General features: G+C 36.1%; 3 protein-coding genes across 4 annotated transcripts in view; all 3 read right to left on the bottom strand.

The window, feature by feature from the left end:
* Positions 1-2,719, bottom strand: part of LOC127807694 (cytochrome P450 81Q32-like) — a 5,048-nt gene extending 2,329 nt beyond the window's left edge. Inside the window, exon 1 of the mRNA XM_052345732.1 lies at positions 1-2,719. This exon is cut by the window's left edge and continues 1,403 nt beyond it. The gene's annotated coding sequence lies outside the window, so the exon portion shown is untranslated.
* Positions 2,720-39,328: 36,609 nt separating this feature from the next.
* LOC127808181 (cytochrome P450 81Q32-like) lies at positions 39,329-41,339 on the bottom strand. Of its 2 annotated transcripts, none has more exons than XM_052346592.1 (2): positions 40,489-41,339; positions 39,329-40,301 (listed from the first exon to the last, which is right to left on the bottom strand). In XM_052346592.1, the coding sequence occupies exons 1-2, from the start codon at positions 41,281-41,283 to the stop codon at positions 39,636-39,638; spliced, it is 1,461 nt and encodes a 486-aa protein (XP_052202552.1). In that variant the 5' UTR covers positions 41,284-41,339; the 3' UTR covers positions 39,329-39,635. The 2 variants fall into 2 exon arrangements, with proteins under 2 accessions (XP_052202552.1, XP_052202551.1); XM_052346591.1 differs by having other exon boundaries at positions 39,356-40,301; positions 40,420-41,339.
* A 6,601-nt stretch (positions 41,340-47,940) lies between these two features.
* LOC127808842 (cytochrome P450 81Q32-like) lies at positions 47,941-49,951 on the bottom strand. The gene is made up of 2 exons (XM_052347500.1): positions 48,939-49,951; positions 47,941-48,737 (listed from the first exon to the last, which is right to left on the bottom strand). Exons 1-2 carry the CDS (start codon positions 49,884-49,886, stop codon positions 48,123-48,125), a joined length of 1,563 nt encoding a protein of 520 aa, XP_052203460.1. The 5' UTR covers positions 49,887-49,951; the 3' UTR covers positions 47,941-48,122.
* Between the last annotated feature and the right edge of the window lie 22,138 nt (positions 49,952-72,089).

Raw genomic sequence — 72,089 nt, 5'->3', positions numbered from 1 at the left:
TTTTAAAAATGCTATTTCATGGGCCCTGAGGCAACCGCCTCATGGGCCTCATGAAAGGTCCAGCCCTGGACAGATCGAGCAACAGCACTAGAATGAAGAATAATGCTAGTAGAACGAGCAGCACAGCACTAGTGAGATGATCAACACCAACAGGAGAACCGAAATTCTTGCCACTTCGAGCGTGAGCAACGCCACTCAAAATGGGAAGCCTCTATCTAGTTCTTTCTCCTCTCGAGAGGTGAGACTTCGTAAAAGAAGCGACTTCGACTCTTCTAAAAGGAGATTGTTTGAGCTAAAGAAGACGACTAAGGAGCCTCAATCCACAGGACCAAGCCAACCGCCGAACTGAGTCATCGTGACCAAGGTGCCCTTGAACAAGTTCCGTAATCCGGCTATCAAGCTTTATGATGGAACCACTGACGCTATCGACCACGTGGAATATTTTTCCTCTCCCATGCTCGTCCAGGCGACCACTAAGGAGAAAAAGTCCAAACAAATTACAGAACTATAGATGGAAAATCGTAGGGTAAGAGTCCAAGACAAATTGGACTCCGCTAATACTTGGAAGGAGCTCGATGCGCTTTACTCTCTTAAACAATAGCAGAACAGAGGTGCTGATGGCCATTATTGAGGATAAAGACTTATCTTAGGAGGCCCTATCCCATGAAGACATCAGCTTATAAAAGGAACCAAAATAAATATTGTCGTTTCAATCATGATCACGAGCATGATATAAAAAGTGCCAGCAACTTTATACAGAGATCCAGACGCTAATCAATCAGGGGTTTCTTAGCAACTTTGTGGCTAGGGTAAGGAAGGCGAACATCCTTAAAGGACCGAGCTAAACACAAGAAGAAGAAGCCCTTACGAGCCACGAGGCTATTCCCAAGATAGTGATAGATCCCCATCTCCCCCATGAAATGAAGAAAAACAACTGGTGGATGAGCAGCAACAACTGCTTATCCTTTATACCTCAGCTAGATGTCATTACAAATGAAGAAGGCTATGCAATCAAGCAAAACTGATCTGTTGCACGTGTTGAGCAACATATGTTGATGTGACAACAGATCATTGGGGTGAAACTCAATTGAGTCTCACCCTCATAATTAGGGGTCCACACCCCTAATGATCCGCTGCCATAACAGCGTCGGACAATAGATCAGGACTTTGCAATCAAGAAACATGACAATATCAAAGAAAGAACTGCCTAGACCAACCAATCAATTATCAAGACTAGATAATTTGGCAAAGGAAACAATGTTAGAATTTAGAAACTTTATAAGAAATTAAGGGTTCATTTCATAACATTTTTTAAGTTTTTTTTTTTTTTTTTTTTTTTTGAAACAAATAAAAAATTTGAATTTTTTTAAAAAATAATTGCATCCTCCTATACTATCATGCAATTAATATTATAACACTTGCATTATTATGGTATTATTATGATGGCATTACTCTAGTATCGTTATCATATTATTAGTATTTCATATTAAGTTTAGTAATTATAATATCAATGTTGCAAGATTAAATACTATAATATATTATTCAAGATATTACTAACAGTATATTGTTAATGGTAGTAACTCATTATTACTTAATATTATAGTATAATGTTATGAGATTAATATATTAACAGATTAATGGGATTTATTAATACTACAATAATAATAACTATTACTGTTATGTACCATAGTGACAATGGCACAATTAAAACTAAAATTATCAATAACACAAGTAATACTACAATAATATTGATAGATACTAACACAAATACAACCAACATTGCTTTCAATAGCAGAATTAATAATGAAAGTTATAATAATAGTATCAAAAACATCAATCAACGCAATCCATTCATTGTGATTGATGATATTAATTGTGATTGGTGGATATGTATTTTGGACTCAAACAGGGACACAACATTTTTATTTTTATTTTTATTTATTTGGGATGTCTGTACTTTGCTCGACTAATCCCTAAGAACGAATGACCTTCCCTCTAATATACTCCCGAATAAATTCGGATACGAACACAATTTATACACATTTAAAGCTTAACATCCGGTGCAATCCACGCCAGACTTGCCTTTTAATGTTATTGCCAGTAAAATTTTTAAGTGTTTTACCACTATACTATATCCGTGGAACCACCACATTTTATTTTGTCTGACTAGGATGGAACTAAAAGAGGAACTGGGTCCAGTGGGACTCCTCCTTGAAGCTTACCACCATCCTTTGCCTAAAACCAACAGAAAGCAAGAAAGACGAAGAAAATCCTAATGTTATGGACTTCAAGCAACGACCCTTTCCTTCCTTGAGATGCATTAATCCATCCCCCCCCCCCCCTACCTACCCTTCTAAGTTCCACAATGGAATACTCAATATCCATAACTAAACTAAACAAATTGACAAATAAATGGTGATCTAACTAATTTGTGTCAATTTCAAAAATCAAAAGAGAAATATATGAAGAAGAACGGACACAATATTAGGGATTATTGTTGTGTCAGGCCACCGTCCACGACGGATTTAGACGATCGGAACTGACCATCAGACTCCCCTCATGCCATTGACCGACATACCCAAGAATCAGTCGGATCAAATGGATGGATTTTGGTAGATCTAAGTTTTAATTTTCAAAATTACCCAAATTGTTGTATATGTGTGTCTATATATCTATGTATCTAGCAGGAAACAGAGGGTCATCGAAGAAGAACCTTACCAGAAAGATTGTGGTTTGAGGCGGCGGTGATGGTGAGCGATGGTGGCAGAGCCAGAGGTAGGTGGTGGCGCTGACAGTGCGGTGCCGATGGAGACAGTGGTGGTGATGGTGATGGAAGGCAGCTCGAGATGGCGGTGGCGGCTTCGGCTGGGGCGGACACCGTCGCTGGCTCGGACGTCGAACGAGATAGAGACTCGGTGGTTTTGTTGCAGCAGCGTCGGCGGTCGATGCCCGCCAACGGATGGATGAAAATTCCCTTTATTCCTGGGGGGGTCTCAAGTCCGTGTCGGAACCCGATTTCGGTTGGGTTAGGTTAGGCCCGCATACCCTTTTTGTAGGATTGAGCTGGTTGTTCCCGAACCCGCTTCATATTAATTTTTCTTTTTAAAAAAATTGAAACCATTTATTTACATATTGGTCGTTATAAAAATTTGATCCCTTAAAATTTTTATTTTTGAAAAATTCTAAATTATCTCAATTTTTGGGTCACCATTTAATTTAATGTAACATGAAATTGAAAATATATATATATATATATAAAGAGAGATGAGAATACTTTTCTAATTAATTAGTGTAAAACCCGTCCGATGCATAGAAAATATAATTAAAATAGATATATAAATTTAAAAATAAAAAATTAAACTTGTTATTTTAAATAATTATAACAGAATCAATAAATATATATATTTTTTATTTTAATACTCAATTTTTTATCAAAATTTAAGTTTAATTAATTATTCACTATTTAATGAGCTAATAGATAACGTTCTTAAATCAATATACCGTTATTCAATGTGCTAAAGAATAATTAACACATTAAGTAGATTGTCACATTTTTTCACTTGTCATTTTATAAGATTTTTGGCACTTAACATTCTCAATGTCAATGACCTCTCCAATTATATCTTTAACAAAAATAAAAAAAATTATCAATTATAAAGGCATAAATAATTGTATAATCAACTTTATACTTACTAAATAATGCATGTTCGTCAAATTCAACTACACTCAAAATATTAGCAAATGACTTAAAAGATAAAATTTTGTATTAAAAAACTTTCATCTATAGCATCTACAACAATAGTATTTGATATTAAGTTTAGTTTGTACTTGTGACTTATAGTCTTGATAGGGATAACCCGTGCCTGAAGACACGGTGCAACTAAAAAAAATCGAATATTAAATTTGAACGCGAAATAATCAAGCACTGAACTCGAACATGTACTAAACTAAAAGCCTAAACTCACTTATATCACGTATTTGAAGACAATGTATATAATTCTTAAACACAAAATTATCAAAAAATGAATATAAACATGCCTAAAGATATGATGTAAATAATGTTAAAATTAAAATACACTGTGTAAAGGTGCAAAATAGATGTATCTTTAGAATAGAGGCACGTGTATTTAAATAAAAGGCATGGTGGTACGGTGTAAATAATATTAAGAGTGGAGGGAGGCGGCCATCAATAGCGAGCCGGGGGGGTTGGTGGCGGCCATCAGCAACCGGTAAGGGGGCGTTGGCGGTCGTCATGAGGCTGCTACTGTTGATGGCCGCCCCTCCGCACCGTTGATGGTCGCTTCCCCCCTTCATGGTCGCAAACACACACACATACACATGTAGACATATACATATTCTCACACACACTGTTAATATTACTTACACCGTGCCTTTAGGCACGGTGTAAGTATATATACAATGTTCAAATGACTTTTAGGCTTACCTCACGAATATGAATAGTATTAAGGTCACGCTCATCGCGAATAACAACATTAATATTTCTTTTTTAAAGAAATCGAACCTATACATATAAACACTTTAGAGTGATAAATAAAACTTTATACACAAAATAAAAAAATTAGTAAACAGAATTGATATTAGTGTAAGTTTCCATCCACCTATAAAGTATGAGAAAAAAGATATTTTATTAAAAGAAAAAAAATTAAGAGATGTACTTAAATTTACATGAAGAAAAAAAAAATTTACTTGACCAAAAATAGTGATATTGTCCATAACTGTTGTATTTCAACCTAAAGATGTTTGGTTATATAATAAGAGTTAATATGGATTTCATTGGCAATGAAATGTTATTTCCAAATCAGTTGCTATCAAATCAAATTATATAAAATTTAATATTTTATTTAAATAAATAACTGCGATTGATAGAAAATATTTAATGGGTTACAATCAAGAGGAAAAAAAGAAATATAAACCAAAATGATAAAAGGTCAACCCAATCTTTAGAATAGATGTATCTTTAGAATAAATGATAAAATTAAAATCGAAACACAATTTTATAAAAATGAAATTAAAACCAAAATCAAAATTTAGTATGAATAATTATCACTTGCAAAGTCCAAATATAGAGGCAAGTAAAGTAATATACACACATATACATTCACCAGAATTTTTTAAAATACAACATAGAATATTATACTCCCTTAAAATGGTGCAAAAAGAAAACATAATAATGTTACACATAAATGTTAAAACGATTCATTTTTTTTTAGAATCACACAACACATACATTTGAATGATACATTTTTTTTTTTTTTTTTGAGTGTGAGTTTAACAAATCACCCTTATTTTTTTTTAAAATTTTTTCAAACAAACAATCCCTTCCCTCTCAAACAAATTTTTTAGAGAGATCCACAACAAATTACCCTCACTCTCACAACAACTGTCGTCACTGCCATTAACTACAACACATGGGTAAGAACAATTTAAGTAAAATGACATAATGTGAAAAATTAACACATGATACTTTTAAATACTTTTAAGAATAGTTTAATTAAAAATAAAATAGCATTTAAAAAGTAAAATAGCATTTACTTTTAAATACTTTTAAGAATAGTCTCTGATGCTGTGTATTCACAATTAATGTGAAATTAACATTTAGATTGAAGTTTTCCATTTTGATTAGCCATTGATATTGGATTAAGTGGGCTATGGGCAAATTGGGCTTGATGTTATTAAGGTATAATAATAATAATTTTATTTTAAACATAATTTTAAATTTAAAATCAAAAAATAAAGAAATTGTCCTACATAAATTATGAGTGTTATTTTGGTATTTATTTTTTTTATTTTATAAAGAGATTGTTTTTAGTTATTTAGAATTAAGAGTATCAGAATATAAATTTAATTAAAACTAAAATTATATTACATGAAATAAAGATAAAAAAAATTCAACATTAAAATTATAAATTAAATATAAAAAAAATTAGAATTAAGAGCATCATGTATATCAGTGTCATACTCATTCTAATTTTTTGTATGATCTCTCAAATTTGATTAAGAATTTACGTGCTACATTTAATTAATAATTTTCAAGACTATAGAAATATATATAAGTTAAATTTAATTTATAATATATTCTGAATAAAATTGAATCAAGAACTACAAAAATATATATTATTTGAACTATCAATATATACCAATATATATTATAAATCTTAATATATTAATTTAACCAATCCCTGAAATAATTCAAACATAATCAAATTGAATCATATATTACATGCGCACAGTGAGTAATACACACACACAGTGAGCATCACGTAATAAAATATACATAGTAAGTAATACACACACACAATGAGCTTCAGGCATACACACACATAGTGAGATATACATACACACACAGGTCAACACTATCATCGTCCCCACCTCGATTTCACATCCCTCACTGTAACTCCGTCAACCCAAATTTGAATCCAAATAACCTCAATAAAGTCAAGCCACACATATATAAATCGATTTGAAGATGACACGAAAGTGGATTTCAGAATCTCCGACTCCATCTTAAAGAAATACACTGTAAAAAAAAAAAAGGCAACTTACTGTAGGAGTGGTGGCCGGGGGGGGGCGAAGGTGGTCCGAGCGATGTTGGCAGGGGGCGACAGCCATCGTCAACCACGTCCAACCACCGTCGCCATTTGAATCGTTGCCCTCCTCATCACCCCCGTCCGTCGCTTTCGACAGCCATCACTCTAGGTCCATTCTTCTTCTCTATCAAGCCCTCCTGCATCGTGGCAGCTCAGTCTTCTTCCTATAACTCACCCGTCAGTTAGCATCGAGTGCCACCGACTGCCATGATTTCTCAATCATTGGCCCCCCTACTTTACTTCCTCCTCTGTTTTTTGTTGACCCCTGCTGCCAATGACCTCATATAGCTTCTCATTCGCTAACTGAACGTCTTCGTTGTCCATCGCTGCAAGCCTCTGTCGATTGCTTCCAGCGGTTGTTTTCAAATTAGGAGAGGCAGTATGGCCGATAGGGGGCGACGGCGATGGGGCTGAGCGGCGGCGCGGTGGGGGGCAACAGCGATTGAGCAGCTGCTGGTGGGGCGGCGACGATGGCGTGGGTGGGTGACTGTGAGAGAGAGAAAGAGAAAGGGAGAAAAAGAGGTGATGAGTGGGTGTGTTAGCAGGTTGGGTGTGTGTGCGTGTGTTAGCGGGTTGGGCAGAGTGTGTGCATGAGGTGAGGGAAGATGGGATGGTTTTGGGGGGGAAAAAGAATTGATGTCAACCATTTATTGATCTCAACCATCCAAAAAATATCCCCATCACATTTGTCTCTCAATTTCAAAAACCATCTTCGCTTATTATATATATATATATATTATTGTGTATAATATTTTATAACATATTATAGCAACTAATTCTCTTTCACCCATCATCATAATAAAATATTATAGCAACCAATTCTCTTTCACCCATCATCAATTGTCGGTCGCCACTACAATCGACTCCACTGTTCGGCTTTCAACTCTACAGCCACTTGAGCGTTGGTTGCAGAGAACTCGATGGCTATGACTGTAGGAAGAGACCTTTGAAGTAAAGAAGGAGCTGAAAGAAAAAACTGAAAGAGAAGTGACTGTATCTGCATGTGTGTCTGCCCACTTGTCTCTCTAATAGTGATTATGATGCCTGTGAGGTGAGGGAGGATGGGATGGTTTTGGAGGAAACAAAACATGTTGGGTATTTGATCTCAGCCATTGATAAATGTTTGAAACTCATATCAGTCATAGAATCAAAATGTATCTCTCGTACATTTTGAACATTTTCAAAAACTATTTTGCCAAATTACCCCCACCCCTAAAACTTTTTCTCCCTTTTCTGAACATTTTCAAGAAACGTTCCCCCTCCCAAATCTCTCTGACAATCTCACTGCTCCAAGAAATCCCCACCTCCCTCTCGCTCCCCCTATCCTTCTCGTGAAAAGAGAATGCATTTTAGATGCAAGCTTTTCTGGCGTTTTGGATCAGTTGTTATTTTGGGTGAAATAATTTAGATTTTTTTATAATTTTTTTATTTTTAAAAATATTTTTTTAAAAAGTATAAAAATATATTTTTATTATTTTAAAAAACTTTAAACGAAAATAATTTAAAAACAATAAACAGAGCGCAACTTAATTTTTTTAACATTTTCTTGAGATAATTGAAGGTGTACAATTGACTACCTAACAAATACTTTGTAAATAGTAAGTAAACATCTAATATAATTATTTTTAAACATTTTTGTATATTTATTTCATATCCTGTGATGCACGCAAATGTCTTGGAAGATCACATTTCTCTCATAAATGTTGGCAGCTTATTTCACACAACAGTTGGCCTTCTCCTTATTATTACTAATAGGCCCACTGAATTCCTTTATTTCATACCCGAGAACTTCATCATTTCAATTTCACATGCCTGGAGAGCAGCAGGTGGTGGCAACAGTAGTAGACCATGGCGCGGCAAGGCCGCACGGACACCGTTTCATGCCCCAAGCCTGCTCCCATAGAGAATCAAACCCGAGACCTGCCTTGCGCATGCGTAGCCACCAGGGTACCTCCAGATACATATCTGCAATAATTAAATATATACTAATCCAGATTCCAGTTTCTTACATTTAAACCCAACAAATTTCACAATTTTTGATTCCCTTTCCCATTTAAAATATAATAAATTTAATTTCTTCAATTAAATTTTTTAAAATCATAAATTTTTAAAAAAGAGAAGGGGGAAGAGGCAGCTGGAACAAAAAAGGGAGGAGGCGACGACAACGACAGTGGCAGTGTAGCGGCCATGGCATCATTCGACGTCGCCGATCACGCGAGTGCATGGGTATACTTGGTTGATCGATTCTCCATGGTCGTTGCCCAAAGCTTCTTCGATCGGTCCCGCCTCAATGTTGGTTTCGTGTTTGAAATGGCCGATCCCAACTCTCTCTGTCACTGAAAATATGTTCTTGAGCATTGTTCATCGATTTAGGTCTCCGAGTAAAAGAGAGAGAGATCATAAAGGTTGGGTCAATGGTGAGAGCGAGGAAGCAGATATGGAGGAGGTTGATCGACGTCGCCGGCAAACATAGGAGACGTGGGTGTTCTCCGGCCATGGCAGTGGCTGTTCGCTTGGTGATGTTGCCGGTTATGGGTCACATGATGGGTCTTTTCTTCTCCGTCGTGGGTCTCTGTGGGCGCGATTTGTGGGTGTTCTCCGTTGTGAGTATTCTCTTCATGGCCTTCCTCATGAGTCGCGACCTATTGCCTTCTTCATTGTCTTGGATGGTTGGTCAGAGATGAAAGGTCGTTTGCCATGTTCGCTGGGTGTCTGCCATGGCTGATCATTTTAAAGCTTTCCTGTAAGCACCCCCGCTCGGATATCCCCAACCACCCGGACTACCTGAACGGGAGCACCTACGGGAGGAGAAAAGTAATAAACACAGAGACAAAAACCACCCCGGCATGCATACTCAAAGATGAGAGCAACGGAAGCGAAGAAAAACACATGCATGCACTACGGGTACCCCGCTAACACAGCGGTCACAAGATAAATAAACAAACACAAACTCCTGTGCCGAAATACACAAGACTCGAGAAAACACCTGGCACAGAAGAAAATAATAGAGTAGACCCTACACAATCATCAGAGTTGACAGGGATTGACGAGACTGCCTGTACACCACACCGACTCTGCCGTTAAAGCTGACTCCCTTGCCATGGCCCACGCCGCCACTACCTGGAATGATGGAAAGCAAGATGAGTCGAGAGACTCAGCAAGCATAAGGAAGAAAATGCTGAAGGCTACACAAAACCAGAAATCTCACCCCAGAATAAACCCCCAGGCACACACAAGCCATGAGACGCTACAACACAACAGCTCAATAGCATCATAAAATAAAAGCACATACCGGTCCTTGGGGCCCACATAAGACACTTGGCACCCAAGTCCCATACCAACCTGCCGCTGCCCTGAAAGGCAACAAATATCTCCACAAACCTGCGCGCGCTGTCCCAGGCCGGTACTCCCGTCACCTGTATCCGTCGGTACTCCCGACAACCGAGCCATAGGCTCCCTCGGAACGGTACTCCCGTCCGAGAACTAAATACTATCAGTATCCATGCAATGCACATAAAAATGCAATGGCGTAGTGAGCATCAACGTGATACAAGGCGCCCATACATCCAGGCATCAGGCCATGCTCCGCCCACATAGTAAACCACACGCCATGCATATGCTCGCGCTGGATGCAACCTAACCAAACTAGAATGTCCGTGTCCAAGCATTCTCAATAAATGGATATCCCAATATGCATCCCGTACCCATGTGCATATCAAATCATGAACAGTAATACAATGTATCTAATCATGCAGTAAATCACATACCGGCAGAGCTAGTCAGCAATGCCCGGCACCGGTCAACGGTCAGTGACTAGGGGTGTCCACCCGACGGTCCACATCAGGGCCATACCATAGTCTACCCCAACGTCACCAACAACCGACCCCTGCCCCACTGCTCGATAGCTCTAACCGAACCACAAATAAATCTGAGAAAAACTGTAAGTAAACCTAATAAAATCGTAAATAAACCCTCATGTCTAGGAACCTAGTCCCCAAACTGGTTCAGCATCATTCCCAAAAGGAGTGGGGGCGGTACAAACCCCCATAAGCTCACAACAAACAAAACTCTAGAAGTCTCGGATTTAATTTAAATTAAAACAAATGAATAATAGTTCAACTAATAAGGCAATGTACCGAATTAAAGTAAGGGAGGTGATAAAATACAGGAAATCACGGGGTCTTTCACGGGAATTAAAGAACACGAGAAGAGGGTTAGGAGCTTGCCTTTACACGACCGTTTCCTCCATTTCTTGCATTCCCGCTGCGAAGTAAAATGTTTAAAAACGTTTGATAACAATTAATAAAACCCGAGACTCACATTAATTAAATCTAATCGTATAATATAATTAATTTAGCCATCTAAATCCCACATAGGCACCTCGTAAATAAAATCCCAATAAATCTCATATTTCTTTTAAATTAAATCATGCCCAAAACATTCCTAATTCGTATAATTAATACGCAAAATCAAACCGAATTAAGGGAAGACAAGGGATTCACCAAATGGAAATAGATCGCAAGGGTAGAGGAGAACTTGCCTCGCTTGAGCTGATTACAGCGTTTCCATGCTTAAACATCACCAAATTAATACACGCTGTAAATTAGATTAAACTCCCAAAATTAATAAAATTGAGCCCAAAATTAAATTTCAACCGTAGAGAATGTATAACACATAATTATTTACTTACCTGATTAATTAAATCACGATTAAACGTAATTTAATCTTCAATTTTTCTCTAAAAAATGACCCTCGCGCGCGCTGCTTCTTCTTCATTTTTCTTCCTCTGGTTCTGTCTCAAATTTGGCCGAAATCGGCCTTAAAATCGCAGCAAAAATGCTGCTTTAACGCGAGGCAAATGGGCGGCCCACAGCGCGCCACGTGGCGCGCCCAGCAGCTGCACATGGCTGCCACCGCCTTGCCCAAAACGACGCCGTTTTGGGCAAGGATTTTGGCTGAAAAATCAGCCAAAATTCTCCAGCGCGCGCGCACACCCGAGGGGGCTCGAACCCGCGACCTCACCCAGCACACGAGCACTCGCGACCGCCCGCGCTAGCCGACTCCTTTAACCATATAATGCCTTCACTTATATTTAAGGTGATTTGCGGCCACTTCGGCAAATCACATTTCAGCCCCCAGAACTTTCATTATTGGCACACACACCCCAGACTCCAATTTCCTTTATTGCACTTACACTCGAAAACTTTCAAAAATCCATTAAATTAATTTATTTTTTCTTATATCTCCAAATTCCCAAATAAATTAATAATTTCCATAAATGCAAGAATTAATAATTATCTTATTTACTTATTTTCTCAAAATAACATAAGTAAATATTTTCTCTTAATTTCTCTAATACTCCAAAATGACATCAAATGCCAAAATTATTAATCATTATTTATTTCTCAAATTTTCGGGATATTACATTTCCTCTCCCTTTGTGTTCGCCGTGGCCATTTTCTCCCCGTGTGTTCGCCATGGTAATGGTCGTCGTAGTGGGTTCGATGTGGCCGATCGGTTGAGTCATTTTTCTCGGCCATGGGTCGATTCTCATCGTAGCTATGGCCGATGGTGCTTGCAAAGTTGAGGGCCATAGCATTGCAATCTCCAGCGATGATGGGTGACGAGGCGAATAGTGATAATGGAGGAAAAAATGACCAGTGGTGGGCAAAGATGGAGTATGAGTGTGTGCGCGCGCGCATATGGAGGATGGGATGGTTTTGGGGGGGAAAACAAATTGATCTCAACCATTGATATTCTTCAAACCTCATCTCAACCATTGAAAAAATATCCCCTCACATCTGTGTTATATAATTCAAAAACCTTCTTGCTTTATTATATTGATATTTCATATTGTTGTATCTAAGTATAAAATTAGACATAAAACATAATTGTCCATCACAAATCAATATTTTGAAAAATCAAACCAACTAACGCTTGATTGTTGTATGAATCCTTTCACCCTATAAATGTGATGGCAAAATCTATATAAATAATTAACAATAAATTTATTAAGAAAAAAAAATGTTCATCCATGAAAATCATCTCAATGGAAATATTATAAGTTTTTTACCTATCTTCAAAGCATAAAATCTCCCAAAGTCTTACAACTCGAACATTTAACGTCCATATTTTGAAAAGTTACTTTAAAAATGCTATTATTAAATTGTACAACATTATATAAAATGAAAAATTTTGACATGAACTTTCTATTTATACACAAAAGCTATTACATTTGAACAATAAATCATTAAATATTTATATTAAATTAAATGTAGTGATTAATTAATTATTAAAATAAACTAATTTATTATATTATATATTTATTTATAAATTATAATTATAAATATAAATTAAAACTCCTAAACGTAAGGAAGTAAGAGTTTTTTAATGCTAATTAAAAATTATCTTAAAATTTTTAATTTATGCAATGATAACAAAACATTGAAAATATAAATTTTAACTTATTTTCTTTCACAATGCATTAATTTTCTTCCATGGTATTGAAAATATGATATATTAAATTTTAATTAGTATTGAAAAATCCATGCACTATTCTTGAATATGTGATATCTTAAATCTTAATTAGCATTGAAAAACTCATGCATTAAATTAAAAGTAATGATTAATTAATTATTAAAGTAAAACTATTTATTATATTATATATTTATTTATAAATTTATAATAAATATAAATATAAATTAAAACTCCTAAATGTGAGGAAGCATGGGTTTTCCAATGCTAATTAAAAATTCTCTTAAAATTTTTTATTTTTTATCTTAAAATTTAATTTTACAATGATAACAAAACTTTAAAGATATAGATTTTGACTTATTTGTTTTTTACTATGCATTAATTTTCTTCCATAGTCTTAAAAATGTAATATCTTACATCCTAATTAGTATTGAAAAACCCATGCATTAGTATTGAAAATATTATATATGAATTTTGATTTCTTTCATAGTCTTGAAAATGTGATACCTTAAATATTAATTAGCATTAAAAAACCTAAGGTATCATATTTTTAAGACTGTAATATAGTTATTAAATTAATAATTAATTAATCACTACTTTTGATTTGATACAAGTTTTTGAAGGACAAAATTCACTATTGATTGTCACTTGACAAAATATATTGGCAAACTATCACACTTTAATATATTATATAGGATTTAAAAATAACATTCTATACGAATGAACGATTTTTTATGATTTAATTAATAGTTTAAGTTGTTTATTCATATTTTAAATAAATAATATTTATTTTTAATTGATTGATGGATTTATTGATGAGATGATATGACATAAAATATTTATTTTTGATTAATTAATAGTATTGAAAAACCTTTGCAAATTTAATACAAATTTTAGAGACAAAAAATAGTTTGGTAGATTAATTTTTTGAGGGAAAAAATATTTGTAAACTATTATAATTTATTTAATATATTAAATAAAAAAGATAAGATTTTACACAAAAGGTTAATTTTTTATAACTTAATTAATAGTTTAAGTTGTTTATTCATATTTATCAGAAATAATATTTATTTTTAATTGATTGAGGGATTAAATGATGAGAATATATGACATAAAATATTTATTTTTGATTAATTAATAGCATTGGAAAACCCATGTAAATTTTAGAGGCAACTTTTTGGAGGAAAACTGTATGTAAGAAGTTTGCTACTTTATATATTAAGATAATTGTAGGAATTTAAAATATTAATTATTAATTATCTGATTAATAATGATAGTAAATAATTAATGTAATTGCATAGAAGTTACTAGGCTAATTATCCCAAAATGTGTAACTGCTTGGAAGTCTGAAGGTCACATTGAAAACTAAATGATGTCTCATTTTAATAACAGTATAAATTTAAAATATTAATTATCTGATTATTCCAGTTGATTAATAATGGTAGTAAATAATTAATGTAATGGCATAAAAGCTGTATCCAACTAATTAGTGAGTATTTCAAAAAAATTGCGTATACCTTTTAAATGAAATGTTATTTTAAATAATAACAATATAAAATTTAAATATTAATTTATTTCTTGAAAAAGAAACAAAAATTAAACCAATAAAAAAACAAATGAGCAAATAAAAAAAAAACTGTGAAACTATTGGACGTGAGAGTTATGGGTGTGTTTACTTTTCTAGTGTTTTAACTTCATATGGAGCATATTTTTGTTATGTTTTCATTTGAATAACAATATAAATTTAAAATATTAATTATTTGATTAATAATAAGAGTGAATAATTAATTTAATTGCATAAAGGCTGTAATTAAATTAATTTTATTTGATTATCCCAAAATGTGTGACTGTTAGGAAGTGTGAAAGTTATATTAAAAACTAAATGATGTCTCATTTTAATAACAACATAAATTTAAAATATTAATTGTCTAATTATTTCAGCTGATTAATAATGGTAGTAAATAATTAATGTAATGGCATAGAAATTGCTATTACATTAATTATTATTCCAGCTGATTAGTGATTATCCAAAAAAATTATATATACCTTTTAAATATTAATTTATTTCTTAAAAAGAAAAAAAATAGAAGCTAATTTTGGGCGAAAAAGTTTTGTGCAGCTACCCTTCTACTTTAATATATATTAAGATAATTGTAGGAATTTAAAATATTAATTATTAATTATTTGATTAATAATGATAGTGAACAATTAATGTAATTGCATAGAAGTTGCCTAACTGATTATCCCAAAATGTGTAACTGTTTGGAAGTCTTAAGGTCATATTGAAAACCAAATGATGTCTCATTTTAATATCAGTATAAATTTAAAATATTAATTGTCTGATTATTCAAGCTGATTAATAATGATAATGAATAATTAATATAATGGCATAGAAGTTGCATCCAGCTAATTAGTGAGTATCTCAAAAAAATTGCGTATACCTTTTAAATGAAATGATATTTTAAATAATAAAAATAAAAAATTTAAATATTAATTTATTTCTTGAAAAAGAAACAAAAATTAAACCAATAAAAAAAACAAATGAAAAAAAAAAAAACAGTAAAGCTATTGGACGTGAGAGTTATGGGTGTGTTTACTTTTCTAGTGCTTTAATTTCATATGGAGCATATTTTGTTATGTTTTCATTTTAATAACAATATAAATTTAAAATATTAATTATTTGATTAATAATGAGAGTGAATAATTAATTTAATTGCACAAAGAATGTAATTAAATTAATTTTATTTGATTATCCCAAAATGTATGACGGTTAGAAAGTGTGAAAGTCATATTAAAAACTAAATGATGTCTCATTTTAATAATAGCATAAATTTAAAATGTTAATTGTCTAATTATTTCAGCTGATTAATAATGGTATAGAAATGTCATTATATTAATTATTATTCCAGCTGATTAGTGATTATCCCCCAAAAATTATATATACCTTTTAAATATTAATTTATTTCTTAAAAGAAAAAAAAATAGAAACTAATTTTGGACAGAAAAGTTTTGTACAACTACTCTTCTACTTTAATATATATTAAGATTGGGCCCAGATTTGATAGATCCAATTCCGATTCATTAAATCTCGACTTTGGTATTCTATGTAATTTTGTTTACAGAGATCTGGGTTCAGCATATATATGTACTAAATAAGACTATAAAAGCGAGCACGCGCGTATATAGATCCCTATTATATATACTATAAAACACTTCCTATTATCTTCTCTATTTCATTATTTATTTATTAATAAACTTTAATTATATTTATTTTACTTTACACAAATCAATAATCAAACACATAAATACACATAATCAAATACATAAATTAATAATTAAATATACAAAATAATCATATACATACATACATACATACATACATACATACAACATACATACATATAATCAATAATCAAATACACAAATCAATAACTAAATTTACAAATACATAATATCACTCATCCAATACACAAATAAATAAAAATAAAGAAAAATTTTTACGAACCAATCTAGACGAGCCGAAAAATTCGCAAATCAATTCGGACAATAAACAACAATCTGAGAGTGGGGGCACCGTCGCTGGTTGTTTTGCTCATCACCGTTGCCGCTACTATTGCTCATCACTGGTCACTATTCTTGCCTATTTTCGCTACTCGTTGCTCGTACAATGTTGATGGCCGTTGTGGAAGGGGGAGATGACGATGATGTCTTTACAAATTTCGATCACCACAGTTGGCGATACTTTTAAGCTTTGCTAGATTTTGGGCAATTGAGATTTGGCTTGGTAAGTTGCGTTGGAGGCCTGATTTTAGGGTTGGTTCCTTATATTTGACTTGGCAAATTGAAATAGAAAATTCATTGGAAATAGCCTAAGTTCCTACCAATTACGTAGTATTGATACCTTTTAAAATTAAATGAATTATATATTTATAAATATTTATATATTTACATAAATATATTTATACAAAATATAATAAAAATTATATAAATATATTATTTTATTAAATTAAAATATATGCATCTAATAAATTATAGATGTAACATATTATATATTTATATTATAGGCTCCTAAAAACATAAATGGTTCCAAGTCTAGATCTAGTGTTGCCACCCAAATTTGACATGCTTATAGATCTAATAGAGAGCACCACACGTGGTTTTTTAAATCCTAATAGTTATTGAATTATATAAATTTATCCTATGTCTTTTTCACTTTTATTTTGTTTTCTTTTTAATAATAATCATCTTTCTTTTTTTATAAATAATAATTAACAAAAAATAAAACCTTGGTATTTTATGTATTTAATTTGTTATCACTCACTTATATATAAAGATGATATATAATTTTAGACCATATAACCTCGGAAAGTAGATTCTTTAACATGGTAGTATATTAATATAATGTTATATATACTATGTAATATGTATAGTAGATTGATATTAGTATATAACTTACTAACAGATGATATTGACATAAACAATATAATATCAATATATTGTATATTATTATGAGAAATATGACAACATTTCATAATGAAATTATCAATACATCTTAATAAATAATATATATTTAAAAATTAAAATAAACCAATTAGGGCTTAGCCTTACCCAGAATGGGCTTCTTACTGGGTTTTCACAAACAAGGCCCGCCAATGGATCTATGGTTTTATTTGCTAGGCTAGCTCATCACTTTAACTAATTAATCTTAATTAATATTTTTTTTATGAATCATAAAGAAATAACTCTTACATGTTATTTCTATTGCTAAATCTATCTCTAAATGGAGACAAAAAATTGAATATATATATATATATATTACTAAATTTGTCAAAAAATTAATTAACCATACACATTTATATTTTTTAATTTAAACTAATTTTGCAATGAAAATATTTCCATCTCTAAATCCATATTTAGAGACCTCATTTTTTTGAAATATTAATTCACCATACAAAAATATTTTTGTCCTTAAATCTGTCAAAAAAATAATTCATATATAAATTTTTATTTTTTATTTTTGATTTAGTGACGATTTTTTACTATAGACAAAAATATTTATATTAATAAATTCATCTCTATTAGTGATGGAATAATTTCAATTACTAAAAATTATCTTTATTAGTGATGTTGAGGAAGAAGCAAGTTAGGGATCCGAGTGAAGTCACTCGTGAACTTTTCGATACTTAAGTCAACTTCTAAATAATATTTGAGAGTAAAGAGAAATAATTTGGATACTAACATCAAAGTACCTCTTTTTATTTATAGAGAGAGAAGAGACTAACAAGTGACATAAGACCTACAATTTTTAATGGCATATCGAAGATGAGTTTAACTGATTGAAGCACAGCATTTTGCCTTATTAGGCTGCAAGGGCACGTGGGCATAGGTCTCTCAGTGTCTCCAAGGGGTCACTCGGTGTGCGTAAGGGTCTTTCAGTATGCACAGCAGCCCGAGGATCACTCGATCGCACACTCGCAAGAGGGTCACTCAGTCTTGTGCACCCAAGATTAGTTGAGAAATCGAGAGATTCTCTCAATTGCACGCATGCGTGGCCATGTGATCGAGGGAGTCTCTCGATCTGCGCAGCCTCCTGTGCGCACCTTGCTGCACTTTGTGTGCTTGCCTGTTGCATGCTTTTGCCCCTGTACTTACTTACGCCCTGCTATGGCTTTCGTGCCTCGAGTTCCTCTTAACCATTCAAACCTTTTTTCTTCAACACTTGATTTTGCCTTGTGATGGGTTTATCCAATGTACAATGGGCCCATTTTACCATACTTGGGCTCCTTGTTGTGCATAACAATTGCTTTTCATTCTTTTCTCTAGGTTTCTAGTGGAAAAAATAACTATTAAGTTGCCTTTTCTTATAGACTTTTCTCGAGGGTCTTTCCGATCTTTTTTGTCATAGAAATTTTCCATTTCTCTTCTGCTTTTTGAAGCCTTACTCTACAAGAAAGTTAGTATATTATGACAAAAATAATTGTGATGGATTAAATTTTGTCACGAAAAATATCATTTTTTGTGACAAAATTGAGTTTTTTTATGTCAAATTCAAAAAGTGAGTAAAATTATCACAAATAATATTTTGATATAATATTTTATCATAATAGGGTACATTTGTCCGAATTAATTATACATAAATCACACATCAATTCCAACACTTCAATGTTGGTAATGGGACCAAGGAAATACACCATCGCATGACTTATAAGGTGATGGCTAATTTACCACAAATGTTTAGCACTCCATTTCTGGGTTACTCATAAGGTCCCTTGGTCCCATTGCCAACATGATAGCAAACTTGCTCTTATGTTGAAAGAACACCAAGATCCACCACAAATAAGCACAATTAAAGAATAGGTGATTATTCCTCTCTGCCATTGCCTTGTATTAAAAAACACTTGTTGGGAAAAGAGACATATAGGTTGAAGTAATTCAAAGTGGATAACCTTTTTCAAATGGGCAACCAAAAAATGAACGCATAGACAAGACACTTGAATTCAGGAGTGAATCTAGGGGGGTCGGCATGGGATGAAGTCCTGTCGGTCTCACCCCCTGTGTATGTATATATATATATATATATATATAATCAATAACCAAATAGGTTCATTACTCCTATTGTTCTATTCATGAGTGGATCTGGAGAGGACTAGCACAGGCTTCAGTCCCTCCCAACTTTAACTTTTGGATATGTCCTTGATATGTCATCAAATATGAGGATTTATCAAATTTCATTAGAATTACCTTTTTCTAGTACCAAGGATAATTATAAGGCACATAGAGAATTCAAAAACACCGACCACAAATATGATAAATGTTGACCCACCTTAGTCAAACCATTACTTCATTCCTTGCAACATAAGCCAAATAAGCTTATCACCAATACTTTATTCCAAATAAATAAAAGTCAAATGCCCAAACCACCTTGCTATAACTATTTATCTAGTAGAGTCCTTTTGTTTTTTTTTTTAAAGCTAAATTCACAGTAAATGGGAAGATTAACTATTTGTTAAACAAGAATTTTTTTGGGGGGTTATTATGATTCATTGAGCTTTATATTTTTTGGTTAAATATCTCATCTTTGTCTTTTCAAATCAAAGACAATTGTATAATGTTGTGATGGTAATAATGTTGGCATTTTTCAGATAATAGTACTTTATATCATCAATTTCTTTGGTTGGTTTTCTCTTTTTAAGTAGTTGATATGTTTTGGAAGGGGAGGATATTGTCCATCTTTTATTTTTTTTTATTTTAATGCATGCAGATATGACTTTTCGAAAACAAACTTCAATTAATCATATTTATTACAAATTTAGTAAGAATTTTTTATAAAGCAATTTGTATTGAGTTATGATTTTTTTCCTAATACATTACAAAATATTTTATCAAGTACCTGCCACTAAATTAATATTTTTTTCTAATAACTATTTAACTTGTAACGGCCTAAAAACAACTCATTTCCAAAATGTTTTTTTTTTTTTTTTACCAAATACTAAATTAAATTTCAATTAATAAGAACTATCTACCATATATTTTTGTAGCCACCCAGACAATTTATATAGGGTTGGTTTGAGCCCAACATTTTTGACTTGTGAACTAGCCCAATTGGATTTGTCTAAGGGCTCACTTTAATTTGGGCTTGTGGGCCCATGGACCAGGTTGTGAGCTTGGCCTGTTGGCTCAGCTAAATTTTGATTTTATTAAAAATATTAAAATTACAAATAATTTAATTTTAAATTTTAAATTTATAAATTTGATATTTAATTTAATAACTCTAATATTTTAAAAATTATAACTAGAATGTCACAAATTGATAGTGACAATAAATAGATCTCAAATAATTTATATCTTATACATAAAACGCCATAATCACCTTAAAAAATTATAAATATATTAATAAATATATATTTCATACATAAACTATTGGATTTTAAATTCAAAATATGAAGTAATTTTTATAACTTTTAAATACTTATAAAATTTAATACTACTTTTAAAAGTAGAATTGAAAGCTATTAAAAAGTTTTAATTTCCGAACTTTTAAATTTTATGTTCTAAATTTTTATTTTACAAGTGAAATTTCTATTTTTAAAAATATTTTTATATGTTAAATATTAATTAAATAAATATATATTTTTTAAAATTATTTTCAAACTATTTTAAAAATAAGTCATTCTAGGCTTGGACTTATTAAGTCTCATTAACTTAGGCTTGGTTTGGTTGGGAGCTCAATGAGCAAACCCAACCTACTCTAGGTAGGCTCATGTCAATTATACCCTTGGTTTGGTTAATAGGTCAAGCCTAAACTCGAACTGTTCCACTAAGATACTAGTCTAACCCAGCTTATTGAACAAGGGTTAAACGGCGGCCCGAGTCATGCTATCCTAGCCTAGCTTATTTGACATGCCTAACTTCAACACTGGCTAGAGATTAACTATTGTCATCGGCCCCATCGTTTGACGCCCACCGTGGGGCCGATGCATTTTTCTTTTTGTCTTTCTAGTACGATTTACCACGACATTCAAGTTATCTCTCCGTCTCAATGGCAACTAGAAGGCACCAATCTCGAGCTGCCGGTGGTAACCCCGCCCAGGAGCTGAGCCAAAACAATCCTCTAAGGAGCCAACAAGGGAGGGACTGTAGCCCAAATAATCCTCATCCCCTGCTTAATCAGATCACGCTTTTGGAGAATTAGGTTAAGCACCTAGCGGAACTACTAATCGGCTTCTTGGACCACCAGCACTAGCAGGCCCAACATTCTCAAGCGCGGGAGGGGGGGGGAGGAGGCAGGATGTAAGGGCCCACTCCCGAATGTGCCCGCTAGCATAGGACATTCGAAAGGAGGTCATCACAAGGATGATATAGAACAATACCTCATAATAAACACACACATTTATCTATTTTCATGCAGCGGAATATTAATAACTTTCGTTACAAACCAATGTTGATACATCTAGGCTCTTAGGCCATACAAACCGAACATGAGGCTCTAATGTAAAACAACAATTTAAAATCTCATCAATCTACCTCACCAAAACGCAACTAGGATCTCCGAGTTGAGTGCCTTTGTACACCACTACCCTTGGGTTGTAGTCCCACTGGACTCGCCCTTAATGACTGCTTTACCTTTACCTGGAATGGCATAAGAAGATCAAGTGAGCCACAAGGCTCAGCAAGTTCTAGTACAAATGAGCAGTATGAAGAAAGAGAAATCATGATGACACCGAGAGGAGTGTACAACGACTTCATATCAATATTCAATTATATGAGTCGGAAATCATATCTCATAGAATTATAAATTTCAAATTTTTGTTCATGTATAATCATACAAGTGCATACATCATAAGTATAAATCCCATAGGCTCATAAGCCACGATGCAAAATATGCGTTAATCATCATATCAGTAAATCAACACATAACGTATCGAGCACAACCTGCCGGGCTATGGCCACCTCGTCCCGCGTCAGGCGCTCCTAGGGTACCCTTTATTTCCGCGCAAAATAATAAGTGCGCTAAGAACATATATATATGAGCATCATGTACATGTATGCATTTACCAGCAATGTAAAATTTAAATTCTCGTTCTCAATATACATTTAATACCATTGAAGAATGTTATGGCAAAAATTGTTATTTTTCCACCATACAATCGCTCTAATACATTAAGTAAATGTTTAATTAATATTAATAAAAATTTTCGGATGGGTACTGTAGCGGGGTACTATACGGATACGGTATGGTACTGTAGCAAGATACTGTATGTATACTGTACGAATACGGTATCATACTATAGCGAGATACTATATGGTATTGTATCGAGATACTGTATAGGTATTGTATGGTACTGTATCGAGATACTGTATAGGTACTGTATGGTACTGTATCGAGATACTGTATTGAGATACTATATAAGTACTGTATGGTACTGTATTGAGATACTGTATAGGTACTGTATCAAGATACTGTATAGGTACTATATTGAGATACTGTATAGGTACTGTATGGTACTGTATTGAGATACTGTATAGGTACTGTATTGAGATACTGTATAGGTACTATATGGTACTGTAGCATCCGAATTTTTTCACACATTAACTTGATATTTTTCCACAATTTCATGGGACATTCGGGTATAGACATTAATTATCCAGACATCATTCACATATAAGATATACCAATAAATACACTACAATGAGCAATGAAGGTGAACAAACTCCCATCATAATGGAGGTGAAAAATGCCATTCACAGAATAATATTGGGGTGAATCAAACCCCTTTTGAGACATCAAATAGACTCACAATATTTAGGAATTTTATACTATGTAGATAGAAAAAATCTAATAGAGATGCTACACATGGAAGGGGAGAAAAATAAAAGAAGAAGAAGAAAGGATACTTGCCTGAGGATGAATAAATCAAGATGAAGCACCCGCACAGAAGCTCCAATTGCCACAGAAAATTTAACAGAATAGAAGCAGTAGAGAAGAAAAAGAATGCGTATTAGATGAGGAAGAAGAAGAAGAAGAAGAAGAATAGAATAAGAAGAAGAAGAAGAAGTCGGGAGGGAGAAGAAGAAAAGGAGATAAAGAGAAAGAAAAAGAAGGTGTAAAAAAAGAAGTGAAAGAAGAAAGTAGGAGTAAAAGGAAAAAGAAGAAGTAAAAGGAGGAGTGAAAGAAGAAAGGAGAAGTAAAAGAGGGAGTGAAAAACAATAAAGAAGAAGTGAAAGAAAAGGTGAAAGAAGAAAAAGAAATGGGGGTTGGGAAGTAATGATGCGTAGATGGTGGATGTTTTTTTTTTTTTTTTTTTTTTTTTTTTTTTGTATTGGGCTTAAGCCCAAATAAATGGCCAATCTTCTATTTCCTTAAAGGCCCAACCCCAACTCTTAGCCCATTTGCCTTAAATAAATTGAAGCCCAACTCATTATCCCATCCATTTAATTTAAACCCATACATACAAGCCCATAGATCTATTTCAACATTAAGAATCAAATTTGCTCAACTTATATAATAACTAAAATAAGTTAATATATCATTCTAAAATTCTAAACCCAATAATGGGTCGTTACACAGGAGCCCTTACTGGAGGAAGGATCTTGCCCCTGCGAGGCGGACCCTCAAGGACGAGGGCAGGAAAATGGACATGGGGAGGCCGAAGAGTCTTCCAGCATGTCGTATGCGCAGCAGCAGTAGGAAAAGAGGTTGCGTCATTTAGAGAATGAGATTGCGGTCTTAAAACCTAAGCAAGGAGAGTCTTGGGGGACGGTGGTGAATCAGCCCCTTAGCTCGGAGATTATGGCTACGGTATCGCTTGAGTATCTTCGCATTCCTGCTATCAAGCCCTATGCGGGGACGACCGACCCAATGGATCACCTGAATCTTTTCACTTCCCATATGATGGTGCAAGACGCGTTAGACGCTATGTGGTGTAAAGTCTTCTTGGCAACGTTGGAAGGGTATGCACGTGCCTCGTATTCAAATCTGGCCCATTACTCAATAGCCAACTTTGTGCAGCTTTGGAGTAGCTTTCTGACTTACTTTGCACCTTTTCAAAGGCATCGAAGGTTCACTATGGCCTTCGTTAGCTTGAAGTAGAACCAGGGTGAATCCTTGAAGGATTTCATCTCGAGGTTTAATATGGAAACCTTGAGAATTGAGAACTTCGACCACAATGTCGCTATGGTGGCATTCTAAAATGGCCTAAGGCTTGGTCCATTCGTTCAGTAGTTAGCCAAAACTCCCCACTTACGTTCACGGATATCCTTGGCCAGGCAGCGAAATATATTAATGCTGAGGAACTTATGCAGGTGAAGAGAGTCGAGTACACCAAGAAGAAAGAAAAAAGAAACATTCTGAAGAAAATAAGAATGAGGGTAAAAGGGAGGATCAAAAGGAGAAGCATCATCCTTAGTGGGAGTCGAGCAATTTTACCCCCTTGAATGCCCCAAGAGCGGAGGTCATCGCCACCATTGAGGGCAAGGATTATTTGAAAAAGCCCATGTCGATAAGGGCACCATCTAACAAGAGGAATCGGAATAAGTACTGTCGCTTCCATCGAGATCATGGTCACAATACACAGGAATGCCACCAGTTGAAAAAGGAGATTCAAGAGCTCATTAAGTTTTGTTGCCAGGGAAGCAGATTCCTGAAGGGGGAGAGAACGGCATTCGTGGAGTCCTCCCCCTAGGAGGGATCGAGCAGAAGAGCAATATTGAGTTCAGAATTCACCCCGAAGGGAGAGACCATCACAAGCAGGAGAAGATCATCCTTAGCCCTCAGTGTTTCATACTCTCGTCGCGGGAGAGGTCCTGGGCATGAAGGGTGAGGAGGATGTAGGGGGTAGCTGAACCTCGGGGGTGAAGAAGTCGAGAAGAGGGGAGACGATCTCCTTTTCAGATAACTACATCCCCAGGTATTCGAACCGAAACGATCCGTTGGTAATAATCGCCGAGCTTGGAAATTGGGAGCTTCGATGGATCCTACTAGATCCGGGTAGTTTTTCGGAGATCTTGTACAGGAAAGCTTTCTTGGGCATGGGATACCGAATGGAGCAGCTGAGACCGGTTCGTGTCCCATTGGTTGGATTTGATGGGGAAGTAGTGTATTCAAATGGAGTCATTCAGCTTCCTTTAATCTTGGGAAAGGGTTCCCGAACCTTTCGGGTCATGTTGGATATTTTGGTGGCAGACTTTCCTGTGGCTTATAATATGATTATAGGAAGATTGGGCATCAACGCTTTTCGGGCTATTTCTAGCACATATCACATGATGATGAAGTTGCCCACAACCAATGGGGTAGGTGAGGTGTGAGGAGATTTGCGTTCGGCCCAGGAATGTTACATGGCCTCCATAGGTGTGGTGAGAAGTGTAGAGACCCTGCGAGGATAAATGAAGGAGAAGCTGCCATGGGGAGAAACTTTTGGTCATAAAAAGGACTCAGAAGAAGAATGAGATGAGAGACCCTCACTAGCCGTCAGTTTCTTACTGGAGGGGTCGGGAGATTCGAAAACGACAGAGCCCGTGGACAAGCTTGAAGAGGTACCTTTAAGGGAAGATTGCCCTAAACGTTGTATAAAGATAAGCGTTGAACTAAAAGACCCGCTGAGGGGTCAGATCTTAGCTCTCATTCAATAGTATTCAGATGTCTTCTCATGGACAGCCCAAGACATGCCCGGGGTCGATCCGGAGGTCATGACGCACAGATTAGGAATACATCCGGGTTTCCAACCTACTAAGCAGAAGAAGTGAAGTTTTGCCCTGGAAAGAGCTAGAGTAATTGAAGCGGAGGTTGATTATCCCGAATGGTTAGCAAATGTGGTGTTGGTACCCAAAGGAGGGGGCAAGTGGAGGTTTTGTATCGACTTCACTGATCTTAACAAGATTTTCCTGAAGGATAGTTATCATCTTCCTCATATAGATGCCCTGATTGATGAGACAACTGGCTGTTTATTAATGAGTTTTCTAGACGCCTTTTATGGGTACCACCAGATTCCGCTGCATCCCGAAGATCAGGAGAAGACGGTGTTCATCACTAATAAAGCAACCTACCGTTACACAGTAATGCCATTCGAGTTGAAGAATGTGGGGGCCACCTACTAGTGTCTGGTGAATAAGTTTTTCCAAAATCAATCGGCCGAAACATGGAAGCTTATGTAGATGATATGCTGGTGAAAAGCCTTATTGTCGAGCATCATCCTGTAGACTTGGAAGAATGTTTCCAAACTTTTTGTAAGTTTCATGAAAAACTTAATCCTATCAAATGTGCTTTTGGAGTTTCTACAAGAAAGTTCCTGGGTTATATAGTTCATCACCGAGGATTGAGGTGAACCCGATAAAGGTTAAAGCCATTTTGGACATGCCAGCCTCGAGGAACTATAAAGCCTAATAGGAAGAATGACAGCTTTGGGGAGATTCCTCTCTCGATTGGAGGAGAAGGGTCTTCCTTTTCTATAAGGTCCTATCAAAGGCAAAGAATTTTGTTTGGGACGATATATGTCAAGAAGCTTTTAGCAAGCTAAAGGAACATCTGGCCTCGCCCCCAGTTCTCACCAAGCCTCAGCAAGGAGAACCGTTGTATCTTTATTTGGCAGTAGCAGAAGAGGCCGTGAGTTCAGTGCTGGTCTGAGAAGAAGACAAAAGGCAGAGGCCCATTTACTATGCCAGTAAGCGACTAACAGGGGTTGAAGTTCGGTATTCTCCCATGGAGAAGTTGGCCTTTGCCTTGGTAATCTCGGCAAGGAAACTTCGACCCTATTTTCAAGCTCATACCATTATTGTGCTTACTAACCAATCTTTGAGGAAGGTGCTTAGCAAACCGGAGCTCTCAGGAAGGATGTTGAAATGAGCGATGGAGCTCACAGCTTTTGATATTGAGTACAGGCCTCGATCGGCTATCAAGGCCCAGGAATTGGAAGATTTTATCATCGAAGGGATTGGATCCCAGGAGGCCTCGGAACAAGATCGGAGGCCATGGATGTTGGTCGTGGATGAAAGCTCGACCTTGGGCGGTGGTGGAACAAGGCTGATGATCAGAAGCCTTAATGGTCAGACTTGGCCCTATGCCTTGCACTTTGTGAGTTCCGAGCATCCAATAATGAGGCTGAATACGAGGCCCTGTTGGCAGGTTTGAGATTGGCTGAGTAGTTAGGAGCACAATGAATTAAAGTGAGTTTGGACTCTAATCTGGTCGTGCAGCAAGTGAATGGGGAATACGAGGCTTGGGAAGGCCACATGGAAAAATATCTAACTATGGTAAAGGAGCTGATGGCGCACTTCCAATTGGTGAAGGTAGAATATGTTCCTCGGGCCTGGAATATAGAAGCAGATCTTTTGTCCTGAATTGCTTCATCCTTCTTCCCAATGAGCTCTCGGGAGATTCGAATTGAGTCTCTAGCATAGAAGAGCATTGACGGGTTAGCTGAACGACTGTGTGTTGATGCCGAGCTCAGTTGGGTGGATCCCTTACTCATATACTTTAAAGAGGGAAAGCTTCCCGACGACGACTTAAAAGCTCAAGAAATTAAAAGAAAAGCCCGAAGTTTCGTAATAGTTAACGGGAAGCTCTATAAGAAGTCATTCTCGTAGCCCCTACTCAAGTGTATTTCGCCTCGCGAAGCGGACCACATTCTGAGGGAGATCCACGAAGGTATATGTGGAAGCCACATTGGGGCCCGAACCCTTATATAACACCCCGCCTTACACGGACGCGTCACTATAAGGGAATCCTCGGGAATCTTTTTTTTTTTTTTCAAGTTTATCATGCGTGGTGCTTTAAAAACAATCGTCACATGCTTTAACATGACCGACACATACAATGGCCGGCATTCGTGGTGATTTCAAGAACAATCTTCACATGCAGATAAGATCCCAGAAAAACCTAGTCTTGCCCGTTTAACTAACAAGATCAATAATCTTAAACTAAACGAGACATAATATTACGCAGCGGATAAAATAACATCAAAATATCGTGGCATTCCACGAGGTTCATACATAGTGTTTCCCTACCAAAATACGTATTACAACGTTACAAAATGATAGCTACACTATCATGTGACCGTTCATACATATATCACAATAGGTACTACCGCCTCAAAATGATACCACAGCTATCATACTAAACACCGTTGGGTCTCAATTGGCCACGTCCTCGCCTTTGCAACAGTCCCTGGCTGGAACGTCGAATGTTCCAGGGGCATAACCCAGATTAAATAATAAAACATCTAAGTGATGTCAAGAAATAGCTTACTGAATGCATGACAAACATACAAGCATGGAATATACAAACAATGATAACATGCAACACATCTAACTTGAGAAATCTCCCTGACATACTCAATCTCCCGTGGAAAATTCATTTCACACACCTTTGGGGTTGACCTTGTCGCGACATATTTAATCCCCGAGTGCCCTACCGTGTCACCTGATCACTAGGATTAACCTTGCCCCATTCTCAAGAAGGCCCTATCCCGTCCCCCACGAACATAACAACGATACCAAAATCAATACTCTGATGTTATGAAAAATCACACGCCATGCGTCGACTCTTTTACAAGTAAAAATAGTTGATGTAGTATACCATATGTTCAATATGCATATGATGCCAAAAGTACATAAGTAAAATGCCTATGCATAACATCCCAAGTTCTAGAGGGTGTAACCGCTCACTAGCATTGGTTCAATCACATGTAGCCTAAGCTCAGGAGGGTAAAATTGCTCACCTGAACCCACTACACACACACCAACACATTTCCAAGACAAGGGTAAAACTGGAATCAAACCACTCACATTAATTCAGAAAAGTCGATTTTCGCCTTGAAAAGCATGCCATACCTCAAAAATCGTGCAATCCTTCCCTCTATTAGTCAAACTGTCTCCTTCTTAACGTTTACATCGATATAAATCAATATTCCTATTTTTCCTCAATTTTATCCATTTTTGAACCTTTCTTTCCTTTGAAAATTCATAATAAATACCTAACACCTAATTTCACCAAATATTTTTATACAAGTATTCCTAAAATAAATTTAGCAAAATTATAAAATTAATTTCGAATTTTTCCCATAACTTACGCACCCTCACGTGCCACCCCTAGCCTCGGCGAGTGAAGCCCATGCGCAGCCTGTTTCAATTGTCTTCTCCGACGATGGTAGACTTCCGACGATCTCCTATGAACAAAACAACTACAGGGGCTTGAAGAGCTCGATGAGGCGACCTCGATGGTACCCTCAAACGACCAGAACAACCACCAGAAGAGGGTTTAAAACCCAGTTGCAGGTCGCGATCCGACGAGCCCAATTTTTTGGCAAGAGTACTGAAACTCGATGAAACCTATGCCAAATGACTCTAAACTCTCCAGAAATGCTCCCCACCCTTCAAAGAACAAAACCCCTTTATCCGTGAGGTTCGATTCAAACAAAAATGAGGGCAATTTCTATTGATTTGTCTTTTGAACTCTCAGCCATCTACCCCATTTTATACCCATTTCTGACGCGAATTCCCATCAAATCTCACTTGTTCTTATCCCTTAAGTACCAGATCTAGCTTCCAAACCAATCAACTAGCCCTAAATCATGCACAAAATCCCTCAAAAAATTCGATCAAAACGCCAGTCACCTCCGCCATTAAAACCGGTCACTTCTCAACCTTTTTCGGCTAATGGCAACCCACACTCTCTTGATCATCACCTAGAGGCTATCCCCGAGCCTCCAGGCGAGCTTCCTGACATCCCAGGGTGGTTGGCCGGTGGCCACAGGCGGCCGGTCGGTTTAGCACCATAAGTTTCCATTTTTTGCACTTTAACTCCCATGTATTTTTCAATTACATTTCCACCCTATCCTTGATACCCCTAGATTTCTTACAATTCCACTATTGCCCACAAGTTCCAAGTTATTCATTTCTCTCAAGAATCTCTGAAAAACTCGTCGATTCGACCTTCCTCGGCCAGTTCACGCAATTTGTACTTTTGTCCGGATGCCCCTAATCGCGTGTTTTCGACCTCGAACCTTCGCGAATCTCTTGATTTTGTCAAATACTACTTATTTGAGCAATTTTACCTTCCTTGACTTGTTTTGACATAGACTCTCGCCTTTCGTTTATATTTTGGATATTGCGCTTTGGCCCAAAACTATAGTAAATTCTATTTTAACCCCATAATTTTTGAAAATACTATTGATATTAAATACTGGGTATTACATCCTCCCCCTCTAAAAGGAAATTTCGTCCTTGAAATCACTAACTCTAAAAATTAAACAAATGTGGATAAGAAATTTTCATCTCTTTTTCACATTCCCAGTGGCTTATTCTTCATCATGGTTTCTCCATAGTATTTCTACCAATGGGATAACCTTGTTTCTTAAGACCTGATCACTTTGGTATAAGATTCGAATTGGCTCTTCAGGGTAAGTTAGATCATTTCATACCTCGATGGTCTCATTTTGAAGAACCTGCGTAGGATCTGGTTCGTGCTTCCGCAATTGGGACACGTGGAACACGTTGTGGATGTTTGCTAACGCCACAAGTAATGCTATTTTGTAAGCCACTGATCCAATTTTCTACAAGATTTCAAACCGTCTCATGCTTAACATTTACGTATATAGAAATCAATATTCCTATTTTTTCTCAATTTTTTCTATTTTTAAACCTTTCTTTCCTTCGAAAATTCATAATAAATATCTAACACCTAATTTCACAAATATTTTTACACAAATATTCCTAAAATAATTTTAGCAAAATTATAAAATTAATTTTGGATTTTTCCCATACCTCGCGGGCCCTCACGCACAACCCTTAGCCTCGGCAAGTGAAGCCCACACGCAGCCTATTTTGGTTGTCTTCTCTGGCGATGACAAGCTTCCAACGACCTTCTATAGCCAAAACAACTACAGGGGCTTGAAGAGCTCGATGAGGCGACCTCGATGGTACCCTCAAACGGTCAGAACAACCACTAGAAGAGGGTTTAAAACCCAGTTGCAGGTCGCGATCCGGCAAGAGCTCTGAAACTTGACGAAACCTATGCCAAATGACTCCAAACTCTCTAGAAATGGTCCCCACCATTCAAAGAAAAAAACTCCCTTATCCGCGAGGCTCGATTCAAGCAAAAATAAGAGCAATTTTGACCGATTTGTCTTTTGAACTCTCAGCCATCTACCCCATTTTATACTCGTTTCCGATGCAAGTTCCCACCAAATCTCATTTGTTCTTATCTCTTAAGCACCAGATCTAGATTCCAAACCAATCAACTAACCCTAAATCATGCACAAAATCCCTCGAAACATCCGGTCAAAACGTCGGTCACCTTTGCCATTAAAACCGGTAACTTCGCAGCCTTTTCTGGCCAATGGCGACCCTCACTCTCTTGATCATCACTTGAAGGCTATCCCCGAGCCTCCAGGCGAGATTCCCGATGTCCAGGGTGGCTGGCCAGTGGCCACAGGCGGCCAGTCGGTTTAACACCCCAAGTTTCCATTTTTGGCACTTTAACCCCCATGTATTTTCCAATTACATTTCCACCCTATCCTTGATACCCCTAGATTTTCTAACAATTCCACTACTGCTCACAAGTTCTAAGTTATTCATTTCTCTCAAGAATCTCTGAAAAACTCGTCGATTTGACCTCTCTCGGGCAGTTCATGCAATCTGCACTTTTGCCCGTATGCCCCTAATCACATGTTTTCGACCTCGAACCTTCGTGAATCTCTTGATTTTTTCAAATACTACTTATTTGAGTAATTTTACCTTCCTTGACTTGCTTTGACATAGACTCTCGCCTTTCGTTTATATTTTAGATATTGCACTTTGGCCCGAAACTATAGTAAATTCCATTTTGACCCTATAATTTTTGAAAATACTATTGATATTAAATACTGGGTATTACACCTTAACCAGAAGGATTTTTGGCAAGGGTATTATTGGCCAACGATGGAGAAGGATTCAAAATAGCTGGTCAGAACCTGCGATAGATCCAATGAACCTCTAACCTGGTTCATGTACCAACTGTCACTTTAGCTCATCTGGTCGCACCTTACCCCTTTGCTCAATGAGGTATTGACATCTTGGGTCCTTTCTCTCCAGCGGCTAGCCAGGTTAAGTACATTATTGCTGTCATAGATTATTTCACAAAGTAGATTGAAGCAGAACCAGTGGCCTCCATTACTGATCGGCGAGTAAAGCAATTTCTATGGAGGAATGTGGTGTGCCGGTTCAGAATTCCTCGAGTCCTAATTTCAGATAATGGCACTTAGTTCACTGAATGATTGATACAGGAATGGTGCTAGGAGCTGAAGATACGACATCATTTCACTTCGGTGGCTCATCCGCAAGCTAATGGCTAGATCGAGCTTGTTAACTGGACCTTATTTCATGGTTTAAAAGCAAGTGTGGACAAAGAATATGGGAGCTGGGTGGATGAGTTACCAAGTATTTTATGGTCTTACCGAACCACGATGAAGGTATGTACAGGCGAGACTCCATTCAGCCTATGTTATGGTTCGAAAGCTTTGATCTCGGTTGAAATAGGTGTGCCGACCCTCAGAGTGGAACTCTTCAGCCCGGAGTCCAATGAACATAATCTAAGAGACAACTTAGATCTCCTTGATGAACTTCATGATCAGGTGAAGATTTGACAAGCAACGCACAATCGGAGTATTGAAAGGTACTATAACCGAAGAGTAAAAGCTTGGAATTTCCTTTCTGGAGATTGGGTGCTGCTGCGAGCAGACGTCCGAAGTACTTGGGAGGCAAACAAGTTAACACCTAATTGGGAAGGCCTCTTCAGAGTGGTGGAAGCCCTCAATCCTGGCGCTTATAAACTCTAGACCGCAGAAGGTGTACCCGTTAAAAACACTTGGAATGTGAAAAATTTGAGGAAATTTTATTAGTAATGTTCTTTATCAATTATGACTTCTAAAATAAATCTATTTTTCTCTCCCAACAGTTAAAGCTCCTCATAGCAAAATATCCCAAGGGACCACCCATGACCAAAAATAAGGCTAACCTCGAGGGATTAAAATCCCGAGTAAAGAAAAAAGATCAGATGTGATCCTCGGAGGGCCCCGAACCCTCGATAGGAAAGGACACCAAAGGATCAGATGTGATCCTCGAGGGGCCTCGAATCCTCGACCAAAAGAAAAAGGATTAGATATGATCCTCGGGGGACCCCGAGCCTACCTTTGAAAAAAAAAGAAAAGGAAAGAATCAAATCTGATCCCCAGAAGGCTTTTCCCCTAGTAAAGGGCAAAGAAAATCCTCCAAGCTTAAGAGGGGTTAGATGTAACTCCCACCCCAGCAACGGTCTCCTTCGAAGAGTTACGGTCTCTTTTAAAGAAGTAATTAACTAAGATGGGAAATGTCCAATCTTTGGGAGTGAGGGTGAAAATTTTGTAAGTTCTTGGAAAGCAAGCAATGAAAGAAGAAGATGTTAAATTAAGAGGTAAAATTTTATTGAAATATTAAGTTCAAATACAAAGGCATCTATTCTAAAGAAGATAAAGCTGTCGAGACATCGAAGGCGATGGAGTCCACGTCTAGGTTCTGGAAGTGCTCCTTTGTAAGTTTCTTCATATGCTTGAATCCACCCCGAATGACACCTTCTAACTCCGCAGCATAAGCCTCAGAGCTTCAAAAATCCTCGCGACCATTCTGGAAGGCCACGCGGGCATCTTTGAGGGCGGATTGGAGCTTGGAGTTAACTATTTGGAGGTCTTCTTTATACTGAGAATAGGACTCCATTGCTTCTACCTGGCCCTTCTTGGCCTCTTTCAACTCCAAGGTGAGTTTTTTCACGTTCTCTAGGAGTAAGTCGTTCGCGCCCTTCACAATATCCAACTCTTCTCCGAGTCTGAAGTTGGCCTGACGAGCTTCCACCATACTCTTCGGCGCCAGCTCTAGATCTTCACGAGCTTGAGCCTTGGCCTCGTTGGCAAGCTTCGCTTCCTCCTACACCAACTCAACTGACTTATTAATGATATGTACACTATGCTCGAGATTTGTCAGCTTGGAAAAGAAGGCCTCAAGCCCTCGAAAGCTCTCGACTTCAGATTCTAAGGAAGTAATCAGGGCTAGGAATTCTGATTCTCGCCGAGCAATTGAATCTTGAAAGTTTGAAAGGCTCTAAAAAAAAAAAAAATAACAACAAAACAAAATGAAGATCAATGACTGTTTATATAAAGAAAGCTCGAGGAAGAAACCAAGCGACAGACGTTACCCTTAGAATCTCGATGCAGTAATCTGGGTCGCCCATAGCCGGCGAAGCACTGGTGATAGCCAGGGTCTTAATGAGGGCCTCGACCGCTTTAAGAACTGAAGTCACCTTGATCGAAGTAGGAGAGGTGGCAGCCTCGACCTTTCGTCGCTTCGCTCTTCGGGCCAAAATGTCCTTGGTGGAAAGCGCAGAAGCCTCCTTTAATGAAGCTCCCCCTGTTAATCCCAGGTACCCCTTCGATGATAGAAACGTTAATATCCGCTTAAAAATAGAAGGGATTAGAATTGTGTGAGACGTGGTGGTCGACTCTATACTTGTAGGTGGCTAACTTCCCTGAGCCTCCACCCTAGCCACCTCAAGTGCCTGGGCAATAGTTTCATCATCACCTTTGGATGGATCTTGCGAGGAGGCAGGCGATGCTGCTGGTTGCTGAGAAGGTTTGGAGCCCTTCTTGTTCTTCGGGGCTCGAGATCCCGAGAAATAGCTCTTCGAGCAAGCCTTGAGGCCATCTTTGGAGGTCTTCTGGAAGGTCTTGAGGTCTCCCTCAACGGTCTTCATTAATCTTGAAAAAGCAGAGGGTCCTTTATTCCTAGAGTTCTTTGGAGCTTTCTTAGGCGGCACTAAGAGCCCTTTGCCTTGAGAGGGCTTGGAGGCCTTCTCAGATGCTTTCTTGGGTTTGGTAGGGGCCGAAGGCCCTTTGCTCTTGGGAAAATCTAAAATCATCCCCTCGGTGATGGGGGAATAGGTTATCTTCCAGAGATTTTTGACTGCGCGAGAAGAATAGTGAAGATCAATATCTGGTAAAAATGAGGAAGTAAGGGAGGAGATAAAGGGCTAAACACTTACAGGTCTCGCCATCTAGGCCCGCCTTGCTAAGTGTCAGGTTGGAAAGCCATTCTTCTTCCCAGTTCTGGCTGATACCTATGATCTTACTGGCCGATTCTTGGATAGCCTCGATGCTCGGACATTTGTGTTTGGTATCCAAAGTCCACCCATTATACATGGACCAAATCTCTTTTGCGGAACTAGATATTCTGGGGCAGACGAAGATGAAATGCTTATTCCAATCATCTGAATGTTTAGACCCCTCGGAGAGCATAAGTGTCATGGCCTTGATCTCAAGTTTAGGACGGTCCTTGGACGCGAGGAGGCAACTTTCCTTCACGATTCTGGGTGAGATAGAAATCTAGCCTCCCGGATCGTGGTTGGTAGTAAAGAAGTAATCAAAAAGATCCCCCGAAGGCTCTATTTTATCGAAACTGTAGATAATGATGAAACCCATTAGGTACTTCCACCCGAAGGGGGACAGCTGGGCTGGAACGAAAGCTTTCCTCGGGAGGGCAAGCGAAAGCCTTTATCAAAGGCACACTTGTAAACGCAAAGACTACCGACGACTGGATGGCATGCTCGCAACAGGCTGGGTAGAAAAGGAATCGAAGGAAGAAATGAGTAGAAGGGTGAGAGTTGCCTATTAAAGCTTTGAAGGTGGCAAACAAAAGGATAGGTAATGATGAGCATTAATTACATAGATATTGCGCGGCTTGAGAAGTGAGGTTTAGACAGTGTCTGGGGAACGAACACCAATATCGGTACACATTGGTAACCACGCCATATGAACATATACAAGGAAAAGAGACCCCTTAGCTGCTCGGGCCCAATGGATTCTGACATTCGGAGGAAAATGGAGCCTAACACCTCGGAGATAACATATATTTTGCGGTTGAAACCGTCGGAGACTTTGACACTCCTTGAGCCATTCAAAGGAAAGGCTCGAGGAATGGGGAAAATGATGAGGGAAAATGCCCTCGGCTTCATAATTACTCCAATACCCCGGGAATACAACCAATAGCAGTAATGACACGTGTTTGGTAGGGGGCCACTTTACTGATGTCATCTTGCTCAAGCTTAGAAAGGACACATAACAGATACGTCTTAGTATGCCAACTAACCTGTTGCTCAGTGGAGATTCTTCGGATTCCTCGACATCAATCACTGTTCCGAGGATCATGGAGATAAGGACTATCCCGAACCCCTTGGAAACGATTATCAATATCCATATCGGTAAGATCACAACTTCGTAAGGTACGGGATGGGGATCCTGGCGATCCAAAAGGGAATCCTTATCTTGGCAAGAGGATAAAAACGAAGGCAATAGGGATGGGTAAGGGATTCCAGACTCTATTTTTCTTAAGTTCTCCGGTGCATAACTAAGAACGAGAGATATATCGGTGAACTGACTTGATCATCGGAGTGATCCCGAGGGAGAAAGTCCCCGACCTCCACTTTTTGTAGATACTTGGTTCGAGATAGGAAAAGATGATCGGTTCCACATCATCAATTACATTGACTAGTTAACTAAACAATTTTTCAAAATTATAAACAGTTACAAAGTAGTATTAATTTTCTTGGGTATTACTAGCAAATCAAAACTTTTTAAAACTAATTTTTCATGTAACATGAAAAAATCACACAGAAAGAGTTGATGAGTGAGAGCATCTCCGATGTTGAGCATCAAATTTGACACTATTTTAGTGTCAAACAATGCTTTACACCAAATTCTTCAATACTAATTTAGTGTTGTCTCCAATCGTACTGAGCACCAAATTAGTGTAAAAGGCATCTTTAAAGAAGATTTTTTATGTAATTGTTTAATTAATATTAATTAATTTATTTAACTTAGCATAATATTATTAAAAATAATTAGTCACATTTTATAAAAGAAATTAATAATTACTCTCATAATTTTTTAAATTTTTTTACAAAATATATTATTCTAATTAATTTTCTAACTAAATGGTAGTTTAGAATTAAGAATAGAAAGTATTTTATTTTAAAGCCATGTTGTTGTTTTTTTTATTTTAATTTTTTTCTATTTTTATCATGTATTTTTAATTGAAGTTAACAGAGATGTTATTACTTTTTATTATATTATTAAGTTTTGGCATTAAGAATATTTTTTTTCTATCAGGTAATTATTGAAATAAAAAACTTTCATATATATAAACAAAATTAGTTCATTTTATATTAACATGATATTTATAAAATATATTAAATATTTTAAAATATATTCAATATTATACTCATTTTATAAATCTTAATAAAATATTTCTATAGGTATATATATTTTATAATAATTAAATAATTCATGTTTTTAATTATTAATCAAAATATACAAATATAATAAAAGTAATAAAGGATATAAAGGATTAATTTATTTTGAACTTATAGCAAAAAGCGCCAAATTAAAAATAAAATAAAAAAATTAATATTGTACTATTCACTCAATACTAAATTTGATGATTAAGTTTATAACTAACACCAAATTAATGTATTTGTTGGAGACTATTTTGACGCCTTGCTAATTTGGTGCTCCGTTGGAGATCCTCAAAGAGAACCCCCAATCTGTAGGTTTCTTAGGCTAGGTGAAGATCTTTGTTCTTTTAGCTTTCCAACCTGGTTTGGTGCTCAATTTGAGATGCTATGAGAGAAACTCATCGATCTTTAGGTTTCTTAGGTGAAGATCTTTGTTTTCTTATGTTGTGTTCTTTTTATTTTTTAATTTAAAGTTTTAAATTTATTTTTAATTTTTAATTTTGATAGTCTATTTTTAAAAAATTAAAAATACGTTCTCTTTGTCATTTTGAAAAACTATTTCTCAAAACAAAAAATTAGAAAATGTGTTCTTTTTAAAATTTTGAAAATATTTTTTTAATAATATTTTATTCAATAAATTTGATTATTTAATAAATTAAAAATATTTAATGTTAATATATTATTAAAAAAATATATATTTTAAAGTTAATGAATTTTGTAATATTTTTTTTATTATAATAATAAAATATAAATAAATAAATGTATTTTGAGTTTAAAGTTTGTTTTGAATAAAAACACTCAAAATAACTTTTTGTTGTTTTGAATGTTTTTATAATTTTTTTATTTTTAATAATATATTTTTAAAAATAATAAAGAAAACTTAATTTTATTATTTTAAAAAAATTAAAAATTAAAAATAACTTAAAGAACAATAAAAACAACGCAGCATTAGCTTTCCAACCTGGTTTTGCTCACTTTGGGGCGTAAGGTCAAATGTTGACCATGACTGTCATCAACATTAGTTTGTTTTTTCTCTGACCAAAATACTAAAGTTGCTTCCAACATCTACCTTCTAGAATTCAAAACTGATTCATTTGACAGGAGGTGTCGCTGTCCACTGAGTTGGCCTATTATATTTATATATTGGGAGAAGTTTACTTATCATTGTTTAACTTTAAAATCTGAATCTTCAATATTGAATCTCCCATATCTCTATTATATAACAACAAAAACAACGACCACGTATCTAACTTTTATTCTATCTATCTATTATATTATTATTATCTAAAAATTCAATTTCTTCATTAATTCACAAGTCAAACTCCCTCGCAACATTAACTAAAATAAAATAATTTTTTATAAAATATTTTACAATGTAAAATGTTTCGATAAGGAGGGAGTCACCTAATTATGACCATTCTGCAAAAATCAGTAGGGTGCATTGCTTCCACGCCCAGTACACTATCCCCCCAACTACAATAAAAAAAGACTCTATTAAGTTGATATTAATTCGAAAATGGCAGGCAGCAACACCACATATCTAACAAATGTGAGCCTCATACAAGTCAATTGACATATATAGTTTGTGGTTCTATTCCAATAATAATTTAATATAATAATGAAGTTATAAATTATTATAGACAATTCGAAACTGCACAAATTAAGCTCACCATGTGTGTGTATTCATTATGTATTTCAAAAGAATTCAAAATTTTCAAAATCTAAACACTATTTTCTTAATTACGAAAACTGAAATTGAAGGCCAAGTGCTACTCCAAAACAGCTGAAGCTGAACTGAGGGGAACTGGTGTGAGGAGATTGACCAGTATGGCACGAGGCTTGCACTTGGCCATCAACGGCTGAGCCTTGGTCGAGCCGAGTCCAGTCACTCCCGTGCCTTCACTCATATCAACCATTTCCTGGCTCGCCCTTTCCCAGTCAAAGCACTGAATCAGCGATCCCAATGCCAAGCCGACCATCCGCCGAGCCAAGCCTTCCCCGGGGCAGCACCTTCTGCCCGACCCAAATGGCATCAACTTCAACCCGTCCCCGGATCCTGCTCTCTCCGGCCCTTCGAATCTCTGCGGCATAAACTCCTCGGGATCCGCCCAGATCCTCGGGTCGTTCTGCATGGCCCACATGTTCACCAGTAGCATGGTGCCCCGTGGGATGTTGTAGCCTCCTATGGTGCAGTCGTCGCAGGAATCGTTAGGCACGAGGAGCGGACTCGCTGGGTGCATCCGCATTGTCTCGTTTATGATGCAGCGGAGATAGGGCAGACCTGCCACGTTCGATTCACAAATCAGACTGTCATGACCCACGAATGTATCGATTTCGGACTGTGCCTTCCGTAAAGCCTCCGGATTGTTCAGAAGAATTGAAAGCCCCCACTCCATGATCCCAGCTGTAGTATCGGTTTCAGTAGCTAATACAACCTGCGCGTGCAGACAAAATCCATAACCATTATACGATCCGTCAGATTTGTTTTTCTTAAATTCAAGTGGAACATTGAACAAATTGATGAATTAATTAGGTTTGAGATTGACTTCTTACAGTCATCATGCCTCTAATCACTTCATCCGTGTAATATGGGGGATTCAATAGTTGCAGTGACAGCAATACCTCCACCAGCGTCTTCCTTCCGTCCGCCTCTGAGTCATCGCCATTGCCGGCGGCTATTCGTCTTCTGTGGTCTTCTATCAGTTCCTGCATAAACCCATCTCTCTTCGCCTGCGACCTCTTCGCTGCACCCCAGCTCAGCACCGGCGCCACGCTCGACGCGCCGCCTATTCCGAACATTTCCCCCGCGATCTTCCGGAACCGCTTCGCCTCCTCCTCCTCCGCCGTGTTTTCGTCGTAATACCTCTTCCCGGCTATTATACTGGTCATTACGTTAATCATCAACTCGTAGAACACAGTTTTCATGTTCACCGCCTGGTTCGGATGGTTGAAGCTGAGCCGCTGGAGCATTAACCACACTTCGTCGGCTAGTTTGCTGAAGACGGTCCGGAGGTTGGAGGCCGCGAAGATTTCAAGGGCGGGGATCGGGCGGAGGTTCCTCCAGTTGTTACCCAAGAGCTTTCCGGCCAGGAGCTGAGGGCGGTTGGCGAATATGACGTTGCTCTTGGTGAAGCATTCTTCGGCCGCTGAAGGGGAAGACACCAAAAGGACCGGCCGTGATAGGAACTGAAGAAGGAGAATCGGGCCATCGCGGGCGGAGAGATCACCTAAGCTCCGGTGGAGGGGCTGTCGGAAGAGGTGAAGGTGGCCGACGAGAGGGAGGGTGGGAAAAGGCCTTGGTGGGAAACGACGGAGCTTGCGGAGAATGGATTGGACCACCGAAATCAGCAATAGAGCAGCCATTGCAGCGCAGCAATACAGTATCGCCATGCCTAATTGAGGAAGAAATGGATTCATGGGGAAGAAATTAAGAAGGGTCACTGTTGTTTGTGTTCGGGTGTTGCTAGATTACAATTTCCTTCTTTTCATTTTACTTAATTATTGTGTGTGTATATATATATATATATGTGTATCCTCGACGTATGTTCCGGGAAAGAACCTTTACGAGCACTAATTGCCTATTTGAACAAGCTAATTTGAAGTCGAAGTCACCACCACGTATTTGGATAAGGAAATGTCAGAGATCTCAAAATTAGTCAGAGATGGACCCGTCGAGTAGAATTACCTTAGATCCATCGCGAGCACAGAAAGCCCAAGTGGGCCCGCAAGTGGATACTTCTCGGGGCTCATTTTACATTTTTTTGTAAATAAGAATTATTAACTCCTACACCCCGCTATGACTATGATTATAATAATTATGATAAGTTCACTTTATTAATATTACCTCATTTTCTACTTATTAACAACTTAAATGTTAGAGAACTTTCAAGTTACAAAAATTCCACTACTCGATTCAAAAGGTGATTAGTTTTTAACATCAATCTTGATCATTAATATAGTATTTGAAAATGCTATTTTGACATTTATTTCTAAGACTTTTAACAACACTTGCGTTATATATTTATATTAATATTACTACATAAAATATATAACATATTAATATCACAAAAATAGCAATTTCGTAAAAGATAAACTGGTGATATACATTGTCAACTACCTCTTTTCATATATAATTTACTTATTACTAGGAAATAAATTAAATATTAAAGAAAAAACATAATGCCTTGTTTGGATGTTCGTTGTAGACAGGGAGGGAGGGGTGCAGGGCAGGTGGGGAGGGGCTAAGTTTTGCTAGTTCTCGTCCTCAATTTGGTATCCCATAATACCTTGCCTCATACATTGATATTGATCCTATGTCGTCCCGCCTCCTATATTTGCCTAAATTTTGAACAGAGATGTTATTTGAATATACATAGGATTGACATTTAACGTGATATTTTTATATTAATATATTATACACTTATATTGCCTAAATTTTAATTCTTAAGTCTCGAACTTGATAAAAAAAAAAAACAAAGATTTTTTACCCGATAAATTGAGCATAGGTGTTTCGTTTTTTGGTATTCATATGCGTGGTGGGATCAAGAAAATATTGGTTGTTTTTAAAATTCTAGATTTTTATTAAATAATTGAATCTTTCATTAGTAAATAGAAAACCATTTTTTTTTTTTGCATTTTTAACTTTATATTATGAATTAGAAATTATTATTATTATTATTATTATTTTGGATATAAATGTTGACTTTTCAAAATATACAATATTAAAATATTTTTAATTATAAAATTAAAAAAAACTTAGACTGTCTTCTCTTTACTTTTTAATTTTTAGTTTTCTATTTGAATAGTCTGTTTTTAAAAAATTAAAAAAGCGTTCTTTTTGTCATTTTAAATTTTTTTTCTCAAAATAGAAATTTAGAAAACACATTCTCTTTAAAATTTTAAAAATAATTTTTTAATAATATTTTATTTAATAAATTTAATTATTCAATAAATTAGAAATATTTAATGTTAATATATTATTAAAAATATATATATATTTTAAAGTTAATGAATTTTATAATATTTTTTTCCATTATAATTATAAAATATAAATAAATAAATAAATGTGTTTTGAGTTTAGAATTTATTTTTGATAAAAACACTTAAAATAACTTTTTGTTATTTTGAGTTTTCTTTATAATTTTTTTTATTTTCAAAAATATATTTTTAAAAATAATAATGAGAACGCGTTTTCATTATTTTAGAAAATTAAAAATTAAAAATAACTTAAAAATAGTAAAGAGAACATAACTTTAATTTTTCCAAACAATTTTCTAATGGGATGGTAATTGGGCAATTTCTCTATCATAGCGTCTTGAATTTCAAAATAATTAAGGTCCAATAATATTGTTTGGAAACTTGATCTCGCTTTATGTGACAACCGCATTATGGATCCTAAAATTGTTTTGCCATTTGAACAAGTTCCGTAATCCGGCTATCTATCAAGCTTTATGATGGAACCACTGACGCTACCGACCATGTGGAATATTTTTCCTATCCCATGCTTGTCCAGGCGACCACTAAGGAGAAAAAGCCCAAATAAATTACAGAACTATAGATGGAGGGTAAGAGTCCAAGACAAATTGGACTCCGCTAATACTTGGAAGGAGCTCGATGCGCTTTACTCTCTTAAACAATAGTAGAACAGAGGTGCTGATGGCCATTATTGAGGATAAAGACTTATCTTAGGAGTCCCTATCCCATGAAGACATCGGCTTATAAAAGGAATCGAAATGAATATTGTAGTCATGATCACGGGCATTATATAAAAGAGTGCCAGCAACTTTATAAAGGGATCCAGACGCTAATCAATCAGGGGTTTCTTAGCAACTTTGTGGCTAAGGAAGGAAGGCGAACGTCCTTAAAGGACCGAGCTAAACACAAGAAAAAGAAGCCCTTGCGAGCCACGAGCCTATTCCCAAGATAGATTTAGATCACCATTTCTGCACATCGATATTTTGGTGCTAGAAGAAGGGCCGTCCTGATTAACGTCAATGGCCAAGGGGAGACGGACAAGGAGTTCAGAAGTGGTGACCAATCGACTCGAAGATCATGCTAATCGGCCACCGAAAATTCCGTCTATAGGGGGTGCGATCGTGACCGCTACAGCTGTTTTCGTTCCCCCATTAACTGGAATAATCTTAGGGATCCCCTCATGGGTTCCTTGTCAGTTGGTGAACCCTGTTCTAGGGACAAAGTCAGTTCAAGCCTAGTAGCAACCTTAAGAGACATTGGAGAATACAATCAAGCAGCTCGCATATACGGTTAGGAAGTTGGCCCAAATGCAAGTCCAGGTCGCAAAAAATCGGGTGAAGATCGCACCACCAGGAGTCATCTCACAATCTCGAGATGAAAGACTCTCTCTAGATGAGAGGGAAGGTAGATGAATATCACGGCGGGCTGGATCTGCGCATTCCTCGAACTCACGGTCTAGGGGATCGGAGGAACAACGATCTCTGGGAAAGAGACTAGAGGCTCACCCTGCGAACCTTAAAACGAGAGAAAACAGTTATGAAGATCGTTGTGACAAGGTTCATGAAGGGAGCCGACAACGTGGGAATCCACGCCCAAGAAAGAATTCGGCTACGATTAGCCCATGACGCGCCACTCATTGTAACTCACCAGGGAATAGGAGACGGCATCAGCCTAGAGCTCACTATTCACCAGATCGAGGTAGCAAATGGGAAAGGCGGTCTCCTCCTGGGCGATCTTTGGACCAAAATCCAACTGTGGAGGAGCTATTGCAAAGGGTTCGACAATTGGAAGCGCAATATGGAGCTCATGATCGGAAGGGAGAACGCGATGAAAAGACCCTCTTCTCAAGAGAAGTGGAACAGGAGCCTCTACCACGCAGATTTAAGGTTCCAAATATCCCTCAGTACAACGGTGACGGTGACCCCTATGACTATCTGGATGCCTTTAACGTCCAAATAGACCTGCAAACTTCAAGTTTGCTAGCTAAATGCCAGGCATTCCCCGCGACCTCGGGGATATACCTTAGACATGGTTAAGAAGCCTTCGTCCCTATTGTATTTATAGTTGGAAAGAATACCAGAGAAGGTTCATCAACCAATACAGGTCGCTACGGAAGCAGATTGCTCCAACATGCACTACAAAAAAATAGGTTTTTTGCGACGATTTTCAAAATAGTCGCAAAACATGGTATTTTGTGGCAGTTTTTCAACCGCTGCCAAATATGTTTTTTATGGTGGTTTATCCAATATTTTGCGGCGGTTTCGAAAAATTGTCGCAAAATTAATTAATTAAAATTATAAAATTAAATTTAGCGAAAAACTGCCGCTAAACTCAATAATAAAAAATTTAAAAATTAAATTTAGCGGCGGTTTTCTCAAAATCGCCGCAAAATTCATTAATAAAAAAATTCAAAAAAATTAAATTTAGCAGCAATTTTTAAAAATCGTCGCGAAATTTAATGATAAAAACAGTGAACTAAAACGCGGCTTAGGCGGTCGCAAAATTCATCATGCAAAGTGCTTGATGAATTGAATGTATGTTATCTAGCTCATGTATTTAAGTTCTACTACTTCAAATTCTGAACGTTTTGAGGAATATTGATGTATAACCTTATTTATGGTTAATAAGGATGTAAAAATTGATTTATAATTAATGTTAAGATGTTAGGTTCGATTCTAGTTTTTGCATTTGATGTTTATGATGTTTCTCTTCCGAGATAGATGTATAAAAATTTTGGGATGGATATGAGGAATGATATGGTTTAGCAATAGTTTTTAAGAAAAAGAATTTATTATTTTAGAATTGTCCTAAATTATAACATGCCTGAGAAAGTGGGGTGTTACATTTTTGGTGGAACCTCTTTGAGACCATAGTTTAGAAGACTTAAGACTTTAGACTTTAGACCCTACACGACCTATCAAGAACCTACTCCTCTAAAGACCTATACTAGACATACGGGACATTCCACATATGTACATACACATACACATACACATCCACATACATCTACGTTACATCTTTAGACATCATAGTCTAACTTAGGCATTAGAGGGCTCGCGTAGGAAAGATCCCACGTGCCTTCTAATTGTCTCTGTGTTAAAAGATTTCCTCGAAGACCCTCGAGACTGTTCCTTAAAGATCCTTATGACTATTCCCCGAAGACCCTTGAGACTGTTCCCTAAAGACCGTTGAGACTATTTACTAAAGACCCCCAATGGGAAATATCCCCCAAAGACCCTCCGGAAGCCCCTAAGCCTCATTCTTCCTAGGTCACGGTTTAAGCCCTAGTCTCCGTTTAGGCCCCAACAATTTTCTCTGTTCCCCCAAGGGGTTTCTGCTTTGACTGTTCTCAAGACAAATAAATTTAATTGTTATAATTTTGCAACAACAATTTCAATTTGAAAATGGACAATAATAACATATCTGACCTCATATCTCTTGTAGCCATAGAAACTTTGACCTGGGTTTGTCTCTGTGAATGATACCTTTAACAATATCGTTTGCCCTTAGTGGCAATTAATGAGGCGGAACTCTATCAAAGTATCATCAATCCCTTACATTTCGAGATCTTTTCTAAGATGTAGGGTGAGAAGGAGTTAAAGTGAACGTTTTTATATTGAAAATAAATGCGAGAGAGAGACAAAGAAAAAGCAATGAGAGAGAATGTTATGAAACATGTCTCATATCAGTGAGAAAGCATAAAATAAGATTAGAATAGAGAAGTTTATCGTTGGCTCGTTTTAATTTAAAAATAATCTACATATACAAGTTTTTAGTCATGTCATTCTCTCTGCAAGCGCGTGTTACTTACATGTTGGTTGTCACATTGGCCAAGTGTCTAAATGAAGTGATTTTGCATGGTTTAGGGGCACATTTAAAACAATGATAAGTTAGGGTTCCACAAGAAAAGAAAATGTAAAAATTCAATGACCAAAATGCGAGTTTGGCCTATTAAAAATATAATGAAAGTTAAGTCATTAAAAATGGTTTGCTTTGACTAATAGTTTAAATGGTAATTATTTAGAGGGTGTTTGGGCAACGGTTTGACATCTTATAAGCTGTCAACGAAGTTTAAATGTTGTATATCTTATTTAATTACATGTTTATTAAAAATTAAAGAGTTTATATGCTACTAAGGTTAAACGTTATTTTAACAACGTTTTAGAAAAGCTCTCCCCCCCCCCCCCACATTTTCTCAAAACACTGTTATCAGTTTATTTCATTGACCAAGTGTTTTATATTTTTACCCTCCAAAAACTCTAATATTTCTAACTTTCTATGATCTTAAACATTATAAGCTCTAGCTCATCGTCGTCGCTTCCATCTCCTATTTCGTCACCTCCATCGCTGCCTTCAGCTTCCATTGCGATGTTATTGTCTCCAACCTATCGTCATTATCGTCACCTCTATTGCCACCTCCTCCATCTTCGTCTGTCGCCATTCTCTTTAGATATATATATAATATAACATATATAATATATATATTTTAATATTTATTATATTAATATATTTTTTAATAATTATATATAATTTATCAGCATAAATTTTTTATTAGTTGAATATTAATTTATAATTTATTTTTATTAAAAATAAATTTTATAAATTTTATTTATATTATTTAACAAAATGTCCATTTTATTTTATTTTTTGTTAAGTTCTGATAAGTTATTAATTTTTTAAAAATAAACACATAACTATATAAATGATATCTTAAAATATATTTATTCAAACATCTTATCAATTTAAATGTTAACTAACTAATTTTAAGATTTTACTTAATTTTTAAATAGAAAAGCTTAAAAGGCATTTTAAAAACGACAAGCCAAACACCCCCTTAAACAATGCACCTGTAGCGTACACGTCTTGAATGTCGGAAGAAATTAGGTATAACTTGTCGTCGAATGCAACCACTCACAACAACCCACTTGCCCAAAGGAAACATCACGATCAAGCTAAATTGACCAAGTCAAAACACATACGAAAACTTAAATCAATAAAAAAAAAAAAAAAAGTTTACCAACAAGACTCAAAATATTTTATTCGTACTCCGAAGACCTACCTGGCTAGTCTGATGCAACACATGTAGCTTGTCGCCCTGCCTTAAAGCTAACACATCGATATATATATATAAGAACCCACAAAAATCCCCGAGAATGGGTAGAGCTTCTATATTACATAGTTAAAATAGACTTTTAGTCGTGTCCATACACCAAATCAATTTATTATTTGGCTAAAAACATCATTATCCGTAAAAAAAAGTTTACCAGGACACTGAAAAGAAACTATGAGAGGAGGCTGGCCATTGCGGGACGAGGCCTGCACTTAGCCGTCAAGGGGCGGGCCTTGGGCATGGTGAGCCCAGGCCCTTCACTCATGTCCACCATTTCTTCACTTTCCCTTTCCCACTCGAAGCACTGAATCAAAGATCCTAGCCCCAAACCAACCATCTTCAGAGCCAACCCTTCTCCAGGGCACCCTCTTCTGCCCGACCCGAACGGCATGAACTTGAACCCGTCCCTCGACCCGTCCAGCCCCTCAAATCTCTCCGGCATGAACTTCCTGGGCTCCGCCCAGGTCTTCGGGTCATTCTGTATGGCCCACACGTTGACCAGTAGCATAGTGCCACGTGGCACGCGATAGCCTCCCACGACGCACTCCTCTGACGACTCGTGGGGCACCAACAGCGGACCAACCGGGAACAACCTCATTGTCTCGTTGATGATGCAGCGGAGGTACGGTAGATCTGAGAGGTCCGATTCGTTGATCAGACGGTCGTGCCCGACTCGTGCGTCGATCTCGGATTGCGCCTTGTGTAAGACGTGCGGATTGTTTAGGAGAAGTGACAGTGCCCACTCCATTGTCGCTGCTGATGTGTCTGTTCCCGCAGCTAGTAGGACCTAATTGCAAAATTTATGTTAATTATTTCCTTTCATTATATGGTTCTAGATAAATTGTAGTTTGTTCGGGTTAGGTTATCCTTTTCAAAGGCTCAAAGTCCATGAATTGCATTTATTAAGTCAAAGAGCAAAAACGCTGTGATGTTTTCGTTGAATTCCAAATCAATGAAAAAATGGATGATTAAGTTTGGGAATTCTTACAATCATCATGCCTCGGATCATCTCATCCGTGTAATAAATGGGTTCCGATTGTTGCAGTGATAGCAAGACCTCCACCATCGTCTTCTTCTTCTTCTTTCCGTCCGGCTCTGAGGCACTCTCGCCGGCGGCGGCCAGTCCTGTTCTATGCTCTTCTATCAATTCCTGCATAAACCCATCTCTGTTGGCCTTCAACGCCACCAGCCTCTTCTCCAAGCTTCTTACTCCAACCCACCTCAACGCCGGCAAGAAATCTGCCACATTCGACGCGCCGGTGATGCGGAAAGTCTCAGCCACGATCTCCCGGAACCGCCTTGCCTTCTCCACCTCCGCCACGTTTTCGCCGTAGTACCTCTTTCCGGCTATCATCCTCATCATCACGTTAAGCATCAGTTCAAAGAGCAGGGCCTTCATGTCTACAGCCTGATCCGGGGGATTACGGCGGAGCCGCTGGAGCAACAGCAGCACCTCGTCGGCCCGTATGCCGGCGAGCGTCTGGAGGCGGTGGGCTGAAAAGATTTCGAGGGCGGAGATGCGGCGGAGGTTCCGCCAGTTGTCGCCGTAGGGGGCCCACGAGATGGTGGTGCAGTTGTTGCCCAAGTGCTTTGCGGCCAGGAGTTGCGGGCGGTTGGCGAAGACGATGTCGTTCTTGGCTAAACATTCTTCGGCTGCCGAGGGGGAAGACACCGAGAGGACCCGCCGGGACCCGAATTGGAGCAGCAGAACAGGGCCGTGGCGAGCGGAGATGTTGGCCAGCGTCCGGTGGAGGGGCTTTTTAAGAAGGTGGAGGTGGCCGATGACGGGGAGGGTGGGGAAGGGGCTCGGCGGAAGGCGGCGGAGCTTGCGGAGGAAGTAATCGGTAAAGACCCAGAAAGCGAAGAATAAGGCACTGTAGCAGAGCAGTGTTTGTGCTATTCCTCCTCTAAGCGTACCGTCAGCTCCTGTGGCCATGATTTGAGGAAGGAAGGAAGGAGGAAAGCAAATTGGTGAATGTTGTCAATTATGCGGCGGGACATTTACTTATGCAGTCGTCCTTTTTAACTGCTATTCCTTTTTTATTTTTAGGTAGTTTTCTATTTTTGAATAATAATAGAAAATGACAGATGGTGGGGAATGGGAGGGCTGTCGTCATCGCATTCGACATCCAAAGAGGCAGGGGCGATTTGGGGTTTTAAGATTTAATCTTCATTTTCTTAATAATAATTTGAAAAATTCTATTTACAATCATAGAATTTGCTCTCTATTTACCAATTGATTTCATGATAAATGTAACGCTTGGTTAGCGCCCGAACCTGGGCGTTTAGGGGAACTGGCACCCCCTGAACCCAGCTGTTCGGGGGAAGCCCCGCCCCCAGAATAGTGAATTTCGGGGGGCTGAGGCTCCCCCGAACCACGCTGTTTGGGGGGTAACTTGCGATTTTATATTTTATATGTATTATACATATTTTATATTTTAGAATAGTTATATATATTATAGATATTTTATATTTTACAATAGTTATAGTTATAATAATTTATGTATGTAAAATATGTATGTATATAATAGTTTATGTAATATAATTATGTATAATTATATATAATTATAATTATAACTATATATTATAATATATAAAATATATATATCTCCCGAACCTTGAGGTTCAGGAGAAATCAATTCTCCCGAACATCAAGGTTCGGGAGAATTGATTTTCTATTATCTTATATTTTATAATAGTTATAGTTATAATAATTTATGTATATAAAATATGTATGTATATAATAATTTATGTAATATAATTATGTATAACTATATATATAATTATAATTATAACTATATATTATAATATATAAAATATATATATCTTCTGAATCTTGAGGTTCAAGAGAAATCAATTCTCCAGAATCTCAAGGTTTGGGAGAATTGATTTTCTCCGAATTTATAGATTCGGAATTCCTTTAATCTCTCAAATTTTGAGATTCGGGGTTGGGGATGTCCCGAATTTCAAAGTTCGGGAAAATTCAAATCGCCCGAATCCCAAGTTTCGGGGTATCCCCCAGGCCCCGGGGTTTAGGGAATAGTATTTTTTATTTTTAATTAATTTTATTTTTTTAATTCATCACTCATCTATGTAAATCATGTGATTTAATTTATTCATAATATATATAAATTATGTGATTTAATTAGCGATCGATGTTTATGATGTTATAAATTATGTTATTTTTAAATATAAATTATATAAATACATGCTATTTGATAGTATTAAGAAATTATTTTAATTTTTAAAAATATTAATATTTTTCTACTGTTTTATATTGATTTACTATAGTTGCTGTTATTTGAAAAAATGATTGTGGCGATGGTGGATGAGAAAGTGGGTGCATGCGCTTTAGAAATAATGATGGATAATTGATTTTCAATGATTTAAATGAGGACAAATATGAGTTTTTATTTGAGAATATTTTAAGAATATTAAAAATAGGTTACGAAGAGTAAAATATGTGATTGCAAATAGAATTTTTCAAATAATTTTTATAGAACCCAACTGCTCTTCTCGAGAGGGATAATCTTGTTTATTAAAAAATAAAAAAATATTATACTTTAAAGAATAAATAAAAATGGAGAGGGGTGAGTGCACGCATTTAGCTATGGTAATGCTGGCATCTATCTATCTATCTATCTAGAAGGATTAATCCTTGGTGTAAAAGTTAAAATGAATTTCCATTTAGTTTATTCACGTCCAGTCAAACTTCGTCGTCTCGAAATGTGGAAGTTTGACCCACATTGCGTTGCTTTGCTCAACTTACACGTTAAGCCAAGGACCAGTGAAACTTGTCGCTTCTAGAAAGTGTCTTTTGCTTCTGGAATTCCTTTTACGTATGAAAGATTATTAGAAAACAAGAGTATCATGTTTATCTGTGGAAACTTTTTTGGAAAATAAAAAATTTATGCTGCGTTTCTTTTATTGTTTCAAGTTTTTTTTTTTAATTTTTAATTTTTTAAAATCAACCTCTAAATAGAAAGACGCAGACAAAGACATAACTTCTTCCGCTTGTCTAGTGGAGTAAGCTTCCTCTGTCCTCTCTCTTCCAGTCGATCTTTCACTTGTGTTTCCCTCTTAGGTCGAAAGCAAGCTAGTGCTCTCCTCACCATTGAGGACTCTGAACTGGTCCCCGCAAAGCCAATCTGGTCCATGCAAAGCCAATTACTGGGCTTGTTCCCTATTTTTATTGATACCATTTTTTTAATCAATCCCCCACTTCTCTAGCTATCCTTTTGCTTTCTCTTGTGCTGGCTAGTCTTCTGAATCTAAAACATGAAAAACACAATCTATTTTTCAATCAAAATAATTTCTAAATCCAAAATATGGAAAACACAATATATTTTTCATATTTTGCCTCTAAAAAAAAAGAAAGGAAGAAAAAAAAATATTCTTAAATTTTAAAAATAAAATTATATATTTATTTAAAATTTAAAAAATATAATATATTTATATTATAATTAAAAATATTAGATAACATATAATATATTATTAAGTTAATTACACATATTATATATAATAATATTTAATATAAATTATCATCAATGTCAGTAATTTATTAATTAAATTTATTATTTTATTTTAATAATAAAATTTTATTAAAAAAAGTTAATTTTATTATTTAGTAATTATATTTATTAAATAAAATATTATAAAATATGTTTTCTTAAAATTCTAAAGTAAATGTCTTTTTTAATGATATAATCTTATCATTTATAATTACATTATGTAATATTAGTTCATGTCTTTAATTTTTATTTTAATGCTTCTTATTTATAATCATATTATGATCGCACTTGATATTTTTTCAAGTTAATTTATTTATTTATTTAAAATTAAATAGTTTTAATTTTTTGGATAACTAAATTTATTTAATAAAATGTCATTAAAAATTTATTTTTAAAATTTCAAAGAGAACGCGTTTTCTAGTTTTCTATTTTAATAAATAATTTTTTAGAATGACAAAAAAAACGTATTTTTAATTTTATAAAAATAGACTACCAAAATAAAAGACAAAAAATGAATTGAAAACTCAAAATTAAAAATTAAAAAGCAAATAGAACGCTAATTTCCTAGTTTCTAAAATTTTACACCCATGGATTGAAAATAATTTATGATATTTATATTTTAAAATTGGAATTTTTCATATATTTTTTAAAAGAAAAGAATCATATAAACAAAAACTATAAATAAAGAATTAAATAATATTACTATTATTGTCATAATGCTACAATAGAACTTTAATGTCAAAAAATCATCTCGAAACTATCTATATTCTATAAAAAAGAAAATAGTGAGAGAGCGTAGGATATTTTTCGGACAAACCTTCCGATACATAAGTTAGACTCGCCTAAAATTAAAAGAACTTGCAGAAAGTTTATAGAGGTGATGGCAGACAGATGATAGACTCTCCAATTATCGTGGGATTATTTATTCCAAATTTTAAGGAGAAGATTTCGAAGGTAACAATTTGTATTAATATCAGGGGAATGCCCCGAATGACACTATTCGAGAGAGTCTCTCGGGTCCTACTTTGGGGGTCTGTTGAGGGGTCTCCTATGAACCCTTTAATAGATAATGTCTCTTGGGTGCTTTTGCTCTGCATACTTGTTTTTTCTTTTGAGTTCAGGTTTGTGGGACTTTTGAAAATAGGCCTTTGGTCACATACACATTAATTGCTCACTACTCTTTCTTTTAGGTTTCTTGGACAAAAGAGTACTTTTTGTGGAATCATTCTATTTGGGGACTCTTTCTTGAAAAATCCTTTTGGTTTCTTAACTTACGACGATGAATTTTTAGTTTTTACCATGGTCCTTATGACATTAATTGCTCCCCACTCTTTCTTTCAGGTTTCTTGGACGAAAGAGTACTTTTTGTGGAATCATTCTATTTGGGGACTCTTTCCTGAAAGACCCTTTTGGTTTCTTAACTTTCGATGATGATTTTTTAGTTTTTACCATGGTTCTTACGACATTGAATTTTTTTCCTTATATTCAATGGTTAAGGTTTTTCGTGGGCTTCCATCCAAAGTGTCGTGTGTCCCATCGCTTCATCTATTGATCCAACAACTGAGGTCTTTTGAGGTGTCCCTAAAAAAACCCGAGGGGGGAGGGGGGCAGGGGTCACTGTCATTTTCCTTACCTTTTCACTGAAACAATTTACGGATTTACTAAGTCTCCCGAAAGACTCTCTCATGGCTTTCTCAAATCGTGAAAGACTCTTTTTCTTTTCTTAGATCCTAGAAAACTACTTTTCCTTTCTCAAACTTAGTCAAGAGCTTCCTTTACAAAGGATATTCTATCGGTGACTCTCTCAATAATCTCTCAAGAGCTCTCTTGGTTTATTCAGTTGTACTTTTTTTTTTTACGATTTTTCAACTTCTTTTGGGTGAGTATTTATTTTATATAATGAGGGTAAAACAGACTCATAGACATGTCTCTCAATAGGAAACACAAGCAATTTTAGGCATCTCATCTCAGTTTTTGGGGGATAATCTTGGGAGAATTTTCTTTTTATTTCCTCTTTCGAAGATTATGAAGTAGGGGCTTCCTAAGGAGAGGAACACCTGCATTGCCTGCGTTAATGCATATTGCATAGGAGTTCATAAGGCTTTCTTGGTCACTTGTCTTTGATTTCCTCTCCCTAATTTTGGGATGAATTTTTTGAGGAAGAGCCACTTAATCCCAGCTCAATTTTATCCTAATAAATGGGCTGAGCTAGTAGCTTTCATTATCCTCTGCCATTAGCATGGAGTGGAGTCCACCATAGAGTTATTTAGTTATTTTTACTGGGTGCAATAGATCGACGGTCGTGTGAGTTTTTTTTAACACTCTAGTAGTTGTTGGGGGTTAGCAACCTTTTTCTAATCTTTTCAATAAGGCGGAAGATTTCAAAAGATAATGGTTGATGGTGATATTTTACTCTTGTGTTTGGTTTTGATGATGAAAAACAAAATCAATTTATTCCCTAAGTCATTTGTCAAGAATATGAAAAACCAAATGATCTATAATTTTCTATAGATGGAGATTTGCACAAACAAGCTTTAAGATCTAAAAGAATCTCCTAAATGATTTCACCAAATTGGTTTATCAAATTGGATAGTGGATGTTTTACCTTTGATATAATTCTTCTAAGTATGGAAGATTAGAGCATTATAAGGAGACATAAAAGAAAATATTTTCATTTTGAAAAACCATCTTCCGATATTTTGATAGCTAGTATTCATTATTGTTAAAATGATTTTTAACGAATTTTTCAATAAATAGAAGGTATGTATTTTGAGAGTGGTATATTTGTTAAATCCCAAGTTTGTACTAAAACCAAAATTCTATTTTCTTATGATTATAGTTTTTGATTTTTTAGATATTTTTATTGAATCCAAATGGGGGGTACTTTCTTATTTACATTTATGTATTAAAGTAAATAGAAGGTAAAATATAAATTAAAGAAAATGAGGACATTTTTTTTAAATATGTTTTGTATCATCATGCCTTCACTCTGTCGACTACATGCTTTCACTTTGTCAACTAATATATTGACTTGGTCGACTAAGTTATAGGATCTTTGGACCAACAATGTGCTTGTTTATGTCTTGGTCGACTAAGCTTTAAGATTGATCTACTAATAGTGTATATATTATGTCTTAGTTGACTAACTCTTTAAGTTTGTCGACGGAAGGATAACCTTGGTCGACTAAGTGCCATTCCTATTTTTGTCTTGGTCGACTAAGTGCCCTATTGTTTTTAACTTGGTCGACCAACCTATTTTATTTGTCGACCAAGCTTGTTATTTTGCTTGATTCTGTCGACTAATCATTTTTATCTGTCGACTAACTCTTTTCACAAAAAGCTTCCAACGGCTAGTTTTTCAAATCCCAACGGTCTCAAACAGCTAGTTTCCTCTTCAATCTTTTTGAATCCCTATATATACAACTCAAGGATGATCAAGGAAAGGCTAATGGACGGAAACGATTTGATCTAAAGATTATGGATCTTTTTATTTGAGCTTACAGTGTTTATGCTTTCATTGTTATATTTTTCTCTCCAAGGCTTCGTTCTATTATTGTTAATATATTGTTAAGCCTTGTTTTCATTGTGAGAGAACTTGTAATTAAGAGTGTTAACTCTTAGCTTCTCTCTTTCATTTGTATCGTTTTTAATTTTCTAGCTTGTTATGCTAAAGGACTTGCTCTTTGAAGCAAGGGGTTGTAATTCCTAGCTAGGTGTTAGAGGGCTTGCTTGTATAAGCAAAAGGTTTGTAATTTCCAAGTCTTGTACTAGAGGGCTTACTTGGTTAAGCAGGAGATTTTAGTGGATTGTTTGCAAAATCCTTAGTGAGGAGCTAAGGTAGTGGATTAGGCTTGGGTTAAGCTAAATCACTATAAATTCGTGTGTTTTCTTGTGCTTGTGTTCTTTGATCTATTTATCTTTCCAAACATTTCATTATTCCTCACTTGGTTTACATATTTATCTTTGTTCATTTGTCATTTTATATGCTTTACATTTTAAATCACTAAAACCTCAATTTGTATCAAAATTTTTTTCAAGTTTAATCAAGCCTTTAAATTACCCAATTCACCCCCCTCTTGGTGTGTGCCATAACACTTGTATTCTAACAGATGGTAAAGCCCTTAGTGAGCTAGGATACCCTCCTTTAGCTATGTTGGGATGAGGAATGAGAAGCCCATGCCGCCATCTCCCCCGGTAACCATTAGGGATGTTTATGCTTAATGCTACGAGGCCATAACGAAGTTGACCCCTTGAGTATCTCTTACTTTTCATGAGGTTTTGAATATAGGGAATATTATTGCAGCTAGATGGGGTCTACCTATAAGAGAGGCACAAGTCCCAGCAGACCTTCTGATGCCTCCCACAAGGGAGGAAGGCTCCTTAGATATTCTTTGGTTGAGGAAGACAACTCTCCCTTAGACTTCGATGAAGGCCTTTCCCTCCATTCTTCTTTTGCCGTTGATTCCTCATCCAGTGATGGCTAAAGGGAGAGGAGGGGCAAGAGAAAAGAGAAGGTTCACTTGGACTCGAGGGTATTTTTCCTTATTCTTCTTTCTCTGTCCTCATTTTCTCTTGTCTCTTTATCAAGGGGTATTTTTCCTTGTTCTTCTTTCTTTGTCCTCATTTTCTCTTGTCTCTTTGTAGACTTCAAGTTACTAATGTTTTCTTTTGTCTTCACATAAATGCTTCATTTTGGTAATATCATCGTATAATGATTAAGGAGGATAAGGTCCAAATGTGTGGGGTGATCGATGGTGTGATAGCACGTAAATGACCATGCCTTTCACAAGACTCTGTGGGTCTTTCTTCTTGGCCCTAGGTGACCCGATAGTCACCTTTTATTCCTTCTCAGCCTCTAATGACTTCTTCTCAGTTCCTGATGGCTTTTTTTATGGCTTATCATCCTCCTTCTCTATAATGACCAAAAATTTTGACCAAATTAATTTTTTTATTCCTACACAATAAACTAATCCCAATCTCTTTTTACAACAATGAAAGCACAAATAACCATTAATACACACCTCAAGGGCTACTCAACATAATAAAACATATTGTTAATACCCCCACTCATGTCTCACTCCCTAAAGATCTTTTAGGTCAGGAGAGCCCCATACACATAGCTGGACAAGGATCTGACACCATTGAACTCGACCTTGGACAACGCCTTCCTCAACCTGGAATGATGTTAAAACAAGGTGAGGCACAAGATTCAACAAGTATATTTGAAATAAATGGACACCATAGAAAATTGAAACAATAAGGAATCACCCATGACTAGCCTCCACAAGGCTTCTAATGTATGTTCTGATGTCATGTTTCAAGGTATTGCATATATTCGATATGCTTTATGTTAAATGCCCATGTCAAGTTTCAAATTTGTATGACACATATTCATGATTATGCAAATGGCCATTTGGGCTCAATTTATATAGTACAACATGTACCGCTATACACGTTTATATTCATATTACTTTTCACGCTATATACCCCATGTTATGGTTTATTTCATATGTAACACATGCTTATACTCATGGAATACAAATGGCCTTTAGGTTCACACATGTCAAAATGCTCAACAATATCATATGCAATACCAAGGCTCATAATATTTATCAACCATACATCGCCCTTTTTGGCATGACAGCACACGCCTACCCTGCTCGGACATCACCAATACAACGATAGTAGTGCCCTCGCTCAGAGGCCAAGAGGACGAATACCATCATGTAGAAACTAATTCACTTGATACACATATATACAAGATCATGCATGAACACAAGCTTCCCCATATTTTATGTAATCGCCTATATGTTCTTTTATAAGTGACCAGTAGTACCAGCTTCCCAAGATTGTCTATAGTTTATCATAACATTTGATAGCTGGCGCCTATACATCCAACCATTGATTGTCACGACTCAACGATCGACAGCCAATAGCTTTGTACCCTATACCCTTAGACATAAGTAGTTAATACTATACATCACTATACTCATATTTGTATGTTCTCGACACACTTATGGCATTAGGCTTCAACCCAATATTCACAGATTGACATGTTGATATTTCATGTGATCTCGGGGTCAAGTTATGAACCCTTATATGGGGTAAGTATTTGTACCACTTCACTTCAAAATTATGGATAACGCTCGTCATTACTCACATTATTGACTGGTCCAGACTATTTGATAATATTGAAGATTAGACAGAGGCAGATTAGTTGACTGCCATCGCTATAAAAGACAATCATGCGGACACACCAGCAACACCACAGCCATGCCAAGTCTCTCCGACTCTCTAAGAATTTAGTCCCACATCGGTTCAACATCATTCCCAAGGAAATAGGGCGATACAAAGTCCCGTGACGGATATAAATAAATATATCAAAAAGTCTTCTATTTAACTTAAAACCACCACCACCGAACTCACCAATAACTCACGAGTTAATAAATGGGTACCGTGTGTACTCACAAACTTAATACTTGGAACCGAATTAGGGTAAGAGAGGGAATAAAATACATAAAATGACGGGAACTTGCATAAGGGTTAAAGAGCATGCGAAGAGGGTTTAGAGCTTACAAATACAGTTAAAGACTCAAATCCAAAATAAAGTAAAGAGGATAGAGAACTTGCATAAAAGAAATAAAGGAGTAGAAACTTGCCTTTTAATTGGAAAAGAGGAAGAAGAACTTGCAAAAATAGGAAGAGAACTTGCCTTTATATATGGAAGAGCCACCAAATAGAAAAACTTGCTCAAATGCTAGAAAATTCTACCCTAACTTGTAGCTCCAATCCAATAAGAAGAAAAAGAAAGGAATCGAAGAAGGAAGTGCAGGAGGAAATGAAAGGAAGAAGAGTATTTATAGCCATGGACTTGAAATTCCATCTAAAACTAAAATGGAACAAGATTTGAAATCCAAAGCTAAGCTAAATTGGAATAGGATTTGAAATCCAAAACTATGTTGGAATAGGATTTGAAATCCAAAGCCATGCTAAATTGAATAGAATTTGAAATCCAAAGCTAAATTGGAATATGATTTGAAATCCAAAGCCAAGTTAAATTGGAATAGGATTTGAAATCCACAACCTTTAAATTCCACATTTGCCCTTTACATTTTTCTTATTCCTAATACCTTCATTAAACCTATTTTGTGACATTTAACCATTTCACTCCTACTTAATTTAAAAACACAAAATACTTGCACACTCAACCACTCGGCTTTGCACTAAATAAATGTCCATTTTCCAACTTACATTTAAACCCAATAAATTCCACTAAGTCCTAATTATTCCCTTCATTCACAAAGATAATAATTTTTTCATTAATTCCTTAAGACCACAGATCACCTTAAATACATATATTATTTACTATATTAATTTTCAAAAAATTTGGGTCGTTACATTATCAGCCTCTGATAGCTTATATTCCATCTTGGGGGGCTATTACATATTGATAGTTCTTGTCGAACTCCTTCTCCCTTGTGGCATGAAAGTGAGGAAGCCACCTTTGTTCTGGACTTAGTTGAACATCACTATCATGGTGAAGCAAAGTAAAATCATCTTCTCTCCCATTTTTGCAAGGATCAAAGGAATTTTGTGGTAGAAAGCCACCTTTATAGTACTCTTTCTTTCCTTAAGGTCAGTCCCCTGAGTTCTAGTCTAGTTCAAATTCTAGACGGGTGGCAATTTCAGGGAGATCACTTGCAAGTTTATATTGGGGTGATCAATATAGATTCTATGGACAACCTAGGGATTGTTTCTCATCTAATTTACTCCACCATCCTTCCCTGGGATGCACATATAATCTTTAGCAACTTTCATTGAGTGTTGGACATGCCTAAGCAAGAGATCATCAAGGTAAGTGTTTAGCAATTATTTTGCTTCTTACCATTATTTTAGTTGAATATTTTATTTTTTCTTGACCTTCGCTTCTTCGGGTTTTTCTTAGGGCGTGAAAAGGATAGTGGTTGTAAGTGCCCAGAGATGGGCTTACCACCAACATATGTAAGAGAAACTAAAAGGTTAGAGAAGGGAGAGGAACAAGAAGGTTGGAGTATTAAATCCTATTAGTCGAGTAATATCATTGAATCTCTAAGACTGAAAGCTTGAAGTAAGTGTTAATTGAGTAAAACTTTTTACACTACTCGAGTCACCTGCAAAAGTAGAGAGCCTCAAAAAGTTAGTTGAGTAATAGGAAATTTTTTCTCGAGTAACTTGCAAAAATAGAGAGCCTTAAAAAGTTAGTCGAGTAATAGGCAATTTTTACTCGATTAACCTATAGGGAAATAGAAAGCCTTAGAAAATTAGTAAAGTAATACATATATATTACTTGAGGCCATTAATGCAAAATAAAAAATTGGCTCTAAATAAAAAAAATTCACTTGAGTAACATTGGCTCTAAATAAAAAAAAAAAAAATTGTTTTATGCATTACTCGAGTAATGCTCTTACAATACTTGAGTAAGCTAGACTGCAAAAATTAAATTTAAAAATTTCTATCCATTGGATCGTTGTTAATGCTATATGAAAGCACATTTAATGCTACATGAACAACAATAAATGCTACAGAACACCTTTATACATGATTTGACATGGACATATACATGCATTACTTGTGATTATTTGCTCTAACCTAATCTATATTGTAGAAATAGGGTTTGATTGTCTTAACAACTACAAAAAAAGTCTAAGTGTTGCTTGTATCCACTTTCAATTAAAAAAAAGAATCAAGTCCTATATATACATGTGGAGCTCGAAATAGACATAAGAGACTGAGTTAGAAAAAGACAGAGCAAAGAGACAAGAAAATCAAATATTGAGCTAAAGTGGACATCAGTTAGAACTATTTTCTGTAAGCAAAAGAACACCTAGAGATATTGTCTTCATCTTTTTCATTCTTTTCTCTGTGTTGTTCAAAAATATTTTCGCCTACACTATATTCTCATATATTCTTGAAAGATGAGCATGTATTGTGAGCTTAGTCTCTAAGCTACTTTTATTCTCATTTGTTTGCTATAAGGGTTAGTGCTTGAGCCTAAAAAAAGTCATATGTGGTTATAAGTAAGCCAAGTCAAGCTATCGTGTGATAGAGGATAGTGTTCGTCTCTCTAATCAAGCACTCGATTTTAAGTTTTCAAAACCTTGATGAGAAGTCAAAGTAGTGGACATAGATAGTTGGGGATGAACCATTCTAAAATCCCCGAGTACTCATTTATTTTCTCACTTACATTCTATTTTGTTATTTAATGTTTTATACTTAAAATTTTTGGGTGTTCTTAATTCACCCCCTCTTAAGATAACATTCTTTTCAAGTGGTATCAGAGTAGTTCTCTTTTTCTTAAAGATTTAGCAACCTAGAGGAAAGATCAAATGGCATAAATAACCAATGGAAGTATTCAAGAAATTCAATCATGCAAACAAACTGTCATTTTTCAATGGTAATAACTACGCTTATTGGAAAAATAGGATGAAGACCTTCATATTTTCAAGAGATGTAGAAGCATGGAGGATCATCATCACAAGATTCATCATGCCAACAGTCTAGAAAGACATCCCTAAACCTAAAGAGGATTGGAATGAAAAGGATATCAGGATGATAAAGCTAAATGCAATAGCCATGAACATGTTGTAATGTGCATTGAATGTAGAGGAGTATAATCAAATCTCAACATGCGAAATCTCCAAACAAATATGGGAAAAACTAGAGGTAACGCATGAAGATACATTTAAGGTAAAATGCTTTAGAATTAGAATTTTAAGGCATGGTTATAAACTGTTTATGATGTAATCTGGAGAGTTAATTAAAAATATGTATACTAGATTAAACATAATAGTCTCTACATTAAAAAATCTAGGTAAACCAATTTCAAATGAAGATATTGTGGAAAAAATACTATAATGTTTACCTAAGGAGTGGCATCACAAGGTTACAGCTATTCAAGAACCTCAATACCTTAAAAAATTGTTCTTAGATAAACTTATTGGCTCCCTTATATGACTCATGAATAACTATGTAGAGAAAAGAAGATATACCAACTCATAAGTCAAAAAGGATTACCTTAAAGGTTACAAAAGATGATAAAACTATGTTGGGAATAGCCAAGTATCACATACATATAACGCAATAGAAAAATAAAATAAATTTAAAATAATTATTCCCATTCACTAGATCTTCAATTGTTATATTTACTATGTAATTAAAGCAACTAACAACACAAATAATAAAGTTACCTCATTCGTTTTGTAGATCCCAAATCTCGTCAAATTGAGTTGCACAAATGTCTAGCCATTAATGGTGATCCACACAAAAACTAGCAGCAAATCTCTAAGCTTGAACTCTTTAATCTTGGAGGGGATCTCCAATCTCGAAGAATGCTAATTCTTCATTTGATATTGAAAGCCTTGGAAATTATTTTGGTATTCTCAATTTCACCTTTTTTTTTGTAAACCCTAGTGGAGGCATAATGGGGTATTTATAAGCTTTATGTCTAAGGTTAGGTTATAATCCTAACCTAATTAGGATTTGACCACCCTTTGACTTAAATACACCTTTTGATGTATTTAATTTACACCCTTAGCCTTATTTATTTAAATATGTGATATTTAAATAAATAAATAATTTATCAAATTGTTTCACTATTAAATATCTCATATTTAAATAAATTACGTCTCCACTTAAAATCCTATTTAATTTATTGCCAAATTTCCTTTTGCTTGGGACCCATTAGATCCTTACCAAGTTGGCAATAAGTATAAAATACAATCCTAATTAAAATTTGATTCGATAAATTAAATACTTTAATTTATCATTATTTCTCCAATTAATCAATTTATACTTATAGATCATGATTGACATCTAGCAATGTGTCATGATCGCCCAATTGATAAGAATGTTAATTGATTTGACTAGACCTTTCCATAAATGGTTATCGTATAATTCAATTATTTCATCATACTATCCCTATTAAGCATAGAGTATGGAATTAATATCAACCATATCTTTTCTTAATGATAGTTTTTCTTGATATTGAATTGATTAACTCTAAAGACAAGTGAAATTTTAAACTCCTTTTAAATTTCCTTTTCACCCTAGCCAAGGAATTCTGAGTTACCAATTCATTAAGGGCACTAGGATATACTCTCTTATAGCCAAGAGTGATGAATCCTATATTGACCGCTCACCTACCTCCAAATGCTTTATGCTATAGTGCCCTAATGCTACATTTAGATGACGTATAGTATGAGTATTGGGTCTAATGATATAATTTTACTTTTCATTTAAACGGTCATATCTTCATTCATAGCTCTCCATTTAAATATGAATGAGTCTCTAGATTTCTTGGTAGAGATCATATTCTTAAGAGTTAAGAATAATGTGAAGAAGATCTTTAGTTCAGGATTTCTTAAAAGAATTCTCAGTCCTTTAATTTATCAGAAGTGAAATGTTTATCGATTATGGATCGGTACATGGGCTATTACCATTATTTAGTATGAGATGCTAATGAGATTGGGTGGAGAGTCACATGCCATATTGCATGAGATACATATAGTAGACATGTGGGTGGGTGCTAGTTGAACATCCACTAAATGTGATGCCTCTGATAGATCACATGGCTTTGAGGACTAATGATTTACTGATAGTTATTGATTATATATCTGGTCCTTTGACCGAAAATGATAGAGTTATCTTATGTACTGGTGTTAGGGATTTTCTATTAAGCAGAACCATCTGGAGTGAGAGATGGGAATGCTCTATATGTGGTCTCTGTGTAGTGGTGGGGGGAGGCAGATTGTTAATGGGATCCACTGTCCTTTATTAGATGGGGTGAACATCCTATGTGATCTCAGTCAGTTGGTGATTGTAGGAATCCTTGGCCATGGTACATACGATTGGAAATGAGTTTTCGATGTTGAAAGGAGTTTTGATACATCATCTTGATCATCCCAGACTGGATCTAGCATATTTATCTAGTCTTGTGAGTTTAGTCGAACCTTGTCTCTCACTTGGTTGTGATTTTAGTTAGTGGAGGGACTGCAGTACACTGTAATTGAGAGCCCTAATAGGTATACAAGAAGCTCTGACTTCATTACCATTAGGATCATCCTGAGTCTTAGCTATAAGACACTTAGGATTTTTCAGGGTACTTTGGGGATATGGAGATATCTTCTTAATAGGTTGAAGTGTTCGATCGACATCAAGAGTTGAGGTTAATATAATTGTATAGCAATGGCACCAATACCCAAGAGGGTTAGTTATTTAAACTTTTGGTTTAAAAATTGAAATTTCCTTTATGATGAATGATGGAATTTTGATGCAAGTTAAAAATGATTAGAAGATTGCAGATCACAATTTATGAAATAAAGAGTAAGAGCAATAAAATGACGGAAATGATATACAGTGGTTCGATTTAAATCAAGCCTAATCCATTTCCTTAGCTCCTTACTAAGGATTTTCAAGCAAATCACTATAATCCTCCTATCAGAGAGAATAACAATTTTTTGTATTTGCGGTTCGACATAACCCCTATGTCCGCAATTAGAGAGAATAACCATATTTTGTTTTTGTGATTCGGCGTATCCCCTACATTCGCAATTTAGAAAAAAATATCCATATATTCATATAAATATATTTTCAACCCAAATCTATTCTATGTTTGCTCCTTTAGCAACCCAGATCTCTTCAAAATATGCTTCTTCAGCAATTCAGATCCTTATTATAATCACTGCAACTACTAGGAACATTACTAATAATCGGAGCATTTAGACTTGTGGGGGGTGCATTAATGATGGAACCTGTTGACGTTGAGAATTGGTCAATCCCGATTCATTTGCCTGTGGTCGGGCTGTCGAACACCGATAGATTAGATGAATAATGATTTGGATTTGCAATAAGGGTGCAACCCAAAGTCGTCTCCCAACAAACCTCAAACGGATCTGTCAAAACAAGACTAAACCGGGGGGGGGGGGGTTGATGAAAAATAGAAAACAAAATAAACAAGAACACAGTAAACCGAGATGCAACCAGTTGCAACCTTTCCTCCCTACCCGGGTATCATCATCCACCATATAAAGAACCTATTTATCTTTAATCCCCAGATCTAAAAAAAACGCTTGACAATCGCTGAAGACTAAATCAAAACAAATATAAAAATCACAGAAGATCTTCTTAATCAATATACAAGTTTCAATTTTTTTAACACACAGATCTGAAACCGACATGAACAATCGCCCACTAAGTTTATATTGTTTCTTGCAAACCAATACCCCAATCGAGCATATTAGTCAAATCTGCCCAAGCATCATGCATGCATTCATACGATCGCATAAAATATATACACACTTGAGAAGGAGCAAAGAAACAAAACCATAAGATTAAAGATGAAAACAGATATACAAAAACGTCCAAAGATTCAAACTGGATAAGGAGTATGGCATGCAACCGGTTACAAAATCCTTAGCCTTCCATCTTGACAAGAACAATGGAGAAAAGGAAAATTGGCTACTGTTCACGTGAGAAAAGAATAATCCTACCCTAATGGCCTCTTAATGTGCTTAAATATTGCTTAGGGAGGAAACTCTAGGTTACCGAAACTTCACAGCTGATTTCGAATAGGATAACGTGCGTTCTGGGCTTTGGCCCCTTCATAAAAATTGTAGATCAGGAAGAGTAGATGAATTTGGGATTTTTAATAACTTGATTTGGATATCGGACGCCCAAGTTATGGCCTTTTAAAGATTCAGCGTCTGTGCAGCTTTCCTAATTTGACCCAACTTTTCGGCCCCAACTTTGAAGTGATGTTTGGAGGCCCAAACGGATTCGGATTTGGACAAAACATACCATTCCAGAAATACCAAGAAGTCCTATACAATATCTCTGAAGACATCATTCACGTTCTAGGATTATAACTTGGCCAAAAATTTGAAGGAAGCACAGAAGTTCAAATTTGTCAGCACACTTTTGCTTCTTTGTCTCCAATCTCCTTGTTTCCCTTCTTGCCATCAAAATTCCTCTTGACCCAGGAAGCCCAAATCTGTCCAATATAAAATAAAATAGTGTGAAGCTCAATTCCTATAAAATAAAATAAAACAAAATCAAGATGAATAAAATGACACAACTAACGTGCAAAACGACTAAATATGAGGGCTAAATAATATGAAAATATGCGCTCTATCAGCCTGCACTGAGAAACCAAACACAATTCCAAAGAAAAAGAGGAAAAGATGAAGTCCGTAAGGGAGTTTTCACGTGGTTCGACCTGAATAATGCCTAGTTCATGACAGTTTCTCTGGTTATTTTAGCAATCATAGTATGTTATTATTTGTTGTTCTTTTATACAATAGTTTTTGACCCCTATTTATAGTGTGGGGTGTTTACAATTGAGATAAGATTCTAAAATAAGAAGATATTATCACATTGACAATGCTTCCCTATCTGCTCCCTTCTAATTAGGAATGGATTCCGCTTTAGTAGGGATTTGATTTGTTTAAAATTGGGAAAGACGACTCCTTCTCCAATTAGGCTATTGAGAATCTCCGATAAACTCTCTCCTACCTCATTATGCGAGCTTAAATGTAATACTCAGGAAGACCTTAAGGGTATAAATGGTATTTGATGAGGGTATAACTGAAATTTACAAAAGAAAGAGACCGTAGGGTACACTATCACAGTCTTAAGTGATTGAAATGGTCGGAGGGAGTACCCCGGACCCTAGATGATTAAGGAAAATATAATGGTATCGACGTGTCATTCGAGTTATGATTTTAGGTGATAAAAGAAATTGGATCGGGAACAGTTCCGGTACAATTGTCGATCGGGCAGAGAAAATCGAATCAATGTAGGGAATGTTCGGAAAGTCAATGGAGCATCTTGACGACTTAGATTGTGTATATGAAACAACCCTTGAGCGATCTCGGGTTGAAACTAATGGATTTAAGGTCAAATCGACCAACCGGGCCTGAGTATAATTTTTTAATTTTGCTCGAGGGAGGTCAAAATGATGGATTTTTAGGGATTTTAAGGGTTAAATGAAGCATACAAAACTTGTGGGCCTTATTAGTATTGTTAGAAAGATTAGGGGCTCAAGGAAATGGGAAAAATCGAGATTGGAAGAAATTAGGGGGCTGAAGTGCAATTTATCAAACCTGCAGTGTGAACACAACTACCAGAAAACGGCCACCGCCTTCCACCGCACGTGGGCACCATTTTTGGCGATGGGACAGCCGAGGGATAGCTGGGGAAGGTGGTATATGGCGTGGGGAGCTGTTGGGTGGTGGTCATTGGCCGAAAATGGTTGAGATTTGATCGAATTTAATGGCGGAAAGGATCAGTGGTTTGATCAAATTTCTTGAGGGATGATAAGGGTCAATATTTCCTATATCCTAATGAATTATATCCCTATTTTGGCTTTATATTTATGCTTAAAGTAAATAATTATTCGTATTACATATTATTTCAGGATGAAGCAAGGATGTTGACTTCTACAATTAATTAGGGGCATAATCGAAGACATTGGATTACCCAATTTTTATTGCTCAAATTCAAAGGCCAATTATGAAGTCTAGAAGATGTTTCAAGTGCACTTGGCCCAACTATCAAATGGAATCCAACCAAAGGCCCAAGACCAACCAAAGGCCCAAGACCAATCAAAGGCCCAACAAAGCCCAATTTGTATAAGACTTTACTTTGTTTCGAATTTTTTTTATAAGTGATTTACCACCTAAAGTCTTTTGTATTCTTATGAGAAGTCCACCACCTAAAGTCTTTTGTATTCTTATGAGAAGTCCACCACACAAAGTCTTTTGTATTTTTTGTCTTTTACCTAATTTTCTTCCACTAGTTAGGTGAATTTTTTGTTGAATAATTGTGTGGCTTGTATTGCATCTTGTGAGCTATAAATAGTTCACTTTGGTGCATTTGTGAGGTGTTGTTATTACTTGAATCAAAGTTTAGTTTTGTTCTTAGAATTTCTCTTAGAGAATTGCTCTTATTCTCTCTCTTGTTTTCTTTTGTAATCTTACCTCCTTTATTTCTTCATTTAAATTCTTATGTTATTTATTATTACTTTATTATCCACTGCCTAAATGGCCGGTTAATTATTGCCTTTAAATTTTTGTAATTTTAATTCTTATCTTTTAATCATCCACCGCCTAAATGGCCGGTTAGTTTATGTTATTTTAATTCTTGTCATTTAAATTCTGTTATTTAAATTACACAATTTAAATTATTGTCAATTTGCTTTTAAATGGAAATGAGTAGCTAAATCTAATCTTGGGTTAAAGCAAGGACAATGTCCAATGTTCTTGAATCTCAAGATAAGCCAAACCTCGATGAATGCAAGATTTATTTGAGTTAAACTTGAGTTGAGTGTGTAAATGGTTTTGTGAGTTTGGATTGGGTAATCATCCTAACTTAGAAGTCTCATGTCATGTATGAGAGTTGCTAGAATTGGAGATGAGATATACCCAAGCTCAGACAATCAAATCATAGTCTGTAGTATAATACAATTTACAGTGACATCTTAACCTAGAACCATCATATCATGTATGAGGGTTGCTTAGCTGAGAATCACTCGTATCTTGAATTATAACTACCAAATGATCCTCTGTTTATTTTAGATTAATGTTGCTGTTTAAATTGCTATAAGAGATTTATTAGGCATTGGTTCTGAACTCGCCTCAACCCAAGACCTTTTTAATATTCCAAAAAACCTTTTCACAATCAAGAAAACGTAACTCTCTTTGGATAAACCACCCGAATGAACAATTCTTTTGTTAAATAAACCTCCCAGTGAATCGACCCGGACTTGTTCGGAATTTATATTTGTGCTACAACTACACTCACACACTGGTGAGTTTAAACCTCCTCACCATTTCAACACTGAACATCCAAACTGATTAAGGTTATTTAAATTGTAGGGTGAGGAGAGCAGCCAAATTTTGGCGCCGTTGCCGGGGAGGTGCAACAGAAGAAAAAAATTCACTCCACGGGTAACTTTGTTCTTAATATTTTTTTTTCTTTCTTAACTATTTGCATATTATTCAAATTGTATGAGACTTAGATCTGGTAGAATCTTAAGCCATCAACCTGAGTTAAACCATTCTATAGATTCTTTATCAGAGACTGAAATATCACTTTTACAATCCATAATGTCTCAACAAAATGAAAACCTATCTGCTCACGGGAGTGATCATGGAGAACATGATGGTGATGAGATTAAACCTCTCAGGGATTATTTGAACCCTCCAAGGCAAACCACTCCCTCTTGCATAATCCTACCAATAAACCATCATCGATTTGTCCTTAAACCAGATACCATACAAATGCTCCCCATATTTCATGGTATGGATTCTGAAAATCCATATACACACATGGGGGATTTTGAAGAGGTATGTGGTACCTGTGGGGATCAAAATATACATGAGGACACTGTTAGACTAAAGCTCTTCCCATTCTCACTCAAGGATAAAGCAAAAATGTGGTTAGGGACTCTAGAGCCTAGATCAATAGGAACTTGGAGGGAGATGCAAACAAAATTTCTAAAAAAATACTTCTCAGCTAATAGAACAGCATCACTCCAAAGGCAAATGATGAATTTTGTCTGTAAACCAAATGAAACATTTGCTCAAACTTGGGAACGTTTCAAAGACCTCTTGCATTCTTGCCCACACCATGCCTTTGAGCAATGGCGGGTAGTCAGTTTCTTCTTTAATGCCTTAACTCCTAATTTGAAAATGCTGGTGTCCACCATGTGTAATGGTGATTTTTATGAAAAAAGTCCTGAAGAGGTTGTTGCATACTTTGACCATGTAGCTAAAAACTCTAGAAATTGGGAAGTTGGGCCATTAACCATGGGAGATTTGAGAGACCAATACAATTCACAACCAAAGGGAAAACTCCAATTAAATGAAACTGATGACATCAGTGCTAGATTAGCTCTGTTAACAAAGAAAATGGAAGAATTGGAGATAAAAAAAATGAAGGCTGTCAATGAGGTAGAGCTGCATTGTGTAGTGTGTGAAGCCAATAGCCATAGAACAGAGGAGTGTCCAACTCTCCCTGCTTTCAAAGAAGTGCTGTATGGCCAAACTTCAAACTCACAACCAAGGCAAACAGAGGGTAGGATATACCAAAACCAGAACCAGGGTGGAAATTATCAAGGGTACAACCCAAACTCAAACACCTACCATCCAAATTCTAGGAACCACCCAAATTTCTCTTGGAGAAATGACTCAGCACCTCAGCCACACCAACCATTTCCCTCACAACCACAGCCACAATCTCAGCCACAGCCATACCAGCCTAACCAAGGATCATCTGGCTCATATCAGCCACCGCATAAGAGATCCCTAGAGGATACTCTACCACAATTTATGCAAGGGCAGATGGGGAACAATGCTCAAGTAGCAAAATTCTAAGAGCAAACAAATAGGGCAATTGAGGATATGAGGAGTCAGCTAACCAAGCTAACTCAAACTTTAACTGTGAGAGAACCTGGGAAATTCCCTTCTCAACCAAATCCCAACCCCGTGAGGCAAACAAATCAAGTGGAATCATCAAATAGTGGGAACAATAATCATGAGCAGGTGCAAGCAGTTACTGTCCTTAGGAATGGAAAAATAATTGATAAACCAGACTAGGACAAGCCAACCTAATGCACAAGAAGAAGAACAAAATGAAAATATAAAAAAAGACAATGCTCCAACTTTGGAGGAAAAACTTGAAAACAAAAAAAAGGAAGCTAAAGAAAAAAATAAGGTGGAAGAATTCAAGAGCAACCTTGCACCACCATTCCCTTAAAGACTTACTCAAACAAAGAGGGAAAAACAAAATGCCAATATTTATGAAGTGTTCAAGCAGGTGAGGATTAACATTCCTCTCCTTGATGCAATCAAACAGACAACATCTTATGCAAAATTCTTAAAAGACTTGTGTACTGTTAAAAGAAAGATCAACGTCCATGAGAAAGCATTCTTAACTGAACAGGTGAGTTCCATCCTGCAACTTAAAACACCTCCTAAGTACAAAGACCCTGGTAGCCTAACCATTTCTTGCATAATTGGAAGCCAGAGGGTGGACCAAGCACTCTATGATCTAGGAGCAAGTGTTAACTTGCTTCCTTATAGTGTAAATCAGCAACTGGGCTTAGGAGAACTCAAGCCAACAAGAGTTACCCTACAGCTTACTGATAGGTCAATCAAAGTCCCTAGGGGGATAGTGGAGGATGTATTAGTGCAGGTGGACAAATTTTACTTCCTTGTTGATTTTATAGTCTTGGACACACAACCCCATCAAGGCCCTCAACCCCCTGTTCTAGTCATTCTTGGTAGACCATTTCTGGCAACTTCAAATTCCATAATTAATTGTAGGAATGGAATACTTAAGTTATCATTTGGAAACATGACTGTAGAGATGAATATCTTTAGAGTTTCCAAACAACACATAGCTGAGAATGAGGTAGAGGAAGTAGATTTGGTTCAAACATTAGCTGAGGACTATTTTGCAAAAGAATTTTTGAACAAATGTATGGAAGAAGATCGAGAAGAGAGAGAGTTAAAAGAATTGGAGAACACTAGGGAGCAAGAAGCAATGCCTGTGGCTCAATGGATTCCTAAATCAGAACCATTGGGTTCTCT

Source organism: Diospyros lotus, chromosome 8 (assembly GCF_014633365.1).
Source record: "Diospyros lotus cultivar Yz01 chromosome 8, ASM1463336v1, whole genome shotgun sequence".
Classification (NCBI taxonomy): domain Eukaryota; kingdom Viridiplantae; phylum Streptophyta; class Magnoliopsida; order Ericales; family Ebenaceae; genus Diospyros; species Diospyros lotus.
Note: the sequence above shows the minus strand (reverse complement) of the source record. Positions and strands in the feature narration are given on the sequence as shown.

Excerpts from the sequence above, each read along its gene's own strand:
- LOC127808842 (XM_052347500.1), bottom strand. The coding sequence starts at position 49,886 with ATGGCCACAGGAGCTGACGGTACGCTTAGAGGAGGAATAGCACAAACA. Across the intron at positions 48,738-48,938 it reads TGATCCGAGGCATGATGATT|GTCCTACTAGCTGCGGGAAC; the intron begins GTAAGAATTCCC and ends TTTTGCAATTAG.
- LOC127808181 (XM_052346591.1), bottom strand. The coding sequence starts at position 41,283 with ATGAATCCATTTCTTCCTCAATTAGGCATGGCGATACTGTATTGCTGC. Across the intron at positions 40,302-40,419 it reads TGATTAGAGGCATGATGACT|GTTGTATTAGCTACTGAAAC; the intron begins GTAAGAAGTCAA and ends CTGCACGCGCAG.